The sequence below is a fragment of the Pongo pygmaeus genome, chromosome 3 (assembly GCF_028885625.2).
Source record: "Pongo pygmaeus isolate AG05252 chromosome 3, NHGRI_mPonPyg2-v2.0_pri, whole genome shotgun sequence".
Classification (NCBI taxonomy): Eukaryota; Metazoa; Chordata; class Mammalia; order Primates; family Hominidae; genus Pongo; species Pongo pygmaeus.
In genome coordinates this window covers 177,825,203-177,897,291 of record NC_072376.2, presented here as the reverse complement: position 1 = coordinate 177,897,291, position 72,089 = coordinate 177,825,203, and the positions used below count along the sequence as shown (strand labels likewise).

General features: G+C 39.8%; 2 pseudogenes; both read right to left on the bottom strand.

The window, feature by feature from the left end:
* Positions 1-32,088: 32,088 nt before the first annotated feature.
* Positions 32,089-60,945, bottom strand: LOC129034627 (cysteine and histidine-rich domain-containing protein 1-like; annotated as a pseudogene).
* A 9,259-nt stretch (positions 60,946-70,204) lies between these two features.
* LOC129035375 (MICOS complex subunit MIC19-like) lies at positions 70,205-71,044 on the bottom strand (annotated as a pseudogene).
* Between the last annotated feature and the right edge of the window lie 1,045 nt (positions 71,045-72,089).

The window sequence follows — 72,089 nt, the reverse complement described above, 5'->3', positions numbered from 1 at the left end:
GGCAGCCACTGTGCTGTTTTCTGTTTCTGCGGTTTGGCCTTTTCCAGAATGTTACATAGGTGGAAGCATCCACTATGTAACTTTCTGAAGTCGGCTCTTTTTGCTTGGCACAGTGGGTCTCACCTGGGAAAAACCTTGGCCTCTCCAGGAGACATTTGGCAATCTCGGGAGACATTATTGGTTGCCACAACGAGGTGGGTTGGGGAAGTGCAACATGGATCTAGTGGGAAGAGGCAGGGAGGCTGCCAAAAGTCCTCCTATGCTTAGGACAGCCCCCTACAACAAAGAATGATCTGGCCTAAAACAATAATGAGGTTGAGAAACACTAACTTAGCAAAACACATTTGAGATTCATTCATATTGTTGCATGTATCAATAGTTTGTTTCTTTTTTTATTGCTTAATAATATTCTGGTTTATAAATGTATTATAGTCTGTTTATTCATTTACCTGCTAAAGGACATTTGGGCTGTTCTCATTTTTTGGCAATTGTGACTAATGGTATAAACATTTGTGTAAATGTTCTTGAGTGAAGGTAAGTACTGGGAGTAGGATTGTTTGGTTCTTTGGTAAGCATATGTTTTATCTCTGTAAGAAATTCCAAACTGCTTTCCAAACTGGCTGTACCATTTTGCATTCCCACCAGCAACATATGAGAATTCCAGTAGTTCTTCATCTTCAGCAGTACTTGGTATTGTGTGTGTGTGTGTGTGTGTGTGTGTGTATGTAAATGTAGTACATATAGCGCCAGGAATGGTGGCTCACACCTGTAATCCCAGCACTTTGAGAGGTGGAGGTGGGACAATTGCTTGAGGCCAGGAGTTTGAGACCTGCCTGGGCAACATAGCAAGACCCCTGTCTGTAACAAAATTAAAAAATAGCTGGGTGTGGTTGCATGTGCCTCTAGTCCTAGCTACTAATAGGCAGAAATAAGAAGACTGCTTTAGCCCAGGAGTTTGAGGCTTCAGTGAGCTATGATTGTGCCACTTTACCTAGCCTGGGTGACATAGCAAGTCACTGTCTTTAAGAAAAATAAAAATTAAAAAAAGCAGTATATCTATTTAAATTTTAGTCATTCTAATAGATGTGTAGTAGTATCCCATTATGGTTTTAGGTTTGTCTGGTTTTGGCTGATTTTTAGAATTTTAGAATTTAATGCACATTTTCTGAGATTTCAAAAATAGTATTATAAAAACAGTGTTTGATAATACACACAGTTATTAATGCCTTTGTAGGCATTCATTCTGTTCTTCCTCACTGTAGAGCTACTGATCCTTTTACAGCTTCTATTTTAAGATAATCCAGTTTACCAGTGTTAGGATTCATTGATCTACAAAGGCCTTCAGGACACACCTGGCCTAGGCCCCTGCCTACTACATGGATTTTGAGAAAAAGAGAAGAAGCTATTCGTTTTTTTGGTTGGTTGTTTGTTTTTTGAGATGCAGTCTCTCTCTGTTACCCAGGCTGGAGTGCAGTGGCACAATCTCGGCTCACTGCAACCTCCACCTCCCGGGTTCAAGCAGTTCTCCTGCCTCAGCCTCCTGAGTAGCTGGGACTACAGGCACGCGCCACCACGCCCGGCTAATTTTTTGTATTTTTAGTAGAGACGGGGTTTCACCATGTTGGCCAGGCTGGTCTTGATCTCCTGACCTTGTGATCCACCCGCCTCGGCCTCCCAAAGTGCTGGGATTATAGGCGTGAGCCACTGTGCCCGGCCACTATTCCCATTTTTAAATATGATTAAGGGATTATCTGGAAGAGTTGCATGCATTGCTCACAGTTCACTGGGGAAAAAGACAAAGCTTTGGCATTCCCAGTGTTTAGTATGGTGGTTGGTGTGAAATTAGTTTTACACAGGCAGCACCGGAACACAACAGAGCAAAATTATTTTTCTTGGATTCGGGTGTTTGTCAAACATTGCCGTCTACTGGCTAGCTGCTGCAATTACTTCTAAGACATGCAAAGAAACCAGTTTGTTGCCTGCTTTCAAAATTTGCTGTCTCCACCTCTAACAATCCATATTAAATAGATTAATAATCCTTCTTTTAAAGCATAACTTTATTGATTCCTCTATATCCCTAAATATGTGTGTCAGGAACATTGATGCAGAGAGGATATTTTGATTTCATTTAAAACAAGCCTGAAATTTGCCCTAGTAAATAATGAACAGTTTCATTCCATGCAAGTTTGTGGCTTTCAGTTGAGATAAATAGGAAGACCTCAGTCTCACTTATGGCCATGCCTTCTTAATTTTGGACAATTTGGTTTATAAAGGCAGAAGAGTCATTGTATTCAGAGATAACAGAAAAATTGCAAAAAAAATTGTTGACTTTTTTCATGACAAAAATTTGCAGAAAAATAACTTTAAAACTATGTGAAACAATAGAAAGTCTACAGATTGGCCACTAATCTCAGTTTGGCCTTTTGCTAATAGGGGCTTTCCTCACTTTTACAAAGCAAAAGCAGAACGCTTCCAATTCAGGATCCAGACATTTTGGCATTTTTTTCCGAACAATTTAACTGGAAACCTTGGTGACTGTGGCCTTTGGCACCCGCAGAACTATGTTGTGAAGTATTAGCTCAGCATGCCCAATAGTTTACCCACACACTACGGAAATAGCTGGGGTGACCAAAATGTAAACCCACCTCTAATTACTGAAGAATTAGAAATGAACACAGTCCTCATGACATTCTCTAAGACTACTCTGTTTTAGGCATACATACCCGAATGTTGAACTTCTCTGCGACCAAAAGATGTTTAATTTATGTTCAATCAAACCTAGTTAATTACAAACACAACTTTAAGGTAGTTAAAGAAACCCTCAGTTGAAAATGATGTAGCTGATACGCTGGAGTTTTTTTTTTTTTTCTGTTTAGTGGATTCCATTCTCAGTATTATTTTACATTTTTTCCAGGTTGAGAGGCCATTTTTTATTCACAAAGAGTTTGTGGTTATAGTAAACATGGTGGATCATCAGTATCTGTCTATGTTTGTTCAAGGATACCTGAATTTAGATATGAGGGTTAACTTGGCAACTTGCCCACGATCACACAGTTAATTCTAAGTCAGTTCCCATTTTCACACTCACCCCTGTCTCAGGCATGTGGATGGAGAACCTGAGCCATGATCATGCTAACCGAGCTCTTCCTGCCTCTTCCTCTCCTTGGGCACATTGCTTCTGGGAATTTCATTTTCCTTATCTCCAAAGTAGACATAGCATTACTTCCCTGCTTTACAATGTGGTCATAGGGATGAAAGGAGGCTTAAATATGTTAAGTGCTTGGCATACAGTGAACACTTAAAATATTATTTTTGTGCTATAGATATCATCAGTTCTTATTTTGCAGACAACCCAAATTGTGTACCAAGGGAAGAAATTTTTCATCGAGTCATCACATATAACTCCCTAAATGTGTGCTGGTACTATCAAATCATTTTGTATATTATTAAAGGTGTATATTAAACTTTTGTTTTGTGCTTAATGTTGATTTTGGAGAAGAATGAAGTGGCATTGCAAAAAAAATTTTTTTTAAAATCTATTTACATGGGTATAATTTGTAGCTTCCCTACTTCATTTTGCCTCACTACTCTTGAGTGCTGAAAGGTTTATGTTTATTTATTTATTTATTTTTAAATAGAGATGAGGTCTCACTATGTTGCCCAGGCTGATCTCAAACTTCTGGGCTCAAGCCATCCTCCTGCCTTGGCCTCCCAAAGTGCTGGGATCACAGGCATAAGCCTCTGCATGTGGCCAGGTTTATGACTTTGACTCTGGTTTGTGAGGCCAGCTTTGAAAAAATGGTAGGGATCTTCTTAAATAACAAACATGCTTATTGCTGTCTGATTAATATAGAATCACAGCAGTGGCAGTTTTTCTTTATGAACAGATATCTTGCTGTGCTGTAGGGCCTTTTGGCCACATTGACACAGTTGGACAACAGCAATATATGTAATATCTAAATGAATTCTTAACAGACATCAAGTTTTAAAACCTAAGACTTTCTAAAATTATAAAGTTGATTCTAATCTGGACTGGGGATCTGCCAGCCTTGGGCTTACTTTCTCTAAAGCTCTGTGCATCATGGACAAAGTCACCAAGACTGTTCACCTGGCAGTTACAGCTATTCTGGGAGTGTCTGGCATGGGGATGCTGGATAGCTACTGTTTGTCAAGAGGCTGGATACACCTTTGATGAAGGATCATTACCTTCCCAGAACATCCTTATAATTCCCTGATGGGTCACTTACATTTTATCACTTCCTACTGGTCATTACACCAGACAACTTTCAAAGACAGGGCCTAGTGTGCAGGTGGACAGCAATATAATTCAGGCAGGAAAGAGCTGCTACTGCTGCGTCACTATGTGCTACCTCTAGAGATATAAAGAGACTGTTATACTAATCTCTTCTAAACTGATACTGCAGCTTCACAGTGGTAAATTTGAAAACTAGAGAACAATGAAATAGGTGCAAAATTATTCTTTATAATTTAAGAAAATACAAGGAAGCAGTGGTCTGGGTAACACAAAAAATGGAAATACACCACGCCATTTATATTTGACTTTGGCATGCAGAATGTAATTTCTTCTGCCCTGAGGGCATGCCTATCCTGGTCACGTTTTGTTTGGCAGACATTAAAATCCATTTTCAATTCATGAATATATCAAACCTGAACATTACAGAAAGTTGATCAAATATACATTGAAGACCATCATGAAAAGCCTCTCTACATTGATTTGTGTTATTCTGAATTAATTTATGCTTCATGTCACTGAGTTTTCAAGAAAGAGGTTTATGAATAGCTCATATATTATCTTTGTGCATAAATCAGCCTGTGATTCTGCTCATATACAAGTCCATGAGATCCTAATGAGTATTTCTGAGGATTTTAGATTTAGTGTAGTATTATAACAATACCTGCCTCATAGGCCTAATCTGAGGATTAAATGATTAATATAGATAAAGCAACATGAACTAGTATTAGGTAAAAAGTGGTAGGACGAGGTATAGAATGAGTGAGAAAGATGATGTATAATGCTCATGAAATGTGAAACTCGTATGTTGAGCTTCTCTAAAGAAATAAGCTGTAGGTATTTATTAATGTATCCAGTAATGAGGTACTGAAAACCGCCTATTTCCCGAATAGTGTTCTAGGTGCTGGGATGAGCAGTGGTTAAACAGACCAAATCTGCATTATGGAGCTTACATTCTAGATGACATGCAAAGTGTGATTTCTTATTATCTTTAAAACATGCTTTTGTTGGTTTGCTATTTTATTTTCAGCCATTCAAGGAAAGGCTTCACACAGGGATGAAGAATTTTATTTTTATGTGAATAGGAATTATCATCCTGTACTTTGCTACCTGTATTACCTCTCCTCTGAGACTCTAAACTTTAAGGGCAAGACTGGTAATTGGCTAATTTTTCATCTGTGCCCATGCCTCTACAGTGCCTTCTTGCAAATAGCATGTAAAAAAGTATACTTGCTGAATGGTCAACCAAGTCAAGTAACAAATCATGGAACTCTAGTTCATTATTTTATATTCTCTTTTCCTACTCATATAAACGTAACCAATAGTACAAGGTGATGAAGATAAGCACCAAATTAGTGAAATATTAAAATGCTCTATAAACGTTCCACAGAGAGGGAGTTCATTTTGGGTTAGACTGATTAAAGAAGAGAGAAAATGACTTATTTGAAGAATAAGTAAGATTCAAGTAGGGGGGAGGAGGGGATTATTGGTGGACAGGTGGATATTTTCTACCTGGAAGAATAAGAATGCTCAAAAGCCTTGGAAATTTTCATTTTATTCTGCAGGCAATGGCCAATTAGAGAAGGTTTCTGCCTGGGAGATTGACATGTAATTTAGGTGAATTGCCACCAGCCTTGCAAAAAAGAACAAAACAGAATGCAAAGTATTGGAGTACATCACCTGTGGAGAGGCTGAGTTTATGAAACTTTCATTTCAGCTGCACACACATGGGTAAATGTGTTGTAGGTGAGGGAGCAGATCTGGAAGAGGGTTTTACTGAAAAAAGTTCCAACATCCCTGAGCTAGAGCCCTTAATGAGATTCTTTTCTAGTGAGCCATTGTCTCTTTTCTCCGTGCCAGAAATAGTTGTAATCCTACTAAGCAACTATATTATTTTTTATCATATCCACACCAGTTTTTCATATGTAGGGACCAGATTGTGTTTTGTCAAAGACACACACACACACACACACACACACACGTGTGCGCACAAGTAAGCAGATTGATTTTATTCAAGCTTTTACTATAGGGAAAGCACCTCAAATCCAGAGATCAAAGAAGCTTGGCAGGGTAGTTTTACTTTAGAATTTTATAGGGAGGAGTAGAAAAGTTATAGGTAAGATGATTTATAGTTGGGATTGTTTTGCTATCAGGAGAAGTCTCAAATAGCTGTAATGCAAATGTTTAGCTCTATCTATCTGGCTAGTTTCAGAAGGACAAACAGTTCAAATCTCAGCTAAATCATTCATGAGACAAAGAACAGGGAGTTTAAAGGTCTGTGTCTGTTCTTGTCTGCAGCTTCAGGCAAAAGAGGAAAGGTCTATATTTGTCCAAGGCTCAGGTAAACAAGGGAGTCTTCGTGGGTCTTAGGGAATTCAGGAGAAAGAGTGGACAGTGAGTCTTATCTATGTCATAAGGGGAAAGGTAGTTCTTTTCCTTAAGCCATTTCCTGGAAAATAAGAGTGGGGAGATTTCAGAAAATAAAAGGTTGGTGGAATTTCTGGACTATACCTGCTTTCCAGAAGCACAGAGCTCAGATAAAGTTCAGTGTTGTCAGTTTTCTCCTCTGGGCTGGCTTTAAAGAAAGAAAAGACCCAAATGTCTGGCCCATTTCCTACAAGTAAGTAGATTTAAGAGCATGCCTCCAGCTAGTTCCTTGGATGATAACTGATGTTGCGTAACACTGTTGAGGATATCATTCTGTAACATGTAATTTCTTAATTTTTTTTTTTTGAGATGGAGTCTTGCTCTGTCGCCAGGCTGGAGTGCAGTGGCACAATCCCGGCTCACGCAACCTCTGCCTCCCGGGTTCAAGCGATTCTCCTGCCTCAGCCTCCCGAGTAGCTGGGATTACAGGCGTGTGCCACTATGCCCAGCTAATTTTTGTACCATTAATAGAGATGGGGTTTCACCATGTTGGCCAGGATGGTCTTGATATCTTGACCTTGTGATCCGCCCGCCTCGGCCTCCCAAAGTGCTGGGATTACAGGCGTGAGCCACTGCACCCAGCCGGTAATTTCTTTTTAATCAGAGAATAAATGGTACTGGAATGGATCAATTAAAGTGAATTTACTTGAGCCGGGGCAAAATTTAATATAAAATAGCAAAACAAAAACAAAAACAAAAAACAACTTTGAATGAAACTTTATATTGAAACTTGAAACTAAAAATAATGAAAATAAAATCATGTTACTCATTTAATAAAATGCAGTTTGTAATTGCAACTCAAAGTTAATTTTAGACAAATAATGGATGAGATGTTGATTTGGGTGGGTTGGGGAGCATCACTTTTCTGACACATTTGCATCATAGCTCCATACAAAACTCTTCTTGTTACTTGTGATTTTCATAGCACAATTCTATAGAGGATACCATTAGCAAAAAATATTCAAAGCATCATTAATTTCCTGAGATGTCTTTCACTTCTTTGGCATTCACTTCACACTATTTTGGGGTGCTTATGTACCCACCTCTTCTTTATTGGATAGGTGGTCTAATTCTATTAAGCACTCATTAGTCAGTGGCTTCGCCTGAGGGATTCCAGTGGCCCTAACTTTACCTTCCCTTACATCAGATTTTTATCTTTTGTGACATGTGTGATGTCACCTTGCAATTGATTTGTGTGGAATGTATTGTATTGCTAGATATTTAAAACAAAGACATTGACCCAGTGTGTGGATTAAGTGAATACAAGTTGTCTTGGTTTTGTAATAAATATTTTTCATGATGATGACCCTTTTTTTTTTTTTTTTGAGACAGAGTCTCGCTCTGTTGCCCAGGCTGAAGTGCAGTGGCACGATCTCAGCTCACGGCACGCTCCGCCTACTGGGTTCATGCCATTCTCCTGCCTCAGCCTCCCGAGTAGCTGGGACTGCAGGGGCCCGCCACCACGCCCGGCTAATTTTTTGTGTTTTTAGTAGAGACGGGGTTTCACCGTGTTAGCCAGGATGGTCTCGATCTCCTGACCTGGTGATCTGCCCGCCTTGGCCTCCCAAAGTGCTGGGATTACAGGCGTGAGCCACTGCGCCCAGCCAGACGATGACCCTTATTGCTCTATCTAAATTTCTAATCACGAAGACTCCCAAGAAGACGACTCCACTAACAGTCACCCTTTGGCATTTTATATGCTTTATTTTATTTAATTCTCACTTCAACTCTGCAGGGAAGGTACTATTATTATCCCCAATACATGGATGAGGGAATGGAGGCTGATAAGGTTTGGCTGTGTCCCCACCCACCCAAATCTCATCTTGAATTGCAGTGCTCATAATCCCCACGTGTTGTGGCAGGGACAAGGTGGAGGTAATAGAATCATGGGGGCAGTTACCTCCATGCTTTTCACCTGATAGTGAGTGCGTTCTCACAAGAGCTGATGGTTTTATAAGGGCCTTTCCCCCAATTTCGCTCATTCTTCTTCTTCTGGCCACTAAATGAAGAAGGACATATTTGCTTCCCCTTCCACCACGATTGTGAGGTTCCTGAGGCCTCCCCAGCCATGCTGAACTGTGAGTCAATTAGATCTCTTTCCTTTATAAATTACCTAGTTTTGGGTATGTCCTTATTAGCAGCATGAGAACAGACTAACACAGAGGCTTTGAGAATTTGTATGATTTTTCCAAAGGCAGAATTACCCAATGGCAGAGCCAGGACATGAATCCAGGAGTGACTAACCACAAATTTGTACTCTGTGCTGAAATGGTATGCCAGCCTCCTTCTCCCTACCAAGTTCACCCATTTTTTTCCTACCCTAATTTTTCCTTTTGCCTGGATGTCCTTATCTACTTATTAAAAATTAAGTTGTATCTTGCTATATCTTTTTAGCCAATTTAAGCCCTTTGTAGAAAGAAAGAGAAGTATATATGCTTTTTTTTTTTTTTTTAAATCCAAGTGTCTTTTTCAAGGTTATCTGAAGAGAAAGTGTGCTGGTTATGCACACTCCAGATTCTGGAGTCCTATAAGCTGGAGATTAACTTCTGGCTCTCTGTCGTATTAGCTGAGTGATCTATGGTAAAGTTTAAAACTTCAATGTCCTTGCTTGTGAAATAGTGAGGTTATTATTACTCATCTCATGGGATTGTTTTAAGATTAAACACAATAATGCCTCTAAAGTGCTTCGCGTTCTGCCCTTTTCATGGAAGGCTCCTGACACGGTTTGGATCTGTGCTCCCTCCTGAATCTCATGTTGAAATGTAATACCCAGTGTTGAAGGTGGGGCCTGGTGAGAGGTGATTGGATCGTGGGGGCAGTTTCTCATGATTTAACACCATGCCCCTTGGTGCTATCGTCATGGCAGTGAGTTCTCATGACATCTGGTTGTTTAAAAGTGTGTAGCACCTCCCCTCCCCCTTCTCCCTCTTCCTCCTGCTTTGGCCATGTGAGATGCCTCACTACCCCTTTCCCTTCCACCATGATTGGAGGCTTTCTGAGGCTTTCACAGAAGCAGAAGCCACTAGGCTTTCTATACAGCCTGCAGAACTATAAACAAATTAAAATTCTTTTCTTTATAAATTACCCAGTCTCAGGTATTTCTTTATAGCAATGCAAGAATGAATTAATATAGCGCCTGATAAAAATTTCCGTTGTTTTTTATGCTTACAGGCAAACAAGATAGTCAGTAAACAGTGTACTAAACTGGGAAAATCAGCCCTGCTTCATTCTAATTTCCACTACAGCTAATTAATTTCATTTTAATCAATTTTTAAGCCACCAAAATGAGATAACCATTTTTCCAGGTTGAGTGGATTCTTTTTTAATTTTTAATTTTTGTTTTTTGAGACAGAGTCTTTCTCTGTCACCCAGGCTGGAGTGCAGTGGCACAATCTCGAATTACTGCAACCTCCGCCTCCCGTGTTCAAGTGATTCTCCTGCCTCAGCCTCCTGAGTGGCTGGAGCTACAGGTGCGTGCTACCAAGCCCAGCTAATTTTTTTTTTTTTTTGTATTTTTAGTAGAGATGGGGTTTCACTGTATTAGCCAGGATGGTCTTGATCTCCTGACCTCATGATCCGCCTGCCTCGGCCTCCCAAAGTGCTGGGATTATAGGCGTGAGTCACCACGCCCAGCAAGTGGATTCTTTAAAATTTATGTCGAAGATGGAAAGAACCAAGGTAGAAGTAACCTGGGTTCCAAGATTTTATTAAGTGCCACGTCAGCCTTGAACTCACTACCTCCGGGCTTCCTGTCCTGGTGAGGGAAATACATTATTATGTAGTTAAAGTAAGTGCTATTTTGGTTTTACTCTTTCTTTCAGCCAAACCCATTTTAAACTAACACAGTGGAAACAATTGTGAGCAGGAAAAAGATTTTATGGATTCCAATTATGTTTCGCAATCTTCAAGTCAGCATGAACTGGAATGTCTACTTACTGCGGCTTTTTGTTTCCTAGTTACGATGGTGTTGTATGTCTATAGGATAGAATAGTCCTTTAATTCATAGACAGCACTTATTTTATAGTCAAGAATTGATGGGATTGGAGATAAGCTAGGAAGCACAAATACAATTTGCTTTTTGATTTTATCTTATTCTCTACGAATATGTATAATTTCCTAATCGTATATTTACACACACATATACACAAATAAATATAAATTTTTGGTTCCCAAATGTATCATTTCCCCAGTTATCAATTTTGTCTGAAATGTGGTGGGCCCTGAACTACTAAGCACAATCATTTAAATTATATATTTCTCTTATTAACAATTGTTTTTACTGGCAATGAGGAAAAAAATGTGGTACTGGGTTTTTAAAAGACTTCTACATATTTTTTTTAAATGTTTGGGCTTTACCAAGAACTCATTAAAAAATTCTAATCCTTTTCCTTTCTATTTATAGTTGAATGAACACACATACACACACACATGCCACAAAACGAAAACAAAGTTATCCTCACATACAGGATAGAAACCAAACCAAATCCCAACACACAGCAAGATGATAGGCAGGGAAAAAGACACAGTAGCCACAAAGAACTTTTTTGTTTTTGTCTTCTTTTACCTTCATTACTGTCATCCGGAGTAGTGTAGATGGAAGCCAGGGTAAATAAGGAAAAGATAACAAAAGCCAATAAAATGAATGCCATTTCCAAGTTGGTGTAGGGAAGCTCCATGAACCGCTACTGAAAACTTCTTCACCTACAATAGGAATAAAACATGGGCTCAGCATACTCTAATCCAGAGACAGCTTGCTCAGCAATGATTTATTTTAGAATTCAACATGTGTGAGATTTACTAAAGCTTGTTAAAATACTTCTGTGTACCTGGAACAATGTATTTGGCAGTGGCAAGAATGGACTGTGCTCTTGTTGTTTTGAAATTTGGCATACAATTTCACTGTGTAGATTGGAAGAGAGCCTAGAAATCTGAATGGCAGAGTCAATTTACCTTTACATACCTTTGTGAGTTTTTCGACACAACTCTGGGAATAAAGATAAGGTATGCTGACATGCAACGAGCACTTAAACGGGACCAGGCACTTGAAAAAGCTTGAGCTATTACCTCCTTTAATCCTCATAATAACTCTGTAAGTGAGGTACCAGTATTGTCTCCATTTCATAAACGAAGGAACTGAAGCACTAAGATGTAACTTACCTTAAGTTATACATCTAGTATATGGCAGAGGTGAAATGCCAACTCTGGCAATCTGGTTACAGAATCCTCACTCTTAATCAATATATTATACTGACACTCGACTAACCAACTAACCAACCAACCAGCCAACCAATCCCAAACCCACCGTAATGGTTAGGATCACGTTTTGCAAAAGCATTATGTGGATTGATTGGAGAGGACTTTTTACGTTAGGTAATAGAAGATACAGCGGGTTAAGTAAAGGATAATGGAAAGAACTTAACGTCAAGATGAGAGCTTAGTCTTTTTTCAAATGATATTAGAAGATGAATATAAGGTCGTTAGTAGTACGGAGACATGATGAAGCAGTATTTTGAGAATATTAATGGCATCTCCATGTACAGGAGAGAATGAAGGAAGAGAATGGTAATTGGAAAAAACTCAGAGTGAGTTTTAGCTCTGTGTTAGGATTTTAGCAGGAAGGATAGAGAGGAAGGGATAAAACTCAGAGGCCGATTTGATGGAAGGGCAGAAGGATCTTGGCAGCTTGTTGGCTATATGGGGTGCAGAGGGTGCCCCAACATTAAAATGAAGTGCAGGGAGAAAGAGGAGAAACAAAGATCACTGGGAAAAAGAGGCCCCCAGAATCATGTGTGAAATCGGTGGTAGAGAGTATTAATTCCTCAAACTTCTTTGTGGTTACTAGGGATGCAGATGTACTCTCACGTATTCGGCCATTCATCAATATTTGGAAAATGAATTGATCAACCTTATGCTTCTTCAGAGAATATGAAGACTATTAACTCTGGTAAAGCAGCACAGAGAATACGGTTATTTTTACTGTCAGTTTTCTGTGAGGACTCTTTCCTAAAGAAAAAATAAATATAAAAACAGAAAAAATTGTGCCATCTAGTGGGTTTTAAGTGCTATAGGTCGGAGAAAGAAAGAAGGATGAATTGCCCACATTCTCTAAAGATGTTTCATTATACATATGTGGTACCCTGTGCTCATGCAAAATGGTTTCTCCTATTCTCCAGTTTTGTCCTACACCTAGAATATCAACAGATTTTAAGGTAGCTGTCTTTGAGAGGAGGCAGCTGTCTTTGAGAGGAGGCAGCTGTTAATGTTTTCTGGACACATAGCTCATATGTGGTGAGTCCCTCCCTCCCTCCCTTCCTCTGGCAACCTGGTTACAGAATCCTCACTCTTTTTTTTTTTTTTTTTGAGACGGACTCTTGCTCTGTCACCCAGGCTGGAGTGCAGTGGTGTGATCTCAGCTCACTGCAACCTCTGCCTCACGGGTTCAAGCAGTTCTCTGCCTCAGCTCCCTGAGTAGCTCTTTCTTTCCTCTCTCTCTGTCTCTTTCTCTTTCTCTGGCTTCTTTCTCTTTTCTTTCCTTTCTTTCTTTCTTTCTTTTTTTTTTGAGACACAGTCTTGCTCTGTTGCCCAGGCTGGAGAGCAATGGCATGATGACGGTTCACTACAGCCTCAGCCTTTTTGGCTCAAGCAATCCTCCCATTTCAGCCTCCAGAATAGCTGGGGCTACAGGCGTGCACTACCATGCCCAGCTAATTTTTTGATTTTTTTTTTTTGTAGAGACAAGGTCTCATTATGTTGCCCAGGCTGGTCTCAAACTCCTGGGTTCAAGCAATCATCCACCTCGCCTCCCAAAGTGCTGAGATTACAGGCATAGCCACCGCATCTGGCCCTGTGATGCGTTATTTCTAGCTCAGTATCCTAGATGCTGTCATTCTAGGCATAATAAACACAAAATAATGGTCTTTGAATTTTCAGTAGTAATTGAAAGCTGGGGGAAAAGACATAGTGGGATAACATCTATGACTATGGAACTTGGAACCTGTCTACCTTCTTGTCAAGTGCTCAGGGCACAGAGCCCTTGACCAGGAGCTCTCCACAATTATGCCCTAAATTCCAGAAGAAGTGATTTCTGCATAAATGAACCAGCCAAGAATTATTTTCTAAATGCAAAGATGATACTTCTGGTGCCTACACTGTTCCCATTCTTGCATATCCTTGATGGAGCATCTGAAGAACAGTTGGTTGTACAGCCTGCATTTCTTCCTGGGTTGTGTATCTGTAGTCTGTTCTCTAGACATTTTCTCCATCTCAGCTTACTTGGTGCAAAAATGTATCACTTGTTCCCCACAGCTTCTCTAAGGGTTAGGACCAACTGAAATTATTATCTAGTAACAGATAGTAGGTAAATCATATTATTTTTGTATGATAAAAATTAATGTAACTCCTTTTATCATATATTCTATCACATTTAAGCTTATCTAAGCTTAGTTAAGTTAAATCATTTACTAGTGACTAAAGCATGGTTACCTTGATATGTCATTATTTCTTATAATTTAGCAAACAGATTATAATTTAGGAAACAGATTATAATTATTTCTTATAATTTAGGAAACAGATTAAATTCAGACATTATCTTCTGGATTTAAGGAGGGAAATGGGTCATTAGATTATCCCAACCCTACCATTCTGTATTCCTATTATCCTTCAGCATCGTGAAGGGAATGATCTTTATAAATGTAAATCAGATCCACTCCTCTTCTACTTAACTAGCCAATGGCTTCCCTTGTAATAAAATTCAAACTCGCAGTTCTTCCCTAATAGAACCTGCCCCCATCACCTGCCCCGCATCCTGTCTGATGGTAGCATGTGTGACAGTTTGCATGCTCCTGCACTGACCTTGCTTGTGTTCCTTGCCCTGCTAAGCTCATCTTGTCTTCCTCCTGCCTGAGAATCTCCTCTACATTCTCATTTGTCTACTTTCTCTGCGTCTTCTCTTCAGTTCAAGCACCACCTCCCCACAGAGGCATTTCTTGACTTCTAATCTAAGCCAGGTTCTCAGCAGTTTTATTTTCATCACTGCTATTCTCCATTGCATTTTTTTTTCTTTTTTTTTTTGAGATGAAGTCTCGCTCTGTCACCAGGCTGGAGTGCAGTGGCACGATCTTGGCTCACTACAACCTCCGCTTCCCGGGTTCAAGTGATTCTCCTGCCTCAGCCTCCTGAGTAACTGGGACTACAGGTGCATGCCACCATGCCTGGCTAATTTTTTGTATTTTTAGTAGAGATAGGGTTTCACCTTGTTGGCCAGGATGATCTTGATCTCCTGACCTCGTGATCCGCCTGCCTCAGCCTCCCAAAGTGCTGGGATTACAGACGTGAGCCACCGTGCCCGGCTGCATTTTTTTGTTATTGTTTGTCTGTCTTTCCCCATTAAAGTTCTATGAAAGCAGGCTGCTTTGTTTATTCCGTACCTATAGGGCTTAGAAAAATGACATATAGTACATTTTCCCGTAAGTATTCATTGAGTGACCATAAACGAGTGGATGCAAGCAGCACCGAAAAGGCAAGTTGATGCAAAAATCTGAATTTCACAGCTGTGAATGGAAACTCTGGACTGAAGATGTATTTGGAAATCTTAGCGGCATCACTCTATTACTTGAGAAAATCCCACCCAGAGGACAAGAAGTATATTTTGAAAATGGCTTTAAGGTTTCCATAAAATAGGCAGCGTGGTTGGGATTGATGGTTTTTCTTGCTGCTGTTATTGCCCTCACGGGGGAGATGTGTTTCCTTTCCTTTGTTGCTTTATTTTTCTGTCTCATGGTTGCTGACCGAGCTCACTGCTCTCTTTGTGCACCATCCATTCATTCTCTTGGGGCTCCCTTGAGTGCTGTTATGATTGCTCGGGGACAGCATGGAACATGCTCTTCTTATTGGGTCTCCTTCCTATTGTAGATGCTGTGTGCATGCAACAAGGGCCAAAGGGACTAGGTAAAATGACTGCCTTCATCTAAAGAAAAATCTGCCAGAGTAAAAATAAAGAGCTTATTTACAGGAAGTAAATGCACTTTTCTGGGCAGTGGGAATTTAGTGTTTTGAAATCTTACAGCCTGCTACATTAGAAAACTATGGGCTGAAAAAAATTCTGTGAGATACTGCAGTGCCCACTCCCCGCTTGCCTTCAAAGGCCTTGTGGAAAAAGTCTAAAGGCTACTAACAAACGTGCATGCCACTTCTGTTGCTTTCTGGATTTATCTGCCTTTTTTTTTTTTTTTCTGAGACAAAGTATCCCTTCCTTCTTTAAAAATTCTGAATAAGACTCACCTGCTGTATTGAATGCTTATCTAATTTAAACAATCTGAAACCAGTGGCACTTTTTTCCGTTTTATCTGTAGGAGGGTGGTTCTGTCATGGTGTAAATCCTGTCTACTAAACAAAGCCTTGAATTATCCTGTCCATCTGTGAAATGCTAACAACACTCATTAGTCTCTGCATATGGTTTCTGAATTATGTATTCACCTTGAAGGCTCATACAGGCAGAAAACTGTTTTTCTTATTTACTCCCTGACACCAAGTACTCGGCAAATCACGCTTGCTGAATGACAAATGATGTGTCCCAGCTCCTGTCATTGCTGTCAGTACTTGACATTTCAACCTGCTACGTGTCTCTTTGATTTTCTCAATCTTTCTTTTTGGATGGATCCCCTATCATGTTGCCTTCCTCTGTTTCTTCGGGCAACTCCATGCTTCAAGTCTTCTTCTGGTCAAACTCTGAACAAAAAGCCATCTTGTCCTTGAGAACTTTTCTCCAAATAAAGTTTCAGGTTTGGAAAGAAAATCAAAAATCACCTTGTCCAGACACCATACAATGATTGAATTTTCCCTAAACTGTTTTGGTGAAATAGATGCCCAGCCTGAATTACTCTAGTGTTGAGGAATTCACTATCATTGGAGGCAATCCGTTTAATCTCTGGCTAACCCTGCTCTTTAGAAAACTCTATATGAGCTAAAATTCTGTTCCTTTTAACTATTACCATGTGATTCCTAAATACAGAACAAAAAGTTCTTCTTTTATGAGAGGGGTCCTCAAATATTTGAAGACCAGGAATTTGTCATGTTGCCTGGGCTTTCTTTCCTTTGTCTAGACAAATATTCTTCATATGACATAATTCTATGTCCTTTGTCCCTTTTGATTTCTCTCCTTTACTTCCAAATCCCTCTAAAGTGGAGTAACCAAGCTGAAGGCAATATTTTGAATTGGGTTGACTGGATTCCAATAAGGCAACAACAGCACCCACCATATTTTTTCCTTTTTTTTTTGAGATGGAGTCTCACTCTGTTGCCAGGCTATAGTGCAGTGGCGCGATCTTGGCTCACTGCAACCTCCGCCTTCTGGGTTCAAGCAATTCTCCTGCCTCACCCTCCTGAGTAGCTGGGACTACAGGCACACGCCACCACGCTCAGCTAATTTTTGTATTTTTAGTAGAGACAGGATTTCACCATGTTGGCCAGGATGGTCTTGATCTCTTGATCTCATGATCTGCCCACCTCAGCCTCCCAAAGTGCTGAGATTACAGGTGTGAACCACTGCGCCCCGCCATACCCACCACATTTTAACTAAATGGTCTGCCAATGGTCTGGTTGCCAGTCAGGCCTCATTTAAAAAAACATATAATGTAGGGCAATCCATGCCTCCAGTGATAGTGAGTTCCTCATCACTAGAGGAATTCAGGCTAGACATCTATTTGACCCAAATAGCTTAGGGAAAATTCAACAACTGTTAGTTTTCAATTTATTTAATATCACTTTCTGAGTTTCTAAAGGATGATTTAAAAATTACAGTTATTAATTTTTGTGATTATAAATATATGATCATAAATAATATGTTGAAGAATTTTGGAAACTAAAGATAGATAGATATAGCACTTCCTATCTACCGTTATTTTTCTTATCTCACAGAATGTTTGAAGATTCCTTTGGCTTTATGTCAACCACAAGGTTTTTTTCCCCCCAATTTTATTGAGGTATAATTGGCAAACAAAAATTGTATACAGTTAGGGTGTACAACTTGATTTTTTCATATATACACACACCCACTATGTTAGCAAGCAGGTGTTCTATGCCTTCTTTTAAATCTTTGGCAAAAACATTGCCTGAAACAAGGTTATCTTTTCCATAAGAACAGGCTAAATATACTGTGATTGTTGCATTTGCTTAACCTATAAGCTTAGGAGACTGATTTTTAGAGTTTTAGGGAGGATCACATGTGAAATAAAGAACTTTGAACAGTGTCTGGCATTTGGTGAATGCTCAATCATACAGTCATTGAGATTCATCCCCCTTTCTGTGTCACTAGAAATTCTGAAGTTTAATTCACTATTGCAGATTTATTCTTTAAAAAGTTTTTTCTTTAATTTTAGCCTGAATTTCTATTTGGTTCATTTTAAAAAATTCCGAGATGTAAAATGTCTTTTAAAAGACATTCTCACCCTTCCTGATGTACACTTTAGTTTTCAATTTATTTAATAACACTTTCTGAGTTTCTAAAGGATGATTTAAAAATTCCAGTTATTAATTTTTGTGATTATAGATAATATAACATGTTGAAGAATTTTGGAAACTAAAGAGAATAGGAAATAGGAAATAAAATCATGGAGGGTTTATGTTTTTATTTTGATATTCTCATTTAATGAATTGAATTATTGAGGCAATGGGCATTTATAAGGTTGAAAGAAGCATTGCCAAATTTGCAAGTCTCTAAGGTATAGGTTTACTAAAGTTCTTTTCCCTTTGTAAGGGTATATACACTATATATAATGTTGTGAATAATAACTTTCATTTTTTTCTTTATGCCTTTTGTCTTTAACTAGATATTCATCCCCTAAGCAAAACAATTAGAATTCCTTTGTGCTTGAAAAATATTAGATCTCCAAAGTCATTTTAACTTGGAGTCATTAGAGCTTCATTTTGCCCAAGGAGAGCATGAATTCAGGTATCTTTAGGTTTTCCCCTTTGCATGTTCTTCAAAGCGTTTCATTCTTCTAGGCAGAGTGGAATCACATAAACTCACCCACAACTGTGTAGCTCTGATGCTCTCAATCTGATAGATGAAGTGTGCACTGAATATAATCAAATGTTCTATACATTGTTTTATAGCAGCATTGTGGGCTCTGATTAGATACTGAATACTTTTTCTTTCTTTCTTTTTTTTTTGAGAAAGAGTCTTGCTCTGTTGCCCAGGCTGGAGTGCAGTGGTGCGATCTTGGTTCACCGCAACCTCTGCTTCCTGGGTTCAAAAAATATATATATTTTTGTATTTTTAGTAGAGATGGGGTTTCGCCCTGTTGCCCAGGCTGGTCTCAAACTCTTGACCTCAAGTAATCTGCCTGCCTCGGCTTCCCAAAGTGCTGGGATTATAGGTGTGAGCCACCACACCTGGCCAGATATTGAATAGTTTCAATCATTTGATTGAATTAAACATTTATTCAATCATCTTGGTTGAATTAGATATTTGTTAAAATAGAAGAAGGCTTTACTTAGAACATTATACCTTATTCCCAATTCCTTGACTTTCTATTGATGTTAGGTATATCTCTAGTCTTTAGAATCCCTAAAACTTTGCAGAGATTATTCTGTTTTTACCCATGCTTGTTATCCACTTAAAGGAAGATATATTTATAGTCCCCTTTCAGTCATAAGCTTCACACCCCAAAGTTCCTATTTAAAGTTGCAAGCAGTTTCCCATTTCACAACCACTAGACCCTGCAGAGTGAGCTCTGTGTGAGCCTTGGGGGTGGTGGCATGTGGAGAGGTGGGGTGACTCTCTCACATTTCTCCTCCCTCCTGCCGACACTGGCTGAGCTAGCAGGAGCTCTGGAAGTGGGAGCCGACGCAAAGCATCAGAGACCTGATTATTTATTTATTTATTTATTTTTTTGAGGTGGAGTCTCGCTCTGTTGCCCAGGCTAGAGTGCAGTGGCGGGATCTCGGCTCACTTCAACCTCCGCCTCCTGGGTTCAAGCAATTCTCTGCCTCAGCCTCCTGAGTAGATGGGATTACAGGCACCAGCCACCACACCTGGCTAATTTTTTTTTTGTTTTGTTTTGTATTTTTAATAGAGACGGGGTTTCACCATCTTGGCCAGGCTGGTCTTGAACTCCTGACCTCGTGAGACACCCTCTTTGGCCTCCCAAAGTGCTGGGATTACTGGCGTGAGCCACAGTGCCCAGCCAGAGACCTTATTAAACTGAGTCTTATGAATAGGGTGGAGATTACCTGTCGCAACCCAGGTATAACTATGACGGTGGGCCACTGGGCTGCTGGACAGTAGAACTGACCCAACTCTTTGCAACTACGGACTCTACAGTAGGCATGAGGAATTGACTGTGGCCTCTTTTATAATGTGAATCAGTGTTGTAATTTCTATTTTGCTAGGTTTCAAAGGGCAGAAACTGTAACTACCTTGCCAAGGTTCAAAGGTGATTTATGAATTTTTTTAAGATAAGGATGAATGACTCAGTAATAGAGTTAAGATGATTATATAAAGAATAAAAATCAATTCAAGAAAATTGTTCTGTTTCCTAGAACTCTTAAATTGTTGATTTACTTCTTCATAGTAGAAAGACTATTTCTCTGATAAAGTTATGCTATGGCATAAAGATAAATTATTAGTAAATCCTGTGATTTTCTTTTAAATGAAAAATTCACACTCAAATACTACTATATTTGAAAATATGGTTGGTTTCAAAATGGGAAGAATAACCAAGGCATTTAATTCTTTGGCTGAGAATGGCAATAAAAACTTTATCATAGATGGGCAATTGGCTTTGAGAAAATATGTAGTATTTCTAAACTTCAAGAAACTTAAGAGATTTCTCTGGACAAAGATCTCATGCATCCTTAGACTTGTACATGCTATTTCTCAAACTTAATGTGTTTAAAAAGAATTCCTTCTTTATCTCACCTCCTTTATTTCCCTTTTCATTTGACAGCAGTTCCATGTTTCTGGTTGTTCAGGATAAAATCCTCAAAGTCATCCTTGACTCCTATCTTTCTTTCACAGTTCATATCCTCTTCTATCAAGAAATCCTATTGGCTTTTTTTTTTTTTTTTTTTTTTTTTTTTGAGGTGGAGTCTCACTCTGTTGCCCAGGCTGGAGCATAGTGGCATGATCTCAGCTCACTGCAACTTCCACTTTCCAGGTTCAAGTGATCCTCCCACCTCAGCCTCCTGAATAGCTAGGATTACAGGTGCCAACCACCACACCTGGCTCATGTTTATATATATTTTTTTAGTGGAGTTGGGGTTTCACCATGTTGGCCAGGCTGGTCTTGAACTCCTGACCTCAAGTGATCCACCGGCCTCAGCCTCCCAAAGTGCTGGGATTACAAGCATGAGTCACAAGGCCTGGCCCCTATTGGCTTTATCTTCAACATACATTCAGAATCCCACCACTTCCATTGCAACCACCCTGGTTTGAAGCACTACTACTCACAAGGTTTAATGAAATAAGGTCTTAACTGATCTCTCAACTTCTCCCTTTGCTTTTCTTTCTACCCTTAAGACAGCATTTTAAGATTGTAAGGCATACTACATTGCCTATCTGGTCAACACTCTATTATGGCTCCTATTTCACTCAGATTAAAAGCCAGCATCCTTGTAAATGTTCTGTTGGAAGACCCTAAATTATCTGGTCCTGCTTTGTCTCTGACTTTCTCTCCTACTTTCCTCCCCACCATTTGCTCCATTCTAGGTGCACTATCCTCCTGGCTTTTGCTCCTTCACTCCAGGCATATTTCCACCAGACGGCCTTTGTACTGGCTATTCTCTTTACCTGGAATGCGCTTCTCTGGAGACCTGAATGGCTTCGCCTCTTACCTCCTTCAAGCCTTTGCTCAGACGTGTTACTTTCTCAGTGTGGTCTACTCTTACCATCATATTAAAAGTTGGAACTCCCCCCAGTCTCCTTAGCCTGCTTTGTTATATTTTTGCAAAGCAATTATTACCTTCTAATCTTTACTTATTTATTATATTTATTGTTTAGTATAATAGAATTTAAGCTTCACGAGGGCAAGGATTTTTGTGTGTTTTGTTTGCTGAGCCTAGAACAGTGCTTGGAATAGTACCTGGCTAGTAGGAAGAGCTCAATTAGTATTTACCAATATGATTCAGTGAATGAATGAATGAATGAAGATCTAATGAAGTGGATACAGATTTGCCTGGTGGAATGATACCTCATTGATAGGGATATCTTTAGGTCACTATAAAAATAAATTTGATAGGGAGTTTAGTTGAATGGAAAAAGCTTACCTGTTCGAGTCATAACTGACTCTAGCCCCTGGCACTTACAGATACAGTTTTTGTATTTTTGACATAAGAATAATATCTATTCTCAGGGTTGTTGTGAGGATTAAATTAATTAACATACGTAACATACCAAATAAAGTAACCGATACATTGTAGGATCTCACAAAATGATAGCTATTATTATTAGCAGTCTCCTCTTCCATGGAAAGACTGTGAGGAGCTCTCACAAGATGAGTGCATTCTATCAAACACTTAAGGAAAAAAAAATTTACATAAAATCAGAAAATAGAGGCAGAGGAAATAATTCCTAATCATTTTATGAGGCCTGGATTAGTTCTGATATCCCAAACTGGCAGACATTACAAAAACAATAACAAAAGTAAATTACAGACTAATATCCTTATGTACATAAACACAAAAATCCTAATAAGATGATAGCAAATGAAATCCAGCAATGTACATAAAAGGATACTATAATGAGTAAGCAGGGTTTATCCCAGGGTCGGCTTAACATTTGGAATTCAATCACTGTAATGTTCTCTATTAACAGAATAAAGCAGAAAAACTACATATATGAGGCAGGGCGCGGTGGCTCACGCCTGTAATCCTAGCACTTTGGGAGGCCGAGGTGGGCGGATCACGAGGTCAGGAGATAGAGACCGTCCTGGCTAACACGGCGAAACCCAGTCTCTACTAAAAAAATAAAAAAATAAAAAAATAAAAAAATAAATTAGCCGGGCGTGGTGGCGGGCGCCTGTAGTCCCAGCTACGCTGGAGGCTGAGGCAGGAGAATGGCGTGAACCCGAGAGGCGGAGCTTGCAGTCAGCTGAGATCGCGTCACTGCACTCTAGCCTGGGGGACAGAGGGAGACTCCCTCCCAAAAAAAAAAAAAAAAAAGAAAAACTACGTATATTGTCATTTCCATAAATACTGACAAGGCATTTGAAAAAAATTAACACTCTTCATGATAAAAATGCCCAGAAAGTTGGGAATGATCTTCCTCCATTTGATAAAGGGCATGTGTGAAAAACTTAGAGCTAAGACCATACTTAAAGGTGAACTATTGAATCCTTTGCCTCTAAGCAACAATATTTACTTCAGTCTTTTCTATTCAACTTATACTGAAGGCTTTAGCCAATGCAATAAAGTTAGAAATAAAAATTTAAAAGCCTGAAGATCACAACTTAATAAGTAAAACAAACTCTATTTTTAGATGATATGATTGTTTATGTAAAAAATTCTAAGAATTTTACAAGGTAACTACTAGAATTTAGTAACATCTTAGGATACAAAGTCAATATTGAAAAACCAATTGCGTTTCTATGTATTGGCTTCAATAATTGTAAAATAAAACATAACAATTATATTTTAAATAGAATTCAATAATTTTAAAATAAATTAACAAAAAATACAGAAGATATGTGCACTTAAAACTACAAAACACTGCTGAGAGAAAATAACTAAATAAATTGAGAGATATACCATATTTTATGGATTGGAAGACTCAATATTGTTAAGCTTCCCAGATTAACGTATAAATCCAAGGAAATTATAGCAATAATCTTACCATGCTTTTTTGTAGAAATTGACAAGCTGATTCTAAACTTTCTAAGGAAATACAAAGGCTGCACCCTAACTTTTGAGAAAGAACAAAGTAGGAGGACTCATACTACTTGAGTTCAAGACTTACTATAAAACTTTAGTAATCAAAAGAGTGTAGTATTTGTGTAAGTGGGGACAAATAGATTAATAGTACTAAATAAAGGGTCCAAAGTTAAGATCGACCCTTTATGACATTTGATTTTCCTACAAGGCTCCAAAGCAATTCAGTAATGAAAAGAAAATGTTTTTTTGAAAACAGTGGTGGAATGATGAGGTATTTATAAGAAAAAAAAGGAACTTCTATTTCTGCTTCAGCAACGTATGAAAAATAAATTCAACATAGTCTTAGAACTGAGTGTAAAAGCTAAAACAATAGGACTTCTAGAAAAAATCATAGTGGAGTGTCTTTACAACTTAGTGGTAAAAAAAGACTTTTTAAGATAGGACATGAAAATTAATAACCAAACAAAAATTTGTAATTAGACTTTTCATCATAATTTAAAGCTAGTGCTCATCAAAATGCATCATTAACAAAATGAGTGGGCGAGGCTCAGATTGGGGAGAATATTAACAAAATGCATATTTGACAAAGAACTTGTATTGGCAATATATACTTACGAAAACTCCAACTCAATAACAAAAAGACAATCCAATTTTTAAAAAAATGGCCCAAATATTTGAATGGACAGTTCACAAAGGAACATATGCAAATGACCAATAAACCTAAGAGAAAATGCGTAACAACATTCATCATCAGAAACATGCAAATAAAATCACAATAAGATAGCGTTGCCTAACCACCAACATAGCTAAAACCCTATCAAAGCCAAAACCCTACGATTGGCAAAGAAATGCAGTAACTGAAATGCTCACACAATGTAAGGGTGTTAAAATGATATGATTACTTTGAAAAAAATCTCTGGAAGTGTTGTATAAAATAAACTATAACTACAGTATGACCTAGAAGTTCCACTTCTAGGTATTTATACAACAGACTGAAAACATATGTTCAGAGAAACACTTATCTCCCATAGCAGGCTTATTCATACTAGCCAAGAACTGGACAAAACTCAGGCGTCCATTGACAAGAGAATGGATACACAAATTACATATTTATATAATGGAATCCTACTCAACATTTAAAAGAACGATTTTGTGATACAACAAGACAAATGAATCTGAAGAAAACATTGAGCATACATACTGTGTAGAGAGGAAGATTGTTTACATCTGGAGGCAGGGGTAGGAACTGATTAGGTAGAAGAAGGAAAGAGCATTCTAGATCTGGAGCCATATTGATGTTCTCTGTATATTTTTATTTGTTTATATTGTTATTATTATTATTATTATTTTTGAGACAGAGTCTCACTGTGTCGCCCAGTCTCAAGTGCAGTGGCATGATCTCGCCTCACTGCAAGCTCCGCCTCCTGGGTTCAGGCCATTCTCCTGCCTCAGCCTCCTGAGTAGCTGGGACTACAGGCGCTCGCCACTACGCCCGGCTAATTTCTTTGTATTTTTAGTGAGACGGGGTTTCACCATGTTAGCCAGGATGGTCTCAATCTCCTGACCTTGTAATCTGCCCGCCTCGGCCTCCCAAAGTGCTGGGATTACAGGCATGAGCCACCGTGCCCGGCCTATTATTACTTTTTAAAGTTTCCTTTTTTAAAAAATTTTACTTTAAGTTCTGGGATACATGTGCAGAGATGTTCTCTATATCTTGACGGGGGTTTGGATTACATAGATGTATATATCCATTAAAATTCATCGAATCATAACACTAATGATTTGTGCATTTCACTCTAATTGAATTTTATCTCAAGAAAATAGTTAAACAAGTATTGACTTCTAGTTAGTGATATACTTTCCCAAATGTTTAGGGGTAAAGTTTACGGAGGTCTTCAACTTTAAAAGGTATAATAAAAATAAAGAAGGTGAATCAATGGATGTACAGACAGATGGATATTAGATAATATGTAAAGAAGCCAATATAGCAACATGTTAATTGTACAATCTACATGGAAGGCATTTGGATGTTCATGATACAATTATTTCAATTTTTCTCTATGTTTGAACAATTTTCATAACAAAGTGTTGGGAACTAAAAGGCTTTGCTACTACTGCATTCCAAAGAATTTTTTAAATTGTTGATGACATAATTGCTAGTCTCTGTCCCACCAGAGACTGGTGTGAGACTGGGTGTGTTTTTTATATTTTATCACATGGGACAAAAGGAAAATCAATAACATCAGTTTCATTCAATTTCAATTTTCAAGGCATATCCCATAATATTTCAGCTCAGATTTGCAGGTTGAATATCTAGAACAAAGCAATGCTGGCCACAGATTTCCCTCCCCTCCCCTCCTCTCCTCTCCTCTCCTCTCCCTCCCTTCCCCTCTCCTCCCCTCTCCTTTCCTCTCTTTTTGAGACAGTCTCTCTCTGTAGCCAAGGCTGGAGTGCAGTGGAGTGGTTTCCGTTCATGGCAATCTCCGCCTCCCGGGTTCAAGTGATTCTCCTGCCTCAGCCTCCCGAGTAGCTGGGATTACAGGCACACACCACCGTGTCCAGCTAATTTTTGCATTTTTAGTAGAGACAGGGTTTCACCTGGCTGGTCTTAAACTCCTGACCTCAAGTGATCTGCCTGCCTTGGCCTCCCAAAGTACTGGGATTATAGGCATGAGCCACTGCGCCCGGCTGTGGCTGTGCATAATAGAAAAATATTTCTATCATCAGATTTATGTTATTAAAAGCCTTTAGAAATACTCAGGAGGAAAAACTGTCATTTGCCTGCTTTTAACCTTAAACTTAAAATAAATAATTATTTAACTACATCCCTTAAAAATATTTCCTTTGAAATTATTTCTTGCTTTCACCAAAATATGGTACCATATTTTCAGCAGTAGAAAAGTATAAGAACTGAGTGAAATCATATGATTTAATTTAATTTGGTTAATTCTACCTTGGAATTAAATAAAAATATATATCTTCTAGCTTTGGAAAAAAACAAAACTAGGACAAATAAACCAAACATAGCAAAAGAGAAGAAAAATATTCTGAGGGGGAGTTGTTCTACAAAACAGAAAATTTTCCTTCCCTCTTTAGCCATTTCTTTAACAGTAAAAAAAAAAAAAAAACCTCCAGGAAAGAACAATAAGTAAAATTTCTTAGCTGTGGCAATTAAATATTACATTTCTAGTCAATATGAATTAGTTAAAAAAAAGAGTTTTGAGGTAAATAAAATAGGGGATTTATAAAAACTTACCAGAAGCATTCCTGTCCCTGAGAGTAGCTAGGAAGGAACCCGTGAGTCCGATTCAAACAGAGTCTTCAGTGTCTTGGGATTCGGGACTGAATGGCCTGTGTCTGTTAATGAACATTTTCACTGAATGCTACCAGGCCATGAAAATGTAGGCACTTCCTGATGCCACTTCACTAACCAAGGCTTACTAATGTCTTAGCTGGAGTTTTAATCAGGACTTGACTAAGGGGAATCTATACCTCTAAAAAAGAAAATTTTCCCTTGAAAAGAATCAAGAAGGAAACAGGAAACTGTAATGAAACGTAGTTATTTACTTTTTCTGTCACCCAACCATCTGTAAATACCACTACTATACACAGTTCTGAGCAAACGATTGTGCTTTGGCTGACAGTCAAGAAATTCAACAGGTGGTTTATAGCAGTGACGTGTCTGAACACAGGTCAATTTCTATAGTATTCTTTAATGTCTTTAATGATAACAGGCAAGCTGAACACATGAGAGTTTGGTAAACAATTAACTTTTCAACCACAGTTTATCTTGGGACTTCACAGCTACTTGTCAGCTTTTGTCTTTGGTTTTTTTTTTGAGACGGCCCCTCCCTCTGTCGCCCAGGCTGCAGTGCAGTGGTGTGATCTCAGTTCACTGCAAGCTCCACCTCCTGGGTTCACACCATTCTCCTGCCTCAGCCTCCTGAGTAGCTGGGACTACAGGCGCCTGCCACCATGCCCGGCTAAGTTTTTGTATTTTTAGTAGAGACGGGGTTTCACCATGACAGTCAGGATGGTCTTGACCTCCTGACCTCATGATCCACCCACCTCAGCCTCCCAAAGTGCTGGGATTACAGGTGTGAGCCACTGTGCCCGGCCTTGTCTTGGTTTTTATTGTTGCATATTAAGTGGCCCTTTTGCTGTTTACAATAAGGAGATCTTATTTCTTTGCTTTATTTTTACTCATTTTTATTTTTAGTTTCTACTTTTAGTTCAGCTGGGAAAAATAAAAAGGGAAGAAGTGAACTATCAGTAATGGTAAAGATGAAGGCTGAGGATGAATTCCACTTGGACAACTTGACCACTTGTTGCAGCACTGATGTCCAACTTTTATCATTTTTTTTTTTTTTTTGAGACAGAGTCTCACTCTATTGCCCAGGCTGGAGTGTAGTGGTGTCAGGGGAACCCACCCCCAATATTTCAACGTAGGTTCTTTCTATTTTCTGTAAGTGTTGCCCGGCTAAGAAATAAAGAGAAAGAGCACAAAGAGAGGAATTTTACAGCTGAGCCGCTGGGGGTAATATCACATATTGGTAGGACCGTGATACCCACCTAAGCCTCAAACCAGCAAGTTTTTATTAAGGGCTTCAAAAGAGGAGGAGGTGTAAGAACAGAGAGTAGGTGAAAAGATCACATGCTTCAAAGGGCAAAAAGCAGAACAAAGATCACATGCTTCTGAGGGAACAGGACAAAAGGCAAAAGCAGAACTACTGATAAGGGTCTATGTTCAGTGATGCACTATTGTCTTGATAAACATCTTAAACAACAGAAAACAGGGTTTGAGAGCAGAGAACTGGTCTGACCACAAATTTATCAGGGCAGAGTTTTTCCCCACCCTAATAAGCCTGAGGGTACTGCAGGAGACCAGGGCATGTTTCAGTCCTTATCTCAACCGCTTAAGACAGACATTCCCAGAGCAGCCGTTTATAGGCCTCTCCCAAGGAATGCATTCCTTTCCCAGGGTATTGATATTAATATTCCTTGCTAGGAAAATAATTTAGTGATATTTCTCCTACTTGCACATCCATTTATAGGCTCTCTGCAAGAAGAAAAATATGGCTCTTTTTGCCCGACCCCGCAGGCAGTCAGACCTTATGGTTGTCTTCCCTTGTTCCCTAAAAATTGCCTTTATTCTGTTCTTTTTCAAGGTGCACTGATTTCATATTGTTCAAACACAGATGTTTTACAATCAATTTGTACAGTTAACATAATTATCACAGTGGTCCTGAGGTGATGTACAGCCTCAGCTTACGAAGATAACAGGATTAAGAGATTAAAGACAGGCATAAGAAATTATAAAAGTATTATTTGGGAACTGATAAATGTCCATGAAATCTTCACAATTTATGTTCCTCTGCTGTGGGTCCAGCCAGTCCCTTCATTTGGGGTCCCTGACTTCCCACAACATCTCTCCCTTTCTTTTTATATAAATGTGCCATGGCGATGAAGGCTTGTTCGTTCTCTCGGTTTTGATGCAGGATTCTTTGACTGGTCCACACACTAAAAACAAGCCTATTAAACAGAGAAACATGATTCCAAAATCTACTACAGTGGAGCCCCCAGTAGACTTAATCCAAGTCATGGGGTTTAGTCCAGAAAGACTTTCTGCCACCTGATCTAATGCCTCAGCTCCAGGCACAGTGGATAAATGAGCTTGAGAGTCTTCAAAAATTTGTTTCTTTAATTTAGTTATGTCCAAGGATAAATTGTCTTCCCTACCCAGCAGGTATCCTTTGACCATTTCCCATGAATGATCAGTCTCGTTGTAGGAATATGGTGTGATACAGAAATCAGAAGTATTCTAATCACACTGCATTTGCATGCAATGTTTGAGACTCATTAGCTGATCTCCAAGCCAAATAATAGACTGTCTTAAATCATTAATTTGATTAGCTAATTTTTGATCAATGCCCTGTTAAGAATTCCACATTTGGGTGGAATTGGCTTGCCAATCATTAACAAAATGAGCCATTTGAATAGATTGGTGTAATGCCATTCTGGCAGTGGTGGCCAGTGCAGTGACTGTAATTAGGCCCACGATCACAGTGATTAAAGTGAAAACAAATCTCTTAGATCTTTTGAGAATTCATTGTAACACTTCATTAATTAAATGTACTGAGGGGGAAGATTCCCAAGGTCTGGGTAAAGTTACTGGTATCCAGATTCCTTCTCGAGCTCGAACCAACATTACACTTTTCCTGAAGTCAAAATGGGAGTTAAAACAAGTGTATAATTGATAATTAATGCATTGGACAGTTTGGTTGTTTGTCCAAATTTTGATATTTCCCACTAACAGCAAGTAAGGAGGCTTAACATAACTCTGTATAGGAATAGTCAGGTTGGAGGTTAACAAAGCAGAATGTTTGAATCTACGTTGATACTGAGGGAGAGGAGCGGCACTGGCAACGTCCGATGTTCTCCGCCATAAAGAAGCAATCCGAGGTGCCTGGGAATGCTGAAGAGGTAGAGGGGCATACCTGGGTAGAGAAGAATTATCATAATGCCAATTGGAGTCCCATAGACGGGGATCGGCATCAAAAAGAGGAAAAGGGTTCAAAGGGGATTTATCATAGGGTTCAGAATCACGGATGCGAGGGGCGGTAGTGGGGACAACAGACAGAAAACTTTCTCCTTCCCATACTTGCAGTCCGGACATGGCAACAGCCAATTTCCAAAGTTCTAGGTGTTCTGGGCTCAGAATGGGGAATATCATATGAGGCCTTGGGTGGGTAAATAATGTCCTTATCTTCCCATTTTAAGGGAAAGAACAAGCTGAACTTTCTATGCAAAGTAGGATGATGATCCTCGTCCTCCCAATAAGAAATAAAATAAGTAGCCTCCAGGCATTCCCTTCTGCCAGAGGAGCAACTGTTTTTTAAATAGCCCTTTAGTGCCCAGTCTATTACTAAACCATATGAGTCATTTTTTAATACTACTGCATGTGAGTTAACAGTCTTCCCAAATTAAAGTTTTAGATGGGCCCTCAAAATTTTTAGGACATGGTTTTCCTACAGGTTTATACTGAAAGTATGGGGTATCTCCTATTACTCCCCTTTTCATTTGTCTTAAGGGAGAAAGGGAGAGGCCAGAGACCAAGTGTCCCCATTCTCCTGTGGCTAATCTCTCTGGAAGATAAGCAGCCCAGACTTGTATCTAGATGGATACAACCAGGTGCATGTCCAAGGCACAGCAGAGGGTATTTATAACCCATAGTAATGTTAAATGCAGTGCCGCCTTCTCCTGGTTGAGTGGGGCAACAGTCATCTGTAGCTCCAGGCATCCACACACTATCATTAGTACAGATTTCCGCAGGAGCATCCATCCAGATGAGAGGTTGAATAAGTGGAGGAAAAGGCACATAAGCACAATAAGAATAATTTTGTGTAGCCGGTAAATCAGTTTGAGGGGAAACTGGCAAGACAGTATAAGGAGGAGAATTATTAAATAAAACCTATTGTAAGCGAGATCCGGTGCTGAAGGAGGAAGAGAAGAACAGGGGGATGTTATTTTCAGGCTAATATAAATGGTGAGATTTTTAGGTTCATAAGGAGAAAAAGAAAGGTAATTAGGAGAAGTGGGATTAGTTAGAGGGGTCTCCATTGCCATTAGGGAGGATTGAACCAGACCCATTTTTATTTGGCATGCCAGTTTCTGAGGATCTCACCACGTATGAGGGCGGTCTCTGATGTGGACCTATTTTCTCTGTGGTTTTTATTGTCAGTATTCACACGAAGTTTCAGTCTTCTAGTGGGCACCAGGCAGGGGATTGATGATCTCCTGGTGAAACACAAGCATACCCTCTTCCCCACATCATAATTGTTCCAGGTTCCCAGGTATTGGTTTGGGAGTTTTAAGAGTTATGTGAAATATTAATTTCAGCCCCCCATTGTGCCAGCAAATCTCTACCCCAAAGATTAATGGGGATTGGTGTTATATAAGGCTAAATTGTACCCTTTTGAGCATCAGGGCCAATGCAAGGCAAGATGAATGTGCTCTGGTGAACTTCATCAGCTTTTCCAATCCCTACTAGTCCCATGTTAGTGGGATGTTTAAGCCAGGGGGAGGGCCATACATTAGAGGAAGTAATAGAGACATCAGCCCCAGTATCTACTAGACCCTCATACTTTTTTCCTTGAATGTGTATGATGCAGGTGGGCCATTGTTAAAAATTACATTAATCCAATAAGTGGCTTTTTTTTCCACTGGAGCCCGTCCCCAGGGCCCCATGTCTTATCTCCTTTGTTTAAAATATATTAGGTAGTAAAAGCAATTGAGCAATTGACTTACTGGCCAGAATGGAAACAGGAATCTTGGCACCATAAGTTTAATCTCATCAGAGGAATCAGAATTAATGAGACCAGCATGAACTATGATACCTTTAGTGGAGGTGGATGCCCTACCTAACATCAGGCCCACCGAACCTTGAGGTAAAGGGCCAGTGACCCCCGTGGGGACAATTAAAGGCAAAGAATTAGGTAGTAAATTTAGAGGAATGGTGCTACAGAGATCGACCAACCCACCCCCTACTGTGGAGGTGGACAAGCAATGTACTGAGACACAAGAAGAGCCTGGGACCCATCTGGGTTGGCTGTAGGTAAATTTGTTTGTGCTGGAGGCTGCGTTGGGACCGCTTGAAGCAGAAATGCAACACTGGTCTGAGTCTGAGGTGTCCCATTTGATATTGGGGCCAGGGACTGGCCCCGCTTCCCGTTTCCCTGGTTCTGTGGCGGGGGGTTTCCATCTACATCAGACCTAGAGTGGCCAGTGTTTACCTTTATGCATGTATAATATAATATGTGAAAATATTCTGCTTTTTTTAGCTGAGTATTTTTTAGCACAAATGGTAGATTATCACATTTTTTGTATTTGATTTTTGCGTTTGATACATCTTGGCGATCGTTCTAAGACATAAAGCCCATAAATAATTATGAGGGCTTGTTCTTTCAAATGCCATAGTAAAATGTTTTTCCCTGTGCTGTAGTTGCTTGCTTTTATTTTAATATGAAAATATTATTAAATATCACATTGAAGTCAAAAATATTCTAAAAGTTGTTAACATATACCACTAGATGGTGCTGTCATCACAAAGAAATAAAACGTGCATTGTTTTAAAAACAATTTGGCCATCTAAGGAAAAAAATCCAACTACTACAGAACTGTATAAAACAAAATAACAGCTGGGCTTCTAAGTTCCGTGTCCCAAAAATAGTCACTAATAATTGAGATTTTTTTCTCTTCCCACTTATTTTATCTATACTGTTTGTGCGCGTGTGTGTGTTTATGCGCTTTTATAAAAAGTATCTAATACTGTACATTGCTATTCTGAAACTTGTTTTTCTAGAAATCTAATATATGATGGAGTTCTTTCCATGTCAGTACGTATACATTGATTTAATTCTCCAATGAAATTTGGTGAATAAATTATTTTAAATTATCTGAATGTTATAAAATGTGCTATAATTTCTTTCATCTCTAACATTAGGTATTTAGGTTGTATATGTGTTTTTGCTTGTACAAACAATGATGCAGAAACCATCCTTGTACATTTATTATGGTGCACTGGCTATAGACATCTCTGTTGGACATGATTTTCTTTCAGAACTTTAAAGGCATGATCTTCTATTGATTAAAGCTGCAGCATTGCTGTGGAGTAAATATGCCATTTGGATTTCTGATTCCATTCAAATTCTTTGAATTTGATATGTTCACTTTCTATTTACACTCCTCCTCTCCTTCTCCACTTTAATAATTGTTTATTCACTCCTATAGCTCTTAACACTCCTGAGGAAAGTCCCCATTGCCGTTCCTTTTTCCCAAACACTGTTTGGACCTCCAGTGAGCCCTTTTCATCTGAAAACTTAGGTCCTTCCAGTTTGGAAAATGTCCTTGTATTAGTTCTTTGATAGCTTCTTCCCTTCTATATTCGATTTCCTCTTTCAAGAACTCCTATCATCCAGATGATCTACCTCCTAGATAGAGTCTCTGTTTTCAAAAAATATTTTTTCCTTTTTATTTTTTCTTTGTCTTTTCATTCTACTCCTGCATTTTATCCTCAACTTTATTTGTCAACCCTTCAAATGTCTTCTTATTTCTTCTTAAGTCATGTCCTTAATTTATTAAAGCATTCCCACTTTTCAGCAGAGTCACCAGCTCTCCTGGTTTGCCTGAGACTAAGGGTTTTCCTGGGATATGGGACTCTCAGCTGAAACTGAGACAGTTGTCGGCAAACGGGGATGGTTGGCCATTCTACCCCTGGATATTCTTTGTTGGTAGCAACTTTTTCTTTTTTCTTGCTTGAAATATTGTTTTATCCTCAAGCTTGTTAACTGTAGGTTTTTTTAACAGTCTTTGTTTTTTCACAGTATCATGCAATACATTGACTCTGCTTTCTTTGAGTTCTTTTGGTTTACTTAGTCTCTCCTTTCGTGCTGGAGACTGTTTATAAATATCTTGTGATTTGTAACTGGCTAATCATATTTAAGAGTGCTGACTGGAGGCACTTCAAGAGTAGCAGGGCTCATTAGCTGCTGGGTTTTACTGTAGGGGGATTTGAGAGGAACTAGGCATAAGATTGTGAGATTACCAAATGTTAACCTAGAGCTCTTTTTTCTTGGACTCATCAATTTCCAGTTTCCCCATACAGAAAACCTCCATCCAATTTCTTGCTGGGCAGGCATCATTTTCGGGGGTGGTGGTTGGAGTAAGTGGAAATAAGGGACTGGAGTGGCCTTTTTCTCAATATGGCACCTCATTCCATCCATTGTACTTGATGTCTCTGGGACTACGAGAGGTAATAATAAATTGTTGCCTTAAACATCTAAGTTTGGGTTGATTTGTTACACAGTATTAGATGCATGCAACAAAAATTGTTATTGAAACTGGGATGCTGCTGTAATAAAGACTTAAAACTTGTGGCATTGGCTTTGGGACTAGGCAGCAGGCAAGGGGCAAAAGGGCCTTGAGGAGACTGTTAGTGACAACCTGAGGGACAGTGAGGAATTACCAGTGGAAGCTGGAGAAAAGCAGATCCTTGTTATACAATGTTAGAAAGTTTGGTAACAAAGTTGCCAGAAGACATGTGGAAAGTAGAAATGAACTAATGGGTTTGGCTAAGGAGGGGTCCACATAGAATACTGAAAGTGCCACCTTCTTTCTTTTAGCCTCATAGGCTAAAGTAATGGCTAGAGAGAGATGAACTTTTAAAAAGGTGTGGGGAGGGAGAGGGTACTGTTACTGTTAAGTTTTGAACCGTTTCCAGAGAGTAAAATTTTCTGAAGAAAAGGCAGGCCAGGCACAGTGGCTCATGCCCATAAGCCCAACACTTCAGGAGGCTGAGGTGGGCGGATCACCTGAAGTCAGGAGTTTGAGACCAGCCTAGCTAACATGGTGAAACCCCGTCTCGACTAAAATACAAAAATTATCCAGGCATGGTGGTGGGTGCCTGTAATCCCACCTACTCATAAAACCGAGGCAGGAGAATTGCTTGATCCTGGGAGGTGGAGTTTGCAGTGAGCCAAGATTGCACCACTGCACACCAGCCTGGGCAACAGAGCAAGACTCCGTCTCAAAAAAGAAAAGAAAAGAAGAAAAAAAAAAAAAAAAAGAAAGGGCTTCTGGGCAAAGATCAAATCTAGAGTAACCAGTAACACTGATGTGATTGATGTCAGGGTGAAAATAGAGTTAAGCGTGCATCTGTAACCACCTACTGAGTTTTCAGAAAGACTCAAGGGGGCGCCTTGTAGATCCTCTCAGGTGAACAAAGTCCTAAGTGCATTTCACCCACAGAACTGTGACTCTTGGGCCATGGTAGTGAAGAAGGCCTGTCTTAAAGAGACTGTGTGTGTGGCTTTTGTGTAAAGGAGTGAACCCCAGTAAGATTAGTAGGGAACTTGTTAAGTTTTTAAGAGGGTTGTACCATTAGAAGTACAATGTGCTTGGATTGAAAGGACAGAACTAGTTCAGAAAGAAAAAGCAATTTGGGAAAGCTGTGAAGTTGTAAAACATTAATCATTTCTTAAAAAGAAAGATTGATTCAAAACGAAGAGCTGAAAGTCCAGAGTGTAGAACCAAGAGCCACAGGAATCACTCTCTTATGAAGAAACTAGTGTCATATGCCTTTCAGGACTTAAGAATTGCTATAAATCAGGGATGGCTGTGTGTCTTCTGACCAGTCTCTTTGCCCCCCCATCCTGTTGTTTTTGAGGAAAATTGTTGTGTTTATTATATTTCTGCACTATCATTGCATGTAGTGTGTAGGCACTTAGTTCACAGTTCTTCAGACTGAGAAGAGCCATATTGAAGAGTTATACCCAATGAACTGCACCTGCAGCTGTACCTGGGTCTGATTTAAATGAGTAGATCCTAGACTTTGAGCTGATGCCATAGTGATATATCATCATAGGGGTCTTGGGAATGGTGACAAGCCCATTTTGCTAACGGGGAAAATGTAAATTGTGGTGACCAGAAGGTGAAGCTTGGTGACTAGTATCCAAAGATGTCCACCATCAATTGCTTTCCTCCCTGTGTGCATATGCTGTATCATGTATCAAGAAGTAGGGTCAAATTACCCTCTTCTTGAATCTGGGCTAGACTTAGTGACCTGCTAGACCAATAGAATGTGGAGAGAAGAGATGTTATGGAACATCGGAAGCTAGGCCATACGATGTCTTACAGCTTTTGCCTGAGTTTCTTAGGACACATTCTTGGAATGCTTCCATGCAGAACCTAGCGGTCATCCTATGAAAATCCCAAGCCACATGGGGGGAGGCCTTGTGTGGGTGTTCCAGTTTATATTCCTAGCTAATGCTAGCATCAACTGCCAACCATGTGAGTCAGCCATCTTGGACATCCATCCCAGATGAACCTTTGGATGATTCTGGCTCCAGCCATCATTGGACTGCAATCACATGAAAAACTCTAAATAAGAACTACCCAGCTGAGCTCAGTCAAGTCACAAAACCATTAGAGATAATAAATATTTTTAAGCCACTATGTTTTGTGGTTGTTTGTTGTGCAGTAATAGAAAACTGGAACACTCATGGAAATCTTACTAGTTTTAGCATGTCTGTTTATTTTTGTGCCAGCACTAAACCGTTCACCACTGTAGTATTTTAATACATTTTAGGGCTGGTTTTCTATTATTATTGAGCTAGTATACCACATAGGTTTGATGTACAGGCTCTGGAGTCAGATTATGGAGATTTAGATTTTATCTCAACCACTTGTAAATGTATCCTTGTATGTTAACTATTCTGTGTCTCAGTTTTCTCATTTATAGAGTAAGTATGATAGAAATACCTACTTCACATTGTAGCTTAGAGGAATTAATGAAATAATGTAGATAAATGTAAATTAATAGAGTGTCTAGCAATTTATCAGGGCTCAATAAATGTTAGCTATGATTATTACTCTTTCAGATTTTTCTTAGATCTTAAAGACATCTAATCTTATTGAGATTGTTATTTTATTAAAACATTCCCTTTAAGAAGTTAATTCATATTTTTCTATCTCATTACTTGGTAAAATGCCTTTAGAGTGCTTTAATGATTGAAATTATTTAGACTGAATATATGAAACGAAATGTTAGTTTAGATCTACAATTTTGTAGTTTTGTTTTGAGACAGAGTTTTTCTCGTGATCTTGGCTCACTGCAGCCTTGACCTCCTGGGCTCAAGCCATCCTCCCACCTCACTCTCCTGAGTAGCTGGGACTACAGGGGCATGCCACCATGTCTGGCTAAATGTTTTCGTATTTTTTATAGAGACAGAGTTTTGGCATGTTGCCCTGGATATATATACAATCCTTTATAGGAAATTTGTAGGTCTAGATGTGCTTTATATTCAGATATTTCTGTTTTAGACAGTTTAAATAATATATAACCCTACATTATGTAAAACTCTCAAAGAAGGATTAAGAGAGCACCTGGTTATCAAACACAGTAACAGTTCTACAGTTAACCCTATGATTCCTTAAGAGGAAAAAATAGTAATTTAAAGCAGCCTCACATCAATACAGGTCAAGTTTTATTACCAAGTGAATTCAGATTAAGTCATCTTTGAATGCAAAATAAGTTATGGAAAAACATTCATATTTTAACACTTTTTTTTTCTGTTGAATTAGTTCTTTTTTTTTTTTATTAAGTATTTATTGATCATTCTTGGGTGTTTCTTGGAGAGGGGGATATGGCAGGGTCATAGGATAATAGTGGAGAGAAAGTCAGCAGATAAACACACGAACAAAGGTCTCTGGTTTTCCTAGGCAGAGGTCCCTGCACCCTTCCGCAGTGTTTGTGTCCCTGGGTACTTGAGATTAGGGAGTGGTGATGACTCTTAAAGAGCATGCTGCCTTCAAGCATCTGTTTAACAAAGCACATCTTGCACTGCCCTTAATCCATTTAACCCTGAGTTGACACAGCACATGTTTCAGAGAGCACGGGCTGGGGGCAAGGCCATAGATCAACAGCATCCCAAGGCAGAAGAATTTCTCCTCCCAGACAGGGCAGCCGGGCAGAGGCGCTCCTCACTTCCCAGATGGGGTGGCTGGGCAGAGGCGCTCCTCACTTCCCAGATGGGGCGGCTGGGCAGAGGCGCTCCTCACCTCCCAGACGGGGCAGCCGGGCAGAGGCGCTCCTCACTTCCCAGACGGGGCGGCTGGGCAGAGGTGCTCCTCACCTCCCAGACGATGGGCGGCCGGGCAGAAGCCCTCCTTACCTCCCACCTCCCAGACGATGGGCGGCCGGGCAGAGGCCCTCCTCACTTACCAGATGGGGCGGCCAGGTAGACGCGCTCCTCACTTCCTAGACGGGGCGGCCAGGCAGAGGCGCTCCTCACTTCCTCCCAGACAGGGTGGCGGCCGGGCAGAGGCGCTCCTCACTTCCCAGACGGGGCGGCCGGGCAGAGGCGCTCCTCACTTCCCAGACGGGGCGGCCGGGCAGAGGCGCTCCTCACTTTCTCCCAGACGGGGTGGCGGCCGGGCAGAGGCACTCCTCACCTCCCAGACGGGGGCAGCTGGGCAGAGGCGCTCCTCACCTCCCAGACAGGGCAGCCGGGCAGAGGCGCTCCTCACTTTCCAGACGGGGCAGCCGGGCAGAGGCGCTCCTCACTTCCCAGACAGGGCAGCCGGGCAGAGGCGCTCCTCACTTCCCAGACCGGGCGGCCAGGTAGAGGTGCTCCTCACTTCTCCCAGATGGGGTGGCGGCCGGGCAGAGGCACTCCTCACCTCCCAGACAGGGCGGCCAGGCAGAGGTGCTCCTCACCTCCCAGAGGGGGCAGCCAGGCAGATGCGCTCCTCACTTCCTCCTAGATGGGGTGGCGGCCGGACAGAGGCGCTCCTCACCTCCCAGATGGGGCGGCCGGGCAGAGGCGCTGCTCAATTCCCAGACAGGGCGGCCAGGTAGAGGTGCTCCTCACTTCCTCCCAGATGGGGTGGCAGCCAGGCAGAGGCGCTCCTCACCTCCCAGATGGGGCAGCCGGGCAGAGGCGCTCCTCACTTCCTCCCAGACGGGGTGGCGGCCAGGCAGAGGCGCTCCTCACCTCCCAGATGGGGCGGCCGGGCGGAGGAGCTCCTCACTTCCCAGACAGGGCAGACGGGCAGAGGCGCTCCTCACATCCCAGAGGATGGGCGGCCGGGCAGAGGCCTCCTCACTTCCTATATGGGATGGTGGCCGGGTAGAGGCGCTCCTCACTTCCCAGACGATGGGCGGCCAGGCAGAGACACTCCTCACTTCCTAGACGGGGTGGCAGCCGGGCAGAGGCTGTAATCTTAGCACTTTGGGAGGCCAAGGCAGGCGGCTGGGAGGTGGAGGTGTAGCGAGCGGAGATCACGCCACTGCACTCCAGCCTGGACAACATTGAGCATTGAGTGAGCGAGACTCCGTCTGCAATCCCAGCACCTCGGGAGGCCGAGGCGGGCAGATCACTGGAGGCCAGGAGCTGGAGACCAGCCCGGTCAACACGGCGAAACCCCGTCTCCACCAAAAATACAAAAACCAGTCAGGCGTGGTGGCGCGCGCCTGCAATCCCAGGCACTCGGCAGGCTGCGGCAGGAGAATCACAGGAGCCTGAGGCAGGGAGGTTACAGCGAGCTGAGATCAAGGCAGTACAGTCCAGCTTCGGCAACAGGGAGACCGAAGAAAGAAGGGAGAGGGAGACCAAAGAAAGAAGGGAGAGGGAGAGGGAGAGCTTTAACACTTTTTAAATTGTGGAATTGCAGAAAAGAGATTGCGGATGGGCATACTTTCTTTCTGTGTGAGTTCTGGGGATACAGACTAGGAGGTTAATGGTGCGTTCATAGCAGCTGAAGTGCAGAAGCAAATGGACTTGCCCAAGAAGGTAGGCAAGGTAACTGGGAAACATCAACATGAGTTTCTTGCTGGGTTTCTAAGAACATTCATTCTTAGAAACCACATGCTTGCCCTTTTTTCTCAATTTTTTTTATTCCTTGTGAGGTTATTTTTTTTCTATAAGAGCAAACTAATAGCTAGAACAAATTCCTGAAGTTCTCTCTTGCAAAACAATATAAATACTGCCCAACTTAGAATCAGAGGTAGTAGGATATAAATCAAATCACTTGAACCTAATATTCATCCCTGAAAGGTCTGAGAGAAACAAAAGAACATAACATGATAAAACTGGGGAAAAATCTGATTAAAAATACTGTCTATCAGGGAAACCCACCCCCAATATTTCAATGTAGGTTCTTTCTATTTTTCATAAGTGTTGGCTGGCTGAGAAATAGAGACAGTATAAAAAGGAATTTTTTAAAAATTATACTTTAAATTTTAGGGTACATGTGCACAATGTGCAGGTTAGTTGCATATGTATACATGTGCCATGTTGGTGTGCTACACCCAGTAACTCATCATTTAACATTAGGTATATCTCCAAATGCTATCCCTCCCCCACTCCCCCACCCCACAACAGGCCCTGGTGTGTGATGTTCCCCTTCCTGTGTCCATGTGTTCTCATTGTTTAATTCCCACCTATGAGTGAGAACATGCGGTGTTTGGTTTTTTGTCCTTGCAATAGTTTGCTGAGAATGATGGTTTCCAGCTTCATCCATGTCCCTACAAATGACATGAACTCATCATTTTATATGGCTGCATAGTATTCCATGGTGTATATGTGCCACATTTTCTTAATCCAGTCTATCATTGTTAAACATTTGGCTTGGTTCCAAGTCTTTGCTATTGTGAATACTGCCACAATAAACATATGTGTGCAAGTGTCTTTATAGCAGCATGATTTATAATCCTCTGGGTATATACCCAGTAATGGGATGGCTGGGTCAAATGGTATTTCTAGTTCTAGATCCCTGAGGAATCACCACACTGACTTCTACAATGATTGAACTAGTTTACAGTCCCACCAACAGTGTAAAAGTGTTCTTATTTCTCCACATCCTCTCCAGCACCTGTTGTTCCCTGACCTTTTAATGATTGCCATTCTAACTGGTGTGAGATGGTATCTCATTGTGGTTTTGATTTGCATTTCTCTGATGGCCAGTGATGATGAGGATTTTTTCATGTGTCTTTTGGCTGCATAAATGTCTTATAAAGAGGAATTTTACAGCTGGGCTGCCAGGGGTGACATCATGTATCGATAGGACCGTGATGCCCACCTGAGCCTCAAACCAGCAAGTTTTTTATTAAGGGTTTCAAAAGGGGAGGGGGTGTAAGAACAGGGAGTACACACAAAGATTGCATGCTTCAAAGGGTAAAAAGCAGAACTACTGATAAGGGTCCAACAAAGATCACAAGGCAAAGGGCAAAAGCAGAACTACTAAGTGTCTATGTTCAGCGGTGCATGTATTGTTTTGATAAACATCTTAAACCACAGAAAACAGGGTTCGAGAGCAGAGAATGGGTCTCACCACAAATTTACCAGGGCGGGATTCTTCTACACCCTAGTAAGCCTGAGGGTACTGCAGGAGATCAGGGCATATCTCAGTCCTTACCTCAACTGCATAGGACACACACTCCCAGAACGGCCATTTATAGACCTCCCCCCAAGAATGCATTCCTTTCCCAGAGTATTAATATTAATATTCCTTGCTAGGAGAAGAATTCAGTGACATCTTCCCTACTTGCATGTCCATTTATAGGCTGTCTGCAAGAAGAAAAATATGGCTCTTTTTGCCTGACCCTGCAGGCAGTCAGACCTTATGGTTGTCTTCCCTTGTTCCCTAAAAATCGCTGTTATTCTGTTCTTTTTCAAGGTGCACTGATTTCATATTGTTCAAACACAGATGTTTTACAATCAATTTGTACAGTTAACACAATTATCACAGTGGTCCTGAGGTGATGTACAGCCTCAGTTTACAAAGATAACAGGATTAAGAGATTAAAGTAAGACAGGTGTAAGAAATTATAAAAGTATTATTTGGGAACAGATGAATGTCCATATTAAAATGAAATCTTCACAATTTATGTTCCTCTGCCATGGCTCCAGCCAGTCCCTCCATTCAGGGTCCCTGACTTCCCGCAACAACTATCCAAAACCTCTTGGGAAAAGAAAACACACAGAAAAACTGGCAAAAATGCTAATTTGATAATTTTTAAGTAGAACTAAATGTTAACAAAATACAGTACCATGTAGTGTTGGGTAGGAGGAAATAGCATCCAGGAATATTCTTCCTCAAATACCCAGATTTAAAGACAGGGTCCTGGACTTATGAATACTCTTTGGGCATTATTAAAAGGACAGCTAGAGCCTTCTAGTCACATGTGACCCTGGGGCTCTAGGGAGAAGCTGGCAAGTATAACCTGTATTTCTGGATGTGAATGAGGGTAAGGGAGGATGAAGAGAAAATAAATGGTCAGAGATGTAGAAATGTGATCTATATGCTTTCAGTGAATCCACAGAACTAGGAAAAATGTTAAACTTATTTTGCAACAACAAGAGTAATTGTGATTCTTAAACTATTTATCTCAGAATTGATAGAAACTATAGATCCTCTCTTCTTTTTTTTTTCTTTTGAGGCAGAGTGCAGTGGCGTGATCTCAGCTCACTGCCACCTCCACTTCCTGGGTTCAAGTGATTCTCCTGCCTCAGCCTCCGGAGTAGCTGGGACTACAGGTGTGTGTCACCACACCCAGCTAATTTTTTGTATTTTTAGTATGAATGGGGTTTCACCGTGTTAGCCAGGATGGTCTCGATCTCCTGACCTTGTGATCCACCTGCCTCAGCCTCCCAAAGTGCTGGGATTACAGGCGTGAGCCACCGTGCCCCACCAATCCTCTCTTCTCTAAGATGCACTATGCATGTTCACCAAGTTTTGCACAGCATTTTAGATAATTTACATATTCATTAACTAATCCACAGACTCTGGGCTCCTGGCTTAAGTAAAATCTGATTCTTATCCAAGCTGGGATAAAAATATTTGCTCACTCAGCTCCAACTTTAGAATAGAAAAAGGCAAAAGATATAAAATAAATAAGAAAATGTTTATAGCATTTAGTGATGATGTTTATTGTGGTTTATTTTTAGAATATTAGGATATCCTGGCTATGTTCAGCTATTGGGAAGGAATTAAGAGGACCATTCTTTGGAATTATTTATTTTTATTAAGTAACAGAAGTAATATGATGTTATAGCTAATTTGAGAGGTTAGACAATTATTTAATAGAATTACTACGCATATTTTGGTACATTTCCTTTTAGTCTTTTTTTCCCCAAGTTAAAAGTAAAAATGTCAAAATATTTAAAAGAATATTGTGATGAATTTCAAATACTCATCACCTCGTGTGGCAATATTATTTTTCATAGACGGCTGGGGTTGGGTGTCGTGGCTCACGCCTGTAATCCTAGCACTTTGGGAGGCTGAGGTGGGCAGGTCACCCCAGGTCAGGATTTCGAGACCAGCCTGGCCAACATGGTGAAGCCCCGTCTCTACTAAAAATACAAAAATTAGCTGGGTGTGGTGGCTGTGCACCTGTGATTCCAGCTACTTGAGATGCTGAGGCAGGAGAATCCCTTGAATACGGGAGGTGGAGGTTGCAGTGAGCCGAGATCATGCTCCTGCACTCCAGCTTGGATGACAAAGGGAGACTCTGTATCACAACAAAACACAACAAAACAAACAAAGATGGCTGGAACAGTAACTTTTGCCTCACATGCTATTCTTACAATGCGACCTTGCCACGCCCCTATCAAAAGGTGGATCCCTCCACTTGACCTGGGTGGACTTTTGTGTGTGGAGTAAAACTGAAGTGGTGCTACATAACTTCAAAAAATAGCTTAAAAATAACACATACTTTCTGCTGGTTTATTTTGGGACACTTACTCTGGGATCCTTTAGTTACAATATAAGAAGTTTGTTTTCCCTGAGGTGACCAAGTGGAGAAACCATTTGGGGGTGAGGGGGAGAGAGAAGGCAGGAGAAGAGGAGGAGGGAAGGGACACACTTGAAGAGTTTCAGCTCTTGCAGCTCCCATTTGTTTGAGTGAAGGACCCGGTTCCAGTACTGTCTCTAGTACTGCAGGAGAGACCCTGAGAGAGACCTGCCTAACTGATTTGAGTCAACTTCCAAATTATTGAGAAAAATCAGGATTATTACTGTCTTAAGACCCTGTTTCTGGATAGTTTGTTAAAAAGCAATAGAAAACTGGAATACCTAAATTGAACAACTACTAACAGATTTCCTTAACTGTTCATCTAATTTTTTTCTTTGCAGGAGAATTTTAAAACAAATCTCAGGTAACATGATATTTCGCTTCTAGTTCATTTTATATTTCTAAAAATTAAGAACTTTTTTTTGTAACATAGAATGTAAAATACATTTACATAATGTAGTAGCCAGTTCATATTCAAAATTCATTTATTGCTCTCCAAATACATTATTTACATTTATTTTGTTTAAATTAGATTTCAAACAGGGTCTACGCATTATATATAATTATTTTGTCTCTTACATCTTTTTTTGTATTGAATAACTTCAATTTTTTAAGATGCCACTGTTTTGTAGATAAGAATATATTTATATTTCTTAAATGCTTTGAACTATAGTATCCAAAAATTTATGCCAAGCACTTTAGCAACATTTTTATAGTGCTATAGCTCCATAACTCTATCTGTTAATAAATACAGTATATATCATTGGGTTGCTACATGCTGGTTTGCTCTCTCATTCCCCTAGTGTTGAATATTTTAAGAACCAATTACCTGTTCCCATTCCTCTGCTATTTTATTCACTACCATCAAATTCATAAATGAGTCTTTTTACTTGACTCCAAATTATTTCCTTAAGACAAACTTCCAGAGATAAAAATTTTTAGTCAAAGTTTGTTTAGTATTTTTTGGACTTGCCAAAGAGAAATTGCAACAGACATTTGTTAAAAATGGCAAGACAGGTTTTATTCTGTCAAGTTACTGCAGTACAGGAGAGAGACTTCAGCACAAAACTGTATTCTAAATACAGCCAAGACATCCTGGGATTGATGGCCACTAGGCAGGGTGGGATCAGTGAGTTAAAAATTACTGAGGAACTTGATTAGATATCAACAGCTGGGGAAAATGAGGAACTCAATCAATGATAGAGGCATTCTTGCTAAACTGGCTTCTCAGGAGTCTTGCTAAAACTGGACTTAGTCGGCCAAGGATGAGGCCTGGTCAAGACGAGTGCTTAGAGGAGCCTGACTAGTATCCAGTTAAGGAGGAAGTCATTGTCAGACTCTAGGTATATGTTACCAAATTCCTTTGTAAAACCGGGATACTAGTAATATAGAGAGGAACACTTCACCAACATCACATCATGAAATTTCAAGAATAATCTACTAGATAGAAATGATACCAGCCAGCTGCGGTGCTTCACGTCTGTAATCCCAGCACTTTGGGAGGCCGAGGCGGGTGGATCATGAGGTCAGGAGATTGAGACCATACTGGCCAACATGGTGAAACCCCATTTCTACTAAAACACAAAAAATTAGCCGGGCATGGTGGTGCATGCCTGTAGTCCCAGCTACTCGGGAGGCTAAGGCAGGGGAATCGCTTGAACACAGGAAGTGGAGGTTTCAGTGAGCCGAGATCATGCCACTGCACTCTAGCCTGGTGACAGGGCAAGACTGTCTCAAAAAAAAAAAAAAAAAGTTACCACTGAAAGTACTGATATTTGTACAACATGAACAAACCTTGAAAATGTTGCTAAATGAAATAAGCCAGTCACAAAAATCATCTACTCTGTGATTCTTTCTATACAAAATGACCAGAAAAGACAAATCTACAGAGGTAGAAAACATATTAGTGGTGGCCTATGGCAGGGCGATTTGTGGGGAAATATGGGTTTCTTTTTGGGGTGATGAAAATATTCTAAAATTGTGGTGATAGTTGTACAGTTTTGTGAATATACTAAAATCCATTGAAGTATATACTTTAAATGACACATTGTATGACATGTGAATTAGATCTCAGTAAAGCAATTATATTAAATACAGTATCATGTTCTTGAGTGTTTTTGAATTTTATTAATAATATTTAAAATATTTCTATATATTTGCTTTCTAGCTATAGTTTCTCTTTTAAAAGTTTAAATTAACTTAAACAACATATTTTAAAAAGTTTTTTTTTGTTTAAAACATTACATGTATTTTTTAACCAATGAAAATAGTAGGCAAAAGAATAATATATTTTCCCAGAAAACATATGTTGTTGAAGAATAAAGCACTCATTTCAATCCTTGGGAAAACTGAGCAAATTATTATGATGTAATATTGAAGCAGTTTTGCATGAAAAAATACAACAGATTAAAGAGGCAACATCTAATATGCCAGAACAATAGAAATTACAACCAAATACAGAATACTCTAACTTAGAGATGATCTATTCACTGCCATATCCATTCAAATTTATTTTTTTTTCTTTTTTTTGAGATGAAGTTGCCCAGGCTGGAGTGCATTGGCACGATTTCAGCTTACCGCAACCTCTGCCTCCCAGGTTCAAGTGATTCTCCTGCCTCAGCCTCCCAAGTAGCTGGGATTACAGATGTGAGCCACTACAGCTGGCTAATTTTTTTTTTTTTTTAGTAGAGACAGAGTTTCACCATGTTGGTCAGGCAGGTCACACCTGGCCAATGGGTAGCTTTTTAAAAGGGGTCTGTTATGCATTTATTGAGTTTCAAATTTTGTAGATGCACATGTTCAGAAATATCAGTGAATGAAAATCACAGGCTGGGCGCAGTGGCTCACGCCAGTAATTGCAGCATTTTGGGAGTCCGAGGAGGGTGAATTACCCGAGGTCAGGAGTTCAGGACCAGCCTAGCCAACTTGGTGAAACCCATCTTTACCAAAAAATACGAAAAAAAAAAAATTAGCCAAGCATGGTGGCATGTGCCTGTAACCCTAGCTACTTGGGAGGCTGAGACAGGAGAATTGCTTGAACCCAGGAAGCAGAGGTTGCAGTGATCCGAGATTGCACCATTGCACTCCAGCCTGGGTGACGAGAGAGAAACTCTGTCTCAAAAAAAAAAAAAAAAAAGAAAATTACAAACAAACTGAGACTTATGAAGGGAGTGGTCTCATGGTGCAGAAGCTTAGTCTCAGGGCTCTGGTGGGTGCCTTAAGGAACCTAAAACAAAAGTATTTCTTTTACCTGCTTTGCAGGCTTATCAAATGGTGCCATATGAGGACTCTGGGAATGACATTTATCCAATAATCGGATAATCAGATATTTAACTGCTCTTTGAGATACTGTTTGGAAATTGGTAACAACTCAATCTCCTGCTTTATTAGACCCAAGCCCCAGGTGACAACCAGTCTCAAGCAAATCTCTTTCAGTCCTTCTAGGGTATTTTAAACTTCATTTAATTCAGAGCAATCAGAAAAAGTAGAGAATGGATACTTGCCAACACAGGAATGAGACATTTCTGCAGTGGTTTATCTAGGAAAATTTACTATTTGCTATTAGTGTTAGAATTAAAATCCCAAGAGAGATTTGCCATTCTCAGCCTAGAATTCCCTCCCCAACCAAGTTCTGAGCAGCTGTTATGCAGGCAGATTCTCAAAAGCCTCCAAGACTTCTCACCCCCTGTACACATCCTGATTGATCCCTGGAACTGAGAATAGGATGGATTTTATTCTCATGATTAGATGATGAAGATCAAGTGGGCTGGCCTGACCTAATCACGAGAGCACTTTAAAACACTTTCCTCCAGCTTGTCACAGTAAGGAAGTTAGAAACCGGAAGTGTGAGAAAGATTTGACCCATCATTGCTGGCTTAAAGATGGAGGGAATCACGTGGCACAGAACTGAGGGTGACCTCTAGGAGCCAAGTGACCCCTGGCTGAGAGCCAGCAAGGAAATGGAAACCTCAATCCTACAACTGCAAGGAACTGAATTCTGTCAACACCAGGAATCAATTTGGAATTGGATTTTCTCCCAGAGCCCCCAAATGAGAACTCAGTCCAGCTGATGCCTTATTTCTGCCTTGGGATACCCTGAGTAGAGAACCCAGTCATGTTGTCCTAAAATTGTAACACATTAACGTGAGCCACTAAATCAGTTTTATTTTAAGCCTCCATGCTTCTAGTAATTTTTACCCAGCAATAGAAAACTAATGCAAATGCGTAGCCATTTTTACCTTATTAAAAGTATCTGTCACTAATAAAAACGTTTCAGCAGTTTGACTCCCAGGCCAGCTAACACATTTCCCCTCAGGAAGCAGGAATAAATTGAGGAGAGATACCGCCTCCAGCTGTGAATAACCAGGCCACGTAGCAGAACCTCACGCCAGGCATAAAATCGCACAGAGCTTCCAATGTCAAAAAGCAGGTTTTAGACACCTTGCAGGAAGTCCTGCCCTCATTAGTGACTTAAATGATTATACATTTAGCTCATGCATGTTTTCAGATTATGTGTTTTAGGTGTAATTCAACATCAGGGATGGCTTGGCAGTTTGGTCTCTATCCTGAAAATATAAATATTGATTTTTTTGGATAAATTTCCAGTGGGTCTGTGTTTTTCAATTAGATGTTATCAGGCATGTATTTAAGATTTAAAGAATGCTTAAAAGTTGTGACTAGGTAATATATTCTGGAAAATCTCTGAAAAAGAAAAAAATTATGTGAAAGTGACTTTTTTTTAAACCAAAACAGCTATATTAATATAAGCTATTGGTGTTTTTGAGGTTGCCACCAAAAGCCTAGCCTCACATTAACAGATTTTTAATAACTTACTTAGATACTTTCTCAAATTGAATAATGAAGGACCTCTTGTTTACTAATGCATGTCTAAATTTGAGACATTATTTTTTAGGCAGATATACTCCAGGTATTCAATGTTGCTCTTGGGAGAGAGACAAATACAAACATATTCTAAGATTTCCTTGTAATATTTCATTTGATCATTGAAAAATATTTCTTCTTCTTTGACATTTATTTGCTGTAATTCATTTATTCTCTTTTATTAATTACCTAAAAAATTTTACCTGGGACAATACTAGTGTGTAGAAGCGTGGGATTTGGAGTCTGGGGGAAGCTGCTGGCCTATTCATTTATTCTCTTCGTTTTTTTTCTTCCTACTTTTTAATTGTACACATTGCAGCATACAATAAAAGACAGTTCTAGCCACCCCTGCAACTTGGTATAGCTGTATATCTATACTTTGGCCAACAATATGACAGTGGACGTACTGCTTGCAACTCAGGAGAAGACATCGAAATGGTTGTAGACTCGGTGTTGGGGGGTGTTCTTTTTGTGCCTCTTTCCTTTCCTCCTCCTCAGGACTGAACAGGGGAGGTGACGGTTGGAGCTCCATACCTTTCAGGAGCTCTTAGACTTGAAGTCTTAAATGTGGCTAGTGCGATAGAAAGAAAGGAGGCTGGTTCCTAACAACACCACAGATCTTCCAGAACAGCCATAGATTATCCATCACTGGATTTCTCTCATGTAAGAGAGAAACAAATTTTGATCCTTTAGAAAAGACTCATATTTTCATTTATTAGATGGGCCTGCACCTCATCGTACTAATCACAGAATAGAACAGATCTGGGCTTTAGCCTGAGAAAGGAGCAACCTACCTTCTTCCTACTTTACCTGCAGAACTCCTCCTCATCCTTCCTATCTGAACTCAGGTGTCATCTCTACCAAGAAGCCATCCCTGGTTTCCTCAGTCTGAGTCAAGTGCTTCCAAAGTACCCTATACACATCAATCAACACAATGTGCTTGGATTTTTAATTTACTATCACTTTTTAGATGACAAATTTTTTGAGGACTATCTATATAGTAGATACATATATATTTATATATATTTTTTATTGCTTTAATTAACAGGACTCAAAGCTTTATTGATTTCCAGCTTTGTCACTTACTATTACATGAATTTGAATAACCTCTTTGAATTTCAGTTTCCTTTTAAGTGAAATGGGAAGTTAATATCTGATAGATATAACAAATTATATTTTAAAAAACTTATATGAAGTCCATTGGTTTGTACTTGGTGGACAAGTAACAGTTATTAGTGCCTATTATTCCCTCTAAAAAGTAGACAAGTGAGGATTCATATATATGTATTTATTAAAGTTAATTGAAATTCAAACTGAAATATAATTTTAAAAACTTCTGTTTCCTGGCAACCAATTACAGACATAGTCGAGTACAAAGAAAACTCCAGAAATACTATAATAAAAGTCCACTTCTAATTCATTGTTGTCTAAGTTAAGAGAATTGTGGTCAACGTCTGCCATACCTGGGAGCTTCTTACATTTATAAAGAGCCACAGTATTCATCTACATCAAATTAGTGCTGAGAATATCCTCCTCTAAAAACACATTGCATCCATCCGTCTGTGAGGTGCATTGACAGAACATCCTCGCAAGGGGGCACCATTTCAATTCCTATCACCTGGGTGACAGCACAGAACTTTATTTGCAATGTTAATGATTTTTAATCTTTTAGTAAGCTGCACTAACTCCCAACCTCTGAAGTGAAGACTTTTTAGGAAAATGATCAAAATACTAGATGTAAAGTCAATATTAAGAGATAACAAGGGGAAGCTAAAAAAGTGACCATTTGAAAGAATGGTTCAGTGTAAAAACAACTTTCTTGGTAATATTTTCTTATCAAACACCCATGAAAAGCCTCTGTTTTAGTTCAACAATAAATGTAGTGTTAATAAACCAAAGGGAAGCTGATGAAAGGTTGGCTTGAACACAAAGTAGATTCAACATATGTCATTTGTTATCTCCAGAAAACAAAATGACAATCAAAATTTGAAAAATGTCATATGCTTTTATAAAGTACTTTACATATTAGCTCCTACAGTTCTAAGAGGTAGATTATTCAGCTATTATTTAACCCCCATTTTATAGAAAGGTTTAGAAAGGTTAATTAGCTTATCCAAGGACTGATAGCAAGTTCGCAGCAGAATTACAGCCTTGAACCCAAGTAGAGTAAGTTGTTTGTTCGTATCTATTAAATAATGTTATTTGGTGCTTCCTCCTTATGCAAGATGTGCTTCGTTCTTAAACTGAAGGAGGCTTTTAGAATTTATTTTTCCAGAATGGTAGGATAGTTTATTTTAGGATTCTAGAAGAAGGTGTTATTATTATCTAAGTATCTAAGAATCAAGGTTGGGAGTAGGCAATGAAGACTGATCTAAGGGGTTTTAGAATTCTGTAAACAGGTCTGTGCCACATACAGAGGTGACATTTCTTACAGGTTCACAAGTCCTATAGTTACTAAAGTAAGCATGACCTAAGTTTAGCTCACTGTTACTGTTTCCTTATTTACCCCAGCAAGTAACAGTTTAACCTGCATTCATCATTGATATAATCAGAAAAACATCTATATATATAATTTTATTATGAATAAACTACCAGCTTAAACAAGGATGTAAAAATGGTTGACAATGGCATCAAGGAAAATGCGGAATGAAGAACAGAACTTGACCTCAAGACCACTGTATTCTTCTGAGAGAGAACCATCTGCTGCTGAGGTTCTGGGCAATGAAACTCAAAGCTGAATATCATGACAGTAACTCAAACAACTCTTGAAACTATGTCAGAGGTCACAATGTCGAATGCCTTTAGAAGCTAGATTGGCAACACAGCAAAGATGTTAGATAAGTATAATAATTTTTTTTTCTAGTCTCGGTAGTTTTAATTTTCCCGCTTTCGATAGATGTGATAGAGAAAGATTTCATTTTTCTTAGCTCTCCTCTAAGAATAACCACACAAACAGGATGGCAATGGAACCTGGAGCCCTTGGCATGGGGAAAACAACATGAAATGAAGGTTCTATGGTGACTGAGGGGACATTTGCATGTAAGGGGATTGCCACTTCTCAGCTCTCGCTCTTTGCTAGCTTGAGGGAAGGTAGGTATAACTTTACTAGATCTTCAGCTTTTTAAAGAGAAGTTGAAAATCTGGATTTTTATGTGACGTCTTCTTGCTTGTTAAAGTTTTCAAGTGACACAAAAATTTAAATATGTTGTGCTGGCTAGACAAGCCTGTGAGCTAGCAGTCTGCAACCATGGAACTATGCCTTAATTTCTGGTTGCCAGCTCTCTCCTAAGCTCCTGACCTGAGTAATCAATTAGCTAATAGACATCTCTATTGGGATCAAAGTTCTCATAAGTTCAACACATATCTGAAGCCAAACCAACAGTCTTTCCTGTAGAACCCATGCTTTTTCTGCTACGAATGCCTTTAATCAACAGCTCCAACCTCCACTCTGCTGTTCCAGCTCTAAACTGGAGGTTGCTCTACACTTCTCTCTCTGCCTTGCCACCCACACTTAATTGAGAACCACAGTTTATCAATTTTTCTTCTAAAACATTTATTCTACATATACTTAAGACCTGTCATGTCCCAGGTAGTATTCTAGGTGCTAAGGAAATACACAGACTCCATGATCTTTGTGCCCAGAGTTGTCATTCATGACTGGGAAAAAAGATGGAATTTTCTCCAAGACGAACATTTCCATCATTATCAGTGATTTTCTTTCTTACTTCCTTAGTAATGTTGGAAAATGCAAGAGTGAGTGAGTCTTCTGGGTTTTATTTTGGTTTTAGAAATATAGTTTCCTAATTACAAAGATTCGATGAACATATTGTTCAGGTTTTATAAAATGGCCACAACTTGCCAAAGGATACTGGTTGGCTAATTGGATAAATAAAATATTAAGTCTTTGAGTGTCATCTGGGTGGAGAAGCCTCAGGACATTATTGTGATACAGCCACTGGTATTTGGTTTATTCCTAGAACATGCACCAAACTTCTTGACTTCCATCTCTTTTTCAGCTCCATAATCCATATGTAAATTTTATGCCTCACCTTGTAACTCATCATCTCTTTCTTTTTATTTCTAATGTGAGCTTCTTCTTCTTCTTTTTTTTTTTTTTTTTTTTTTTTGAGTCTGAGTTTTGCTCTTGTTGTCCAGGCTGGAGTGTAATGGCACAATCTCTGCTCACTGCAACCTCCACATTCCAGGTTCAAGTGATTCTCCTATCTTAGCCTCCCAAGTAGCTGGGATTACAGACATGTGCCACCATGCCCGGCTAATTTTTTGTATTTAGTAGAGACAGGATTTCACCATGTTGGTCAGGCTGGTCTCGAACTCCTGACCTCAGATGATTCACCTGCCTTGGCTTTCAAAGTGCTTGGATTACAGGCATGAGCCACCGTGCCCAGCCTAACGTGAGCTTTTTAAGCAATTTGTTTGCTATGCCTAGTATTGGAAAGACAGAGACAGGTGCTAGGAGGGTCAGGATGATCATGAGCATTTAAAGTAGAGAGAGAGCTAGACAGGGAAAAGGGATGCAAAGTGCTAAAAGATATGGAGAAAGGAGGAAAGGTGATTAGATGCATTGGAGGAGAATGAAGCATGTGAATTCAGCCTGGTCCCTAAAAGATCTATAGGATTTCAACAGATGGTAAAGAAGACAAAGAGAATGTAGTTGGATGGAATATTCAGAGCAAAAGTTGAAAGATGTGAAGGTACATTGTGCATTCAGGAGATAGTGTCCTCTGGAGAGGCTCCCACAAGGCATAGTAAGGGCAGTGGGAGGAGTGAGGCAATGGAGGAATCTAGGCTCGGGAGGGCTGAGATCATGTTACACAGAGGCTTTAGAAGGAGGCCTTAACAAGGAGCGAGAACAGAAGGCAGAAGTTTGGGGTTCCTGAGTAGAAAATGTCAAGCGATTCAAAGCAGCTTTTTCATGTCTGTAAGACCAAAGCCTCCATCCCCTTGACTGGAACTGTGGTTCTTAGATGTGCAGTTTTTCTTTCTGAGCTACAGCACTGTGCCAAGTGTGAATCCAGGTAGAAAAACAGAAATACCACTCTGCTGTCTTGAATTATGGGACAATTTTCACACTTGCTCTATGTGGAGTATCCTATTGGTCAGACTGGCTGAAGGAGTAAGCAGAGGAAGAAGGGAAAAAAAGTTAATTTGTTGTTAGAGGATTCTAGAAGCATAGGCTTTGGCAGGTTTTAAAAGCAAAATTTACAGCTTTAATAAAACTGATAAAGTCATCCTAACCTTTATGTGGTGAATATGATTTGATATTCACTGAAGATAAATTAGACATGGTGAGTTTCCCCAGGGCTCCTGCTGGAGACTAAAATGGCATTGTCTGAAATGAACTCAAGGAATCATCTTTGGAGTTAGATGTGGGTGAATTCGAAGAGATAAGGACCAGGCTAAGAGTTCAAGCATGACGTGAACAAATATGAAATAGAATTTAAGTCAGACAGTGTTCAGTGTTTTTTAGGTATCATGGTGCATACAAATATCCAGAGGAAAGCAGGAGCAAGCTCAGAGGGGCCTTAGCTGGCTCACTTCCAGAATCACAGGTTCCATGGAGTCCCATGATGTCTGACCCCCATTCTTATAGGGCCATACGTTTGTTTAGTTAAAACAGGATATAAAGCCATGTACAATTTCATCTTCCTTATTTATCTCTCCAGATCCAGCAAGAAGATAATTTGCACATAATGACAGATTGGCTCAGGTATCTAGCCCCAAATACAGGGTCTGGTTGTGATCCATCATCATGACATTTCAGCTTTAACAAATATGGCTGCTTACAGAGGACACAATACATGAGTGAAATTGAAGGGACAGAATTTTTTGGAGCCATCCATCAATAAGAAAAAGGAGGGAGGGTTTTTATGGAATACGACCTTCATCAGTTAGCAGTGGCATGAGTTTTACCTCAAACCCTAGTAAGATCCTTTTTTAAAAAATAATTAAGCTATTTTACTGAATACATCATAGTTGTCATAAAGTTCATACATTTCACTTTTTGATACCCTAATGTATTTTCATGAACCTTTAAGTCTACAATTTTATAGATAGTTTTCCATCCAAGAAGCCAGATGTAGATAATTTTTTTTTATATGTAACTAATTAAAGGCTTTACAAGAGGTTAGGCTGTAAACAGTTAGAATTTTGCCATAACACCACCGAAAGACACTTAATTAGGAAAGAGTCTTTTCTACATTATTGCTTAGTCTTATGGTAAATTTTAACCAAATTGATACCTATGTACTCTTATTTGTTTCCTATACTCTTAAATCATACTGCTTGGCAAGCGATATAAGTATTGATATAATTTTTAAATTCAATTAGTTGTAAACAAATTCTGATTTGTTAATAAGTGCATATATTTCCCTTTACTTATCTACTATACTACCTCAGAATTAATCCTCCTATAAAAAAGACCCCTCCCACATGGAAAAAATAATGCAGAGCTTCATCTCTTCCTCAAAGATTTTCATATATTATAGGAACACAAATCCATAAAAAAGGATTAAAATTTGACATTTCATCTTGCCTTACTAATTATGAGATAATAGAGATGTGACAAAAACAAATGTTCCTTAATGTTTTTCTGCCTAATATAATATCATACTAAGAAATACTGCAATTATATTGGTGAGCTATTTTCCAGCTTCTCCAAGTATAGGAGACAACTATGGTTCTATCAGCGAGGAGAAATGAATAATCAATCTTATGTAACTCAAAAGAATGATGGGAGGCACAAAAAGATAAACTGACTGTGGCTTTTAAGAACCTGATGTTGATCCTGAAATGCCAGATTCAACAACACAACAAAACAAAAGATTACAGCAGCAAGATACCACTTTGCCATACATTATTAAGAATTCTGAAATAGGCAATAGCTCAATCACCCAATCTGTTGTATCTTCTGTTTGTTTTTCCTGCTTTTTGGTTGCAGGCAATTCAAGGCGTGCCTATTGCATAGGAACAGCTATTCTTACTGTGCTCTCCATCTGCATTGCAGTCATAGCTACCTAACTTCACTTTACGACAATCACAATCCATAATTTTGCATTTTGATGAAATTTCTTCTGTCCTTCACATACAATGCATTGTTTTTGTTGTCGATGTTGTTGTTGAGACAGAGTCTTGCTCTGTTGCCTAGGCTGGAGTACAGTGGTGCAACCTCAGTCACTGCAACCTCTGCTTCCCAGGTTCAAGTGATTCTCATGCCTCAGACTCCCAATTAGCTGGGATTACAGGCATGCACCACTACACCTGGCTAACTTTTGTATTTTGGTAGAGATGGGTTTCGTCATGTTGGCCAGGCTGGACTTGAACTCCTAGGCTCAAGTGATCCACCGACCTTGGCCTCCCAAAGTGCTGGGATTATAGGCATGAGCCACCATGCAATGAGCCACATTCAAATGCAATGTATGCATTTAATAATGTACTATTTGCTTCTACTCAACTAAGTTCTGGAAGTGAGTTTTTAGCATCTATGGAAATTGTGACCTCTTGCCTGATGCCAGGCATGTCTACATGTTCCCAGCATTTTTTTTCTGTGGTCTACATGTGTTTCCTTTTTGCACAGCCCTCTTTGGCTAAGAACATATTAAAATCAGAAGTTTCTTTTATTTTCTTCAATAGATTCAGAGTTTCATCTCCTCATGGAAAAGAGGTGCTCCAGAATGATAGACACAGGCTTTCTCTATATTCTGTGGACCCTGAGGTGTCTTTGAACACCCTCCATTTTCACATGAGTTCCCAATCTTGATTTCTTCACTGTCTTCTTTCTTATCTTATTCATTCCCTTACGACAGTTTATCAAGTGCTTGTTTTAGGCAGGCAGATGGCTTTTTAGTTCCAAATTTGCCATTGGTTTACCTGGACTTGGCCTTTTTATTGATTCTGCTGGGTTAGAGGCTTGAATGATGTGCTTCTGAAATTTGGGTTTGATTCAAATAGTTCTTTTTTCTCTGTAGTCTTGACTTCAGGTTTGACTGGCTCAGGTGATGTCTCACTATTCTGTTTACCTGTTGTACAGCCTGCAATGCATAAGGAATCAGAAAAATCAGTTGTGCTTCTCTTACAGTTAGACCAACCCTCCAATGCATTGCAAAGACTGGAATACCTGGGTGGGATGAACAAGCATCGTTGGAATTGGCCCCTAGATTGAAGCACTGACTGCAGCCCGGTTATTGCTAGGCAATGACATTTTCCCACCATTACAGGCAACGTCCAAACACCAGGAACCACAAGACACTGTGTTTACCACTTCCTGTAGCAAGCACAGGTCTGACGGCTGAGGTGACTGCTGACTTCTGGAAATGGCTCCCAATTCTTTTACATTGTATTTTTTTCCTTTTAGAATGAATATCCAAAGATCATATATTTTTGTTACTGGGAGCTACATGGAGACTCTCAAATCAGTTGCAATCTAAGTTTGTGGCTCTTTTACCAAGATTGCTAAATCCTCCTTAAAAGGTAAATCAGAGAAAGGGAACTTAATTTTGATTGGTCGATTATGAAGTCAAACGGAGTCTCATTTTTTTGTATGTGATTCTTTGGATTTTTATAAGGGGTTGGATTATCATTCAATCAAATTTGGAGAGAGACCATGCAAGGAGCATTAGTTGTACCCCAATTTTATTTTCAGACAGTCAAGATGGAAATATTACAAAAGCTTACTCTTTAAGAGAAAGTGAAGGGATTTAAGAATTAGGCCATCTGTAAAATGTTTCTAAATAAATATACACTTATTAAGAATTTAGCCTTTATGGTTCAAAATTAGAAAATAGATGCATCAACAACATTAGAGAGAAGAAAGTGACTGGTGAAAGAACTTAAAATAGGCTATTTACTCTAGCTGGCACCGTGATTGCCAAGTTAGTTGAGCCTGTGGATATGTAATTACTTGGGTCTCTAATACTCAACATCCCAATCTAGGTTCAATCACCCAAGTCTTTAGCTTGAGTTGCTCAGACAATCCATGAACCCTCTAGGATACTTTCCACAGAGTTAGAGGAGACAGAGTCCAATTGGAATCCAGTACAAGTGGGAGTTGTCCTCCTAGGTTAAAGAGCTACTGAGAGGCGTTCTAGTTACAGTACTCATTAGTGTGCATAGGAGAATACTGTGCCACAGCGTGTTGGGGTTGCTCACTGTGTTTCTTCAAGACACTGCATGCCGATTGATTAGCTCTGGGAAGAAATTAAATGCAGTCTCTCATTTTGCTAAAGTAAAAATAGAGGCAGAGACAGTAAGAGACTTACTTCATGCCATAAATGAAGACCATATTAACATGAGCACTGTGACTTTTTCTGACTTTAGACAAATGTTTTAAAAAAAAAACCTAAAACTATTTGTTGTGTTAGAAACTTAATTTGAACCAACTTGAATTAAAAGGGAGGGACACTAGGATCTCCTGGGACTCTAAGAACAGGGGCTCTTCATAGTCTCCAGAGGGCAATCAGGAACTAGAGTGCTGTGGAGATGCAGGAAGTCCCCTCAGTGAATCTGTTTTACTCTTCTTTTCTTACTGCAGATCACTTTTCTGTATTTCCCAGTTCAAATGGTAGTTTCGAACATGTTAATGAAGGCCTAAGAGTAAAATGCAAAGAATGGGTTGGAGAAAGCCAGTATAAAATCCAAAAAGGTGAGGGAGGGTTCTGGAGGTGAGTGGACAGAGAAACCATGGTGGAAGAGGTTGGTGTAAATTCATAATGGAAACCTAAAAGTAAACAGTAACAAGTAGAAAAGCCAGGAATGACTAAAGGAAGGTGATGGCTTGGCTATATTTCAGCACCAACATGTATATGAATCTATTTTATTTTTATTGTTTAATGCATTAGGGTGTGTCCACTCTTGCTGGAAAAGTTTGAGGGGGATATTGTGTCTTCATGAAATATTAAGACTTTATGGTAAGGAAGCAGAATGATTGATCTTTGGAGGAGTGTTGTTCATAATTGTGTAATGGAAGGATTAGCAAAGAGGCAGGGTAGCGTTTGCATAAGAAGGTGAATGAACAGAAGAGACATCTATTGATGACTGAACCTTCTTTCCCATCAATCTCTTTCTTTCTTTTTTCTTTTGTTTGGCTGAATTTTATTATTAGAAGTGAGAAAATGACAATTAGAATTTTATTTCTATAATTGATCATTAACAATGAGAGCCCTAAAGAGTTTGGAAATTTTCAACTTTAATAGAATTTCCTGTGTTCAACACAAGAACCTTTCCATTTGGCCACATTATTTTTTAATTTCAATGGATTCTTTCATCCAGAGACATTGTTGAGTAGTCCATATTGTATTGTATGATACTGTGTGCTAGACAGCACAAGGTTAGGCACTGCTCAGAGTCCACACTGTTCTAAGCATTTCATCCATATTAACTCACATATCCATATGTGCATCCAGTGACATAGACACTGTTATTTTCTTATTTTTCTGGTGAGGAAACTGAGGCACAGAGAATTAAACAACTAGCCCTGGGTCACACAGGTAGGAAGTAGAATATGATGTCAGCATGCAGACTCCACAGCTTTTCCCTTAACTCAGCTATCTTCTCAAAAGGCTACAAATAAAAATGTCTACAACAAATGGCAACTTATGATGTGTACTGAGAGGAGTTTTCCAGAAGCAGAGAAGGCATGACTGATTCCCAGCTGTTTGATCTGTCTCTCAAAAAAGGTTTAATGATGGAGGACTGTGAATGTTGAACTTGACTGGTAGACAATGGGGACCTATTAGAGGATTAGAGATTTTGGAGAAGGACAATTACCATGGTGATGCTTTAGTTGGGAAGATCATTTGGCAACTCCTGTGAAGAATGGTTTGGTGTGGGAGAATGCGGTGATTTGAATTAGGGTCTTAGGATCAGGGTAGGAGGCCAGCTAGGAGCAATCTTGCAATTGGCCTAGGTGGGAAGTGATTTGTGTTTGATAATATGATTTTGGGAGACATGGAGAATTTTTAAAAAGATATACCTTAATAGCTTCCTCTTTTCTCAGCTTTCCTTCTTTACAACAAGCACACTTACTTATTCTGGTTCCTTTCCCTGCGAGAGTTTTGCAACGCAACAAAACAATCATGTTTGTGCCTTTGATATTTGAGTGCTAATCAGGCTACATTCTGCTGTTTGTGATTTGAAAGGTAGCCATTTGGAACAAATGAAAGCATGATCCTCGGTCTATGTTCTTGTTTAGCGTGGACCTTCTGCAGTAGCTTCAATGGCTTTGGTGAGGTCTGACATATTCTAGATGTTTAAACATAAGCAAAGCCTTTTGAAGGCCTTGCCTGATGTTGATTAGTCTCCAGAAAATGACAAGCTGTGACACCAGCTCCCAAGGAATCACATACCAGGGGAAGATGTATCTTCAACTCTTTCCATTTCTGCCCTTTATTTGAGAGTATTTCCTTCTTGAGGAAAGCCTTAATGCCTTTATGTCCCTCAGTGCTTTACATTTGTATTATTTGGCTTTTTACTAGTAATTCTAACTAGGGCCTGTTATAATATGTGGCTGTTTATTTTCTTTCACGGACCTTAAGTCATTTCTTTTAAAAATGACTTGTCCTGAAAGTATTATGAAGTGAAATAAGCCAGACACAGAAGTGCAAACATTGTATAAATCCACTTACATGAAGTACCTACAATTCTGAATTCTGTCAAATTCATAGAAACAGAAAGAAGAATGGTGGCTGCCAGCTCCTGGGAGGAGAGAGGAAAGGAGAGTTAGTGTTTAATGGGTACAAAGTTTCAGATTGGAATAATGAAAGAGTCCTGGAGATGGATTCTGGCAATAGTTGCACAAAAGTGTGAATCTATTTAATGCTACCAAACTGTACTCTTAAAAATGGCTAAAATGACAAATTTTATTTTATGTATATTTTATCACAATAAAAAATCGAGTGGTACTAACTTATCCTACTTTCCCCTTGCAGGAATGATTTGTTAGTGGCTTGGTTTCAGGGCTCTCACATTAATGATTCTACATTGCTTAAAATTCCTTTTATTTTTTCAATGGGCAACCTACAAACATTTATTAAACATGAGCCAGACCCTGTCACTCACATCCAGGTAAATTATTGATCCTCTTTGCCCAGAGCCGCATTTTACAAGCCATATTGTTACAGTCTTGCCAATGTACCACAATGTAGCAGTCCCTCATTATGAGGTGAATTTCACCCAGAGTTCTTTGTCTTGTGGCCAAGAGAATTAAGGAGCTTGTACACAAAGGGTAAGTTGGAGTGAAAGTTTAATAAGTAAACGAAGAAAGCTCTCTACTGTGGAGGGGGGACCTGGAAGAGGGTTGTCACTGCCATTTTTACAGTTGAATGCAAGGCTTTTATAAAAAACCAATGAGGGCTGGGCATCTCATTTGCATAAGGTGCAAACTGTGTAGCTCCACTCTGTCCTCCTAGTGCACATGAAGACCCTTAGCTTGAGTTACTCCATTATTCCTTTGTTCCCCTTACTGCACATGTGTTAAGGGATAGAATTTTCCATTGCGGACATGTCTGAGCAAGTTACCCATGTAGACTTTCTTATCTGTGTAGCTGTGGGCATGTGTTAGGCAAGGCCACCTATGCAAGTTCCCTTATCTGTGCATGAAGCTTGATTTTTCAGGCTGTTCTTTTGTTTGAAAAAATTTAACCAAGGACCTACCCTAATAGCCTGTCTGACGGGTTTCTTCATATCTCCTTTCTCAATATTCTCCTGAAGACCAAATCTACAAGGCATTAAAGATGTCATCAAAGAAGGAGAAAATAATTGCAGGAATCATAGAGCTTGAGAAATTGAGAGTTAAATATATTCCTCTACCAATGGACTTTTCAGAAACTTTACTGTACTAACGTGCATAAAATATTCTCAAGAAGGGAGCATAGTATGCCCATTTCCCCAAAATTTCTCACCACACAACTGTTAAATAAAAAATAATCTCCTGAAACTAGAATTTATTGGAAAATAGTTTAGGGAATAGTGGCCAACAGAATAAAGTCCACCATTCAGTATGACCCCCAACATCTCCTATGATGACTCCAATTAAACTTTCAGCCATGTATTACATTTTCCTGCACTTGCATAGTACACAGCCATACTTCTTGATATTTCCTGAGGGAAATTTGCACTCTTAGCATTCCATATGTTTGTTCAGGCTTGGTCTGATGCGCTCTCCTCTCATTTTGTCCTCCTAAAACACTTCATCTTGTTCACTTCAAAGTTTTACCTGTTCTTTTAAGTGTAAATGAATTACTCTTCTTTTGTAATCACCATAGCAAACTTTTTTTGTTGTTGTTGTTTTTAGCATCAGTGCATAGATTAGCTAATTACATGAGCAATGATGGCATCCTACCATCTATTCTTTTTTTTATTTTTTATTTTATTATTATTATACTTTAAGTTTTAGGGTACATGTGCACAATATGCAGGTTAGTTACATATGTATACATGTGCCATGTTGGTGTGCTGCACCCATTAACTCATCATTTAGCTTTAGGTATATCTCCTAAAGCTATCCCTCCCCCCTCCCGCCACCCCACAACAGTCCCCAGAGCGTGATGTTCCCCTTCCTGTGTCCATGTGTTCTCATTGTTCAATTCCCACCTATGAGTGAGAATATGCTGTGTTTGGTTTCTTGTTCTTGCGATAGTTTACTGAGAATGATGATTTCCAATTTCATCCATGTCCCTACAAAGGACATGAACTCATCATTTTTTATGGCTGCATAGTATTCCATGGTGTATATGTGCCACATTTTCTTAATCCAGTCTATCATTGTTGGACATTTGGCTTGGTTCCAAGTCTTTGCTATTGTGAATAGTGCCGCAATAAACATACGTGTTCATGTGTCTTTATAGCAGCATGATTTATAGTCCTTTGGGTATATACCCAGTAATGGGATGGCTGGGTCAAATGGCATTTCGAGTTCTAGATCCCTGAGGAATTGCCACACTGTCTTCCACAATGGTTGAACTAGTTTATAGTCCCACCAACAGTGTAAAACTGTTCCTATTTCTCCACATCCTCTCCAGCACCTGTTGTTTCCTGACTTTTGAATGATTGCCATTCTAACTGGTGTGAGATGGTATCTCATTGTGGTTTTGATTTGCATTTCTCTGATGGCCAGTGATGGTGAGCATTTTTTCATGTGTCTTTTGGCTGCATAAATGTCTTCTTTTGAGAAGTGTCTGTTCATGTCCTTCACCCACTTTTTGATGGGGTTGTTCTTTTCTTGTAAATTTGTTGGAGTTCATTGTAGATTCTGGATATTAGCCCTTTGTCAGATAGTAGGTTGTGAAAATTTTCTCCCATTCTGTAGGTTGCCTGTTCACTCTGATGGTAGTTTCTTTTGCTGTGCAGAAGCTCTTGAGTTTAATGAGATCCCATTTGTCAAATTTGGCTTTTGTTGCCATTGCTTTTGGTGTTTTAGACATGAAGTCCTTGCCCATGCCTATGTCCTGAATGGTATTGCCTAGGTTTTCTTCTAGGGCTTTTATGGTTTTAGGTCTAACATGTAAGTCTTTAATCCATCTTGAATTAATTTTTGTATAAGGTGTAAGGAAGGGATCCAGTTTCAGCTTTCTACATATGGCTAGCCAGTTTTCCCAGCACCATTTATTAAACAGGGAATCCTTTCCCCATTGCTTGTTTTTGTCAGGTTTGTCAAAGATCAGATGGTTGTAGATATGTGGCATTATTTCTGAGGGCTCTGTTCTATTCCATTGATCTATATCTCTGTTTTGGTACCAGTACCATGCTGTTTTGGTTACTGTAGCCTTGTAGTAGAGTTTGAAGTCAGGTAGTGTGATGCCTCCAGCTTTGTTCTTTTGGCTTAGGATTGACTTGGTGATGCGGGCTCTTTTTTGGTTCCATATGAACTTGAAAGTAGTTTTTTCCAATTCTGTGAACAAAGTCATTGGTAGCTTGATGGGGATGGCATTGAATCTATAAATTACCTTGGGCAGTATGGCCATTTTCACCATATTGATTCTTCCTATCCATGAGCATGGAATGTTCTTCCATTTGTTTGTATCCTCTTTTATTTTATTGAGCGGTGGTTTGTAGTTCTCCTTGAAGACGTCCTTCACGTCCCTTGTAAGTTGGATTCCTAAGTATTTTATTCTCTTTGAAGCAATTGTGAATGGGAGTTCACTCATGATTTGGCTCTCTGTTTGTATGTTATTGGTGTATAAGAATGCTTGTGATTTTTGTACATTGATTTTGTATCCTGAGACTTTGCTGAAGTTGCTTATCAGCTTAAGGAGATTTTGGGCTGAGACAATGGGGTTTTCTAGATATACTATCATGTCATCTGCAAACAGGGACAATTTGACCTCCTCTTTTCCTAATTGAATACCCTTTATTTCCTTCTCCTGCCTCATTGCCCTGGCCAGAACTTCCAACACTATGTTGAATAGGAGTGGTGAGAGAGGGCATCCCTGTCTTGTGCCAGTTTTCAAAGGGAATGCTTCCAGTTTTTGCCCATTCAGTATGATATTGGCTGTGGGTTTGTCATAGATAGCTCTTATTATTTTGAGATACGTCCCATCAATACCTAATTTATTGAGAGTTTTTAGCATGAAGGGTTGTTGAATTTTGTCAAAGGCCTTTTCTGCATCTGTTGAGATAATCATGTGGTTTTTGTCTTTGGTTCTGTTTATATGCTGGATTACATTTATTGATTTGCATATATTGAACCAGCCTTGCATCCCAGGGATGAAGCCCACTTGATCATGGTGGGTAAGCTTTTTGATGTGCTGCTGGATTCGGTTTGCCAGTATTTTATTGAGGATTTTTGCATCAATGTTCATCAAGGATATTGGTCTAAAATTCTCTTTTTTGGTTGTGTCTCTGCCAGGCTTTGGTATCAGGATGATTCTGGCCTCATAAAATGAGTTAGGGAGTATTCCCTCTTTTTCTATTGATTGGAATAGTTTCAGAAGGAATGGTACCAGTTCCTCCTTGTACCTGTGGTAGAATTCGGCTGTGAATCCATCTGGTTCTGGACTCTTTTTGGTTGGTAAGCTATTGATTATTTCCACAATTTCAGAGCCTGTTATTGGTCTATTCAGAGAGTCAACTTCTCCCTGGTTTAGTCTTGGGAGGGTGTATGTGTCCAGGAATTGATCCATTTCTTCTAGATTTTCTAGTTCATTTGCATAGAGCTGTTTGTAGTATTCTCTGATGGTAGTTTGTATTTCTCTGGGATCGGTGGTGATATCCCTTTTATCATTTTTTATTGCATCTATTTGATTCTTCTCTCTTTTCTTCTTTATTAGTCTTGCTAGCAGTCTATCAATTTTGTTGATCCTTTCAAAAAATCAGCTCCTGGATTCATTAATTTTTTGAAGAGTTTTTTGTGTCTCTATTTCCTTCAGTTCTGCTCTGATTTTAGTTATTTCTTGCCTTCTGCTAGCTTTTGAATGTGTTTGCTCTTGCTTTTCTAGTTCTTTTAATTGTGATGTTAGGGTGTCAATTTTGGATCTTTCCTGCTTTCTCTTGTGGGCATTTAGTGCTATAAATTTCCCTCTACACACTGCTTTGAATGTGTCCCAGAGATTCTGGTATGTTTTGTCTTTGTTGTCATTGGTTTCTGCCTTCATTTTGTTATGTACCCAGTAGTCATTCAGGATCATGTTGTTCAGTTTCCATGTAGTTGAGCAGTTTTGAGGGAGTTTCTTAATCCTGAGTTCTAGTTTGATTGCACTGCGGTCTGAGAGACAGTTTGTTATAATTTCTGATCTTTTACATTTGCTGAGGAGAGCTTTACTTCCAACTATGTGGTAAATTTTGGAATAGGTATGGTGTGGTGCTGAAAAAAATGTATATTCTGTTGATTTGGGGTGGAGAGTTCTTGTAGATGTCTATTAGGTCCACTTGGTGCAGAGCTGAGTTCAATTCCTGGGTATCCTTGTTAACTTTCTGTCTCATTGATCTGTCTAATGTTGACAGTGGGGTGTTAAAGTCTCCCATTACTATTGTGTGGGAGTGTAAGTAACTTTGTATGTCACTCAGGACTTGCTTTATGAATCTGGGTGCTCCTGTATTGGGTGCATATAATTTAGGATAGTTAGCTCTTCTTCTTGAATTGATCCCTTTACCATTATGTAATGGCCTTCTTTGTCTCTTTTGATCTTTGTTGGTTTAAAGTCTGTTTTATCAGGTACTAGGATTGCAACCCCTGCCTTTTTTTGTTTTCCATTTGCTTGGTAGATCTTCCTCCATCCTTTTATTTTGAGCCTATGTGTGTCTCTGCACATGAGATGGGTTTCCTGAATACAGCACACTGATGGGTCTTGAGTCTTTATCCAATTTGCCAGTCTGTGTCTTTTAATTGGAGCATTTAGTCCATTTACATTTAAAGTTAATATTGTTATGTGTGAATTTGATCCTGTCATTATGATGTTAGCTGGTTATTTTGCTCGTTAGTTGATGCAGTTTCTTCCTAGCCTTGATGGTCTTTGCAATTTGGCATGATTTTGCAGTGGCTGGTACTGGTTGTTCCTTTCCATGTTTAGTGCTTCCTTCAAGAGCTCTTTTAGGGCAGGCCTGGTGGTGACAAAATCTCTCAGTGTTTGCTTGTCTGTAAAGGATTTTATTTCTCCTTCACTTATGAAGCTTAGTTTGGCTGGATATGAAATTCTGGGTTGAAAATTCTTTTCTTTAAGAATGTTAAATATTGGCCCCCACTCTCATCTGGCTTGTAGAGTTTCTGCCACGAGATCCGCTGTTAGTGTGATGGGCTTCCATTTGTGGGTAACCCGACCTTTCTCTGTGGCTGCCCTTAACATTTTTTCCTTCATTTCAACTTTGATGAATCTGACAATTATGTGTCTTGGAGTTGCTCTTCTCGAGGAGTATCTTTGTGGTGTTCTCTGTATTTCCTGAATCTGAATGTTGGCCTGCCTTGTTAGATTGGGGAAGTTCTCCTGGATAATATCCTGCAGAGTGTTTTCCAACTTGGTTCCATTCTCCCCGTCACTTTCAGGTACACCAATCAGACGTAGATTTAGTCTTCTCACATAGTCCCATATTTCTTGGAGGGTTTGTTCGTTTGTTTTTATTCTTTTTTCTCTAAACTTCCCTTCTCACTTCATTTCATTCATTTCATCTTCCGTCACTGATACCCTTTCTTCCATTTGATCGCATCGGCTCCTGAGGCTTCTGCATTCTTCACATAGTTCTCAAGCCTTGGCTTTCAGCTCCATCAGCTCCTTTAAGCACTTCTCTGTATTGGTTATTCTAGTTATACATTCGTCTAAATTTTTTTCAAAGTTTTCAACTTCTTTGCCTTTGGTTTGAATTTCCTCCTGTAGCTCAGAGTAGTTTGATCGTCTGAAGCCTTCTTCTCTCAATGCGTCATAGTCATTCTCTGTCCAGCTTTGTTCAATTGCTGGTGAGGAGCTGTGTTCCTTTGGAGGAGGAGAGGTGCTCTGCTTTTTAGCGTTTCCAGTTTTTCTGCTCTGTTTTTTCCCCATCTTTGTGGTTTTATCTACTATTGGTCTTTGATGATGGTGATGTACAGATGGGTTTTTGGTGTGGATGTCCTTTGTGTTTGTTAGTTTTCCTTCTAACAGACAGGACCCTCAGCTGCAGGTCTGTTGGAGTTTGCTAGAGGTCCACTCGAGACCCTGTTTGCCTGGGTACCAGAAGCGGTGGCTGCAGAACAGCAGATTTTCGTGAACCGTGAATGCTGCTGTCTGATCTTTCCTCTGGAAGTTTTGTCTCAGAGGAGTACCTGGCCGTGTGAGGTGTCAGTCTGCCCCAACTGGGGGGTGCCTCCCAGTTAGGCTGCTCGGGGGTCAGGGGTCAGGGACCTACTTGAGGAGGCAGTCTGCCCGTTCTCAGATCTCCAGCTGCATGCTGGGAGAACCACTGCTCTCTTCAAAGCTGTCAGAGAGGGAGATTTAAGTCTGCAGAGGTTACTGCTGTCTTTTTGTTTGTCTGTGCCCTGGCCCCAGAGGTGGAGCCTACAGAGGCAGGCAGGCCTCCTTGAGCTGTGGTGGGCTCCACCCAGTTCGAGCTTCCCGGCTGCTTTGTTTACCTAAGCAAGCCTGGGCAACGGCGCCCACCCCTCCCCCAGCCTTGCTGACGCCTTGCAGTTTGATCTCAGACTGCTGTGCTAGCAATCAGTGAGACTCTGTGGGTGTAGGACCCACCGAGCCAGGTGTGGGATATAATCTCCTGGTGTGCCGTTTTTTAAGCCCGTCGGAAAAGTGCAGTATTCGGGTGGGAGTGACCCGGTTTTCCAGGTGTCATCTGTCACCCTTTCTTTGACTAGGAAAGGGAACTCCCTCACCCCTTGTGCTTCCTGAGTGAGGCAATGCCTTGCCCTGCTTCGGATCATGCACAGTGCACTGCACCCACTGTCCTGGGCCCACTGTCTGGCACTCCCTAGTGAGATGAACCCATTACCTCAGATGGAAATGCAGAAATCACTTGCCTTCTGCGTCGCTCACACTGGGAGCTGTAGACTAGAGCTGTTCCTATTTGGCCATCTTGGCTCCAGCCCCTACCATCTATTCTTGTTAACTGTTCGCAAGTCTCTCTTACCAACTAAATATTAATTTTCAGGAATGTGAGGTAAGGCATTATGTCTTATTTATCTTTGCATTTTCCAGCCTGTTGTCATTCACATTAAATAGGTGCTCATGTGTATATAATTATAAAGTTGAACTTAATAACTAAGCAACACCCAAGATGTACAGAGCTCTGAGCCAGGTTTAATTGATTGCATTAAAAATGTTAGTCACAGCTTCTGTTCTAAGAGACAGAAAACCAACATATGCAGATCTGAAGTAATTTTCGAAAAATTTTAAAGTAAAATAGCTGATACAAATGGTGGAATAGAAATAGAATACATGAATACTGAGGCAATGACCAATTAAAGAATAATCTAAGTTGGTTAGGTTTAGGGATATTGTTTGAGGTGAGTTTTTTTTTTTTTTTTTTTTAATGGAGTCTTGCTGTTGTCAGCCTGGGCTGGAGTGCAATGGTGTGATCTTGGCTTACCGCAACCTCTGCCTCCCAGGTTCCAGCAATTCACCTGCCTCAGCCTCCTGAGTAGCTGAGATTACAGGCACCCACCACCATGCTCGGCTAATTTTTGTATGTTTAGTAGAGATGGGGTTTCACCATGTTGGGCAGGCTGATCTCAAACTCCTGACCTCAGGTGATCCACCTGCCTCCACCTCCCAAAGCTCTGGGATTACAGGCATGAGCCACCGCGCCCATCCTTGAAGTGAGTTTTAAAGGAAGCAGTGGGGCTGGTTTAGTGAAGAGGAACAGAAATGCTGTGTTTTCCTTTGCTATCATTTTGCTTTGTATCCTCATCATCTTTTTCATCATCAGTTACCATTCCTATCACCATTTATTATCCAAGATCTGTACACGAACTGTGCTATATGTTAAACTTTACTCATCTACCTCATGTTATTGGGGCTTCCAGGGCTCAGTAAGATGATGTCTGTAGAAATACTGTAATCCAGCATCTCTTACTTGGTGTGATTTTCTTCGTTGATCCTGGAGATGGTAAAATAACACAGGAAAAATAATGGAGGTGTTTTTATACTCTAGTAAGTCTTAGCATATCAGCCACATAGTTGTGCTGTAAACTATTGTTCAGCAATCATTAGCTGAACAATAATTCAATCATTATTGTTGAACAATCATTATTGAGCAATCATTATTGTTCAGCAAGAATCATTAGCTTGACCTGAAGCTTGATTCCATGTTGACACCATATTCTGACAAAAAGATTTACAGGCTTTTTTTTTTCTACTTTAGTATTATTTGCTTAAATAATTTAGATTTTTTTTGTCAGAAAATATATTTATTATTGATAGTGAGTGAAATAAAGATGTGAGTATTCACTATAGAGGTTATATCAGCCAAGGTTACCTTCATATTGATAAAAATACCTTATCTTGCTTGTAATCATAAACATTATTCCAGTAGAAGAGGTACATTTTCTCTTTTTGTCTTCTTGCCTGTATAATCACCATAATAAGTTAAAATGAAATAGCTCTTATATAATCAAAGGAGAAAAGAAAGAGAGACAAAACCAACATGCCACAGCCTAGACAATTCCATCCAGCACTGGTGCCTCCAGATCTGTTTTCTGGCTCTCTCCACCCAGCACTGCTGCCCCCAGATCTATGTTTTCTGGCTCTCTCCTCGCCCCACTCCAATTAATTTAGTCCCCCACCCCATCCTACTTTGTTAAGGTGGAGGTTCACCAAATGATGGGGCTTCTTCAGAAGAGAAACATTTTATGGTCAGTGGAAGTTGAATAGAAAGTGCCAAAAGGTGGAGAGGGCTGCCCTTCTCTTTTAATCATCATAAGAGGGTTTACTAATACTGAAGAGTGTCCTTTAATGACTGATCCCTGATCAAGGCTTTGGCCCTTCAAATTGCTGCCATTGAAAATGTGAAATGATTCTGCTGAATCCATCCTTGGTGTCTCTCTTTGGTGGTGTTCTCATTAGTGGTCTTCTCTTCAAATGGGTTGTTTTCTCACTAGGAAAAAAAATGTTCCATCTCTGGAATTAACGTTGATGGTGTTTTGCTCATTCTGGAAGTTTTTATCCTCCCTTCTCAAGCATGCTCTGTTTGGCATGATTGACACAGTTCATATACTGGGTGGCCAGAGCTGAGCATTTGAGGGTCTGGCGGGTGTTCTCACGGTGACACTGAAGAATTTTGGCCTGCAGATCAGCACAGACTGGATGAGACTCATACCGTTTGAACTTTGCTTCCACCTCTTCAGCAGCTTTCTGATATTGTTCAGTGGTGACTCTGTAGAACTCTGAGCTCTCCTCCTCCAGTCTAGCCAGCTGTTCTTCGTAGAATGCATCCTGCTTCTTTAGCACTGGGTCTTTCTCTTCCAGCTGCCTAGCCAGGTGCTTTGCCTTAGCGCGTTCCTCCTCACTAGATATCCTTTCCCAAAGTATGGCTCTGGTTAACTGCTCATTGGCAGCAGCCCTCTCTCGGTCCAGCTCTTTGGCTTGCTTTAGTCGTTTCTGATCTTCAGATTCTTTCTTGGCTTGCTCCAATGCCAGCTCCTCAGCTACTCTTCTTTTCAATTATTCATCAGAAACAGAGGCACCATAAGCACCAGAATACTGCTGAGACTTCGAATCAGATGGAGAGGACTCCTTCATTTGATCAATCACATTTTCCGAAAGCCGGATGCGCTTCACCACGGTGATGTTCTTATTCTTGTCCGCCTCGAAGGTGACCCGGTGGGTGCTGGTGGTCCCACTCATGTCTCCGGTTCCTGCCTCAGCGGAGACTTAGCGGGGAACCAAGAGCACTTTGGGGCCTCCGCGCCCACACGCGTGTGGAAGGGCCTGGATTCTTTTCTTGCACAGCGGGAGCAAGGCAATAATTTAGATTTTTAAGACTCCAGGAAAGTTTTCACAGGTCTTGCTTTATGGAAGCCTATGGAATTGGGCGCTGCCTAAATGACTGCGGGTCCTCCCGAATTATTTGTCGATTACTTGGCTTTTTCAGGTACGATGGACATTCCTGCCATTGCTGGCAAATGGGAAGGGTAGGTCTTGATGTTCAGTGTGCCTCACACTATGTCACTCATAGGGGCAGCTCCACTGGTGAAACTTCAGTAGGAAAAATTGTTGAAAAAAATTAAGGTTCCTAGTTCGGTGAATGACATCACAGAAATAATGGGAACATTTGGGCTAGATAAAAGGGATGCCTAGAGACATGATTGCATGTAAAGGACTGGCTACATTATTCTGCAAACTTCCCACAGCCAACTTTCCCAAGCTGGGCATGTGGCTTATTTACTAGGTGAAAGGTCAGGTGTATTTGTTCTTGTCAATATTCAATATAAGAGAGAAGGTCAGCTTTCCTTAACAAGTACAAGCCACCAACATTTTTTTTTTCCATTGGAATACTTCTTTTGAATGAGATATTGAGCTATTGTGTTTAACGAAATATTGTATAGGAAGATGCCTTGTAAGCAGTGGAGTAATTCCCAACAGCAGTGAATAATATTTTATGCATTATGACATACTTCTAACACTCCATTATATACACGAATGCTCTTCACATGTATAATGTGAATTTAATTATTTGAGACAATTTTGTCTATTGGAATTTAGAACTTGCTTGTGTTTGGTTTATAAAGCAGATTTTCTATTATTTGATACAGATGTGGGAGATGGAAGAAACTTTGGGCAGTGGTGGTGTGTATTGTGATCAGAGTGGAGGTAAGGATGTGATATTGTCTTTCAATTGCTAGAGTTTCTACTACCACAGAGCAAATTCCAAAACCTTCATTTCAGAGCA